Genomic DNA, 72089 nt, shown 5'->3' with positions numbered 1-72089 from the left:
TTCTTATAAGGCTGTTTATGCTATCCTGGCATCAAATGGAATTGTGTTGTATGTTAACATAGGTGTTCAAAGATCATAGTTATACAGTTAGGAGCATATTTATCAGAGGGATAAGCCCCAAATGCAAATGGCAGCATTGGAAAGAGCACTAGGATCATCATCAGTACATAGTCTGGTCTCTGGTGACTTTATTATGCATTGTGTATCCTTTACAACCTGTCTAACAAACCACCTGTCTGCCACAGTTCCTGATTAGGACAATAACTATTCCACTGACAATGCCCTAATTAGGACTAAAATTCATCCAATGGGACTGTATGTCTCTCTGGTGAGCCAGTCTCTAAAAGAAATGTTCAAGTTCTATTGTTATCCCCTCCTGCTCCCCCTCATTCTCACTTTCTTTCACCTAATGCCTTATTTTGGGACTGTAAAACACCTATTATAACCAAGTCCTAACCCAGTATAGACTTAGAGTGTCAGCAAAAAGAAAAATTGTAATTAACATTAACAGTTGCAATTGTCAAGAGCAGATGTAAAACCCACAGCGGAGAAGTCTCCTACAGTGTTCATGCAGATATTTAACTGGCGCAAAACTCCGAAACAGTATTGCATGTTGTCGAATGCCATCTTCTGGCACATCATCTGTTTAACCATTTAGGTTAAAGGTGAAGTCAGTATTGCTTATACTATCTAAAATTTTCCATTGTAAAATCCTAGGATTTGGTTCCTACTTTTTGCACTTGGCGTATTCAGAGATTTCCCATGGAGCGTCAAAAGCAGTATTACTGAAAGTTTTCAACAAAAATCAGACCACTATTTCCAGAACTGAAGTTAGGAAAATACAACGTTCAAAATCCTGTTAGGCTGTGAAAATCATATTCTCATTAAACTAATGCTACCATGTTTCTGACATATGGATTTAGCATTTGGCAAGTGTGAGATTTATTGCTGTTCCAAGTGTCTTTGTTTCCCTGCTCTCAGCAAAGCACTGTAAAACCCAATGGCAAGAACTGCGTCATCACCTCCTAGTGGCTGTCAGCAAAACAACCCTTTCAGTTAGCTGAAGTGACAAAGGTCTGTGCTAGGAAGCTGATGGCCTCTCACAAATTGCAATTCACTCAGGGGATTCCATAGTATCTGGTCTTAGGCTTTTCTGTTTCGACAACATAGAAATTGAACACAAGAAGATGACATTATTAACAATATAAAAATGACACAATCATGCTGGCTGAAGTTAGGAAGTCAAGAAGAACCATGATTTCTTATGCAAATCAATGTGAAAGTCTGCATTAAGTCACAGACTTTAATTACGTAATGATCATAATATGTCTTTTAGGACAACTGTCCCACTCCCTGAAGAGTACAGAGCAACCCCAAGAGACTGGGGGAAACCTGAATTCTGTTCCTTACTCCAGGGACTTAATGCATTAAAGAAGTATTATACAAAATGCAGCAGCATGTTCTTCAGCAGTCCTGAAAGAAGCAGCAGATCCTAGAAGCAGACACTCAGAGGATAATTCATGTTGGAAGGGACATTGGGAGGTCATCTAGTTCAAGTGTCTCCTTAAGGCAAGGTCAGCACCAAATTCAGACCATGCTACCTAGAGCTTAGTTTAGTCGTGTTCTGGAGAACTCTGAGAACAGAGATCCTGGAACTTCTTGGGTTGCCTGGCCCCTTGTGTAATTATCCTCAGAGTGAATGTTTTTCCGTACTTACACTCAGAACCTCCCCTTATTTCAATTTATGATGACTGTCTCTCTTTCTCCTGCTACGCACCTCACTAAATAGTTGCCTCCTTGATAATCTCCCTGTAGGCACTGGGCGGCTGCTGCTAGGTCCCCCTGAAGCCCTCTCTGCTCCAGGCTGCACAAGCCCAGCTCCGTCAGCCTCTCCTCACAGGGTAAGTGTTCCAGCATCCCGACCATCTTGGTGGCCTCTGTTGAACTCCAGTTTTTCAGTGACCTTCTTGAACTGGGGGCCCAAAACAGTTCCTAGATGCAGTCTGACAAGTGGCAAGTAAAGGAGGCGCAAGCTCTACCCCCAGTCTACTGACTGTGCCCATGCTGACTCAGCCCAGGATGCTGTTGGCCTTCACCGCTGCCAGGGTACACCACTAGAATTTAAATTCCAGCTGAAGTGAAACTTCAGAACTAGGACCACAAGTCTGAACTTTGGATTACTAAAACACTGATCCCATACATAGGATGATGAGAGAGAAAACTGTCTGTATTTTATTTTACATTCTGGTTTTTTGATCTTTGTTCCAGCCTTCTGGCTAGTTCCATCAGATTTTGCTACTAGATAGGATGTTTCTGTAATATGTAGCACATGTCTCATTTTCCTGTTTATATTTTAAGAATTTTAGGCCAGAGTTGTATGTCTAAAATAAGAAAATGCCTGGTAATTTACTTTTTTGCTAATATAACAACATAAAATATTTGAGTAAACATCAAAAGTTACATATTTTCCCTGGAACCAAAGTCTTATTTTAGTGTTTCGCTGTATGTCAATCTACTTGTCTTCAGCCTCTAACACTGTGTCCAACACTACTTTGCATATTTACAGGTAGAAGTAATTTTAAAAATCTGAAATGGCTTTAAATGATTAGTAAGACATATAAGCAGATGTTTTAGAGTTCTTCTGGGCAAATCTATAGTCCATTTTAAAATCACAAAATTTCAAAAATAAAACACAGGATACTGTAACTGCTTCTGGTTTTCACCTGTTCAATTTTAATTTTATTTATTTTCTTTTATTTAATTTTAAAAAGCCTATTTATTCCTAAAGATATATTATGTGCAAACACTGTATCCATACTTTGTATAACTCTGAAAAACTCCCCTGACTATAACAAGGCTTGAAGATTTGCCTCACAAGTATAGAAAGTCTATCAGACCCTAAAATATTTTTTAATGACTACATTAGGACATTGATTAACATTTTGCTCTTTAAAAAGTTCAGTGGACTAGCACAAGCTATGGAACTCATAAAGATATTTGAATCTTTTTGTAAATAATTGTTACCTGGCAGACCCAATATCCAGCAGAACAAGTGATCGTGGCAATTTTGTTCCAGTAACTTTTTATTGATTTATTTGATAAAGAAATAGATATGAACTAATGGAGGAATTACTTTATGTGATGTTTTCTTTCTTCCTTTTTCTGCCTTTTTCTTTCAACTCCCACTAGTCCTGAGCTTGTGGATCTGAACTTGCATTTGACTCATTGCCACAGGATAGTGCAAAGGCCAAGGATTTAACAACATTTAAGGAGGCATTAGAGATTTATACTGATAGAAAGAATGACCTGTGTTGTAAAAGTCCAAATTGAAAACATTAATGTTATTAAAAAATCCTAGCAGGAATATAAAGCTTTCTGATTTATTTTGTAATTATTAGTTTTTGAGAAAAAGATCAAATTATGCCATCTCTGGTGTGAAGATTTTTGCCCACTTGACAAATCCTGGACCAGCCACCATCAAATGACATATGGCCATGTATAAGTCTGATTCAAAATGGTAGTCTCTAGGTTAGGATGTCTGATATATGCTCTGTCTAAGCAGGATCAGGGCAGACTGTACATTTAATGAGCACGCTGGGGTTTTTTAAACCAAATTTCATTAGTGGCACGGAGTATCTGGATGCCTGATGGAATGTATATATTGATTTCTGTCTGTCTCTACTCTTTTTCAGACCAATAAATTATCAACCAAAGTCAACCCATAGGGAAAGTACTTTGACAAAGGCATTTCATTCACGGGTGGTTTTGAGAGGGTGAGGGGGAATTAGAATAATTGAGACTCTGGGTCACTTAGTGAAAGGTCAGTTCCTTGAAGACGTGTGAGCACATACACTCATGTCAGAGCTCTGTTTAAGAATTATGGCAATTTGAGAAGAGCATCTAGAATTAGAATTTTCCTCACTATTCCCTTTTCTTTCAGGTCATAATTAAGAATTACAGTGGTGGTCACATTGTGCTTCTTCACAGCCACTGGGGATGCTCCCTTGTGAAGGAATGATGAATGTGATGCCTTTAGAGGAAGATGTGTGCTAGTACTGCAAAACGTAGTGATCTAACCCCTCTATATGGTTAACTTTTTTAGCATCTCACGTACATCTTGAACAAAAATGTATCTCTTATCCAGCCCTTTAATTTATCTCTTTAAAACAATACCAGATATCCTCTTTTTTTTTCCTTAAGTAAGTAGGCAATTTCAAGAAACTGCTTTCCCTTAGAAATGTGAGTCTAAGCAGCTAGTTGGCCCATATGAAAACCATGCTTCTCAGCTTCTTTTCAGTAATATATCCCTCATATGTATGTCATTCTCAAACAAATTCAGGAAAGAATCTCTCTTCATCTGTACCCCGAGGCTTCATGAACTCTGGTTGTGGCAGGCCAGCTGTGGGAAAGAGTTTTGAGACTACGGGCACATCCACTGAAAACTCCCTCACTGCAGTTTTCAATCACTAGATGCCAAATCTGTACATATATTTCTGTGCTGATACTTAATTGTTCATTAACTTTATTGATTTCTTATGTCAGACCAAGTCTAGCTTGTTCTGGTACTGTTTGTGTGAGTCTTTAGGGACTCCCTTTAAGGACCTGTGCCATTATACCTTTGTGGAGCTATATTCCAGGCAAGGCCAAGGGTATCTCCACCAGGAGTATGCCACTCTTTGAGAAACAACTAGTTTTAGCATGTGGCCAAGAAGCCCAATGAGAGGAGCAGCACTGGGAAGGATCAGGGGGTATGATTCCCACATTATCCTTCAGGGAGACAGATTTCTGGAATCAAGCCTAAGCACCCTGGGGAAGAGGTAGAAAAAGACTGAAGACTTCATAGTGATGGCAAGGATTTCTGGGCCTGCCATCTTACTACTGCCAACCCAACAACCATCCTCTCACCCTTGTGCTTGCAAGTCCTTGCCCCAGTGATGAGGTTAGCCAGCAGTCATGAGAAATACAAGTCAAAAGGAGGAATACAAAGTGTAAGTTTGAGGCACTGTGTTTCACAGGCAGAATTAACAAACAGCTGCCATTTGGATCTACAGCACAAATCATCTCCTGCTCTGTGCTCTTCTCACCTGCAACACCTTGGAGAACTTCACCATGAGAATAGATCCAGGACAGCAAAAGAGCCATTGAGATAAAACACACCAAAAAGGCTTAGTAGACTAAAACTAACACTTTTATATGCCCTCAGGTGTAAACAGGAGTTCAAGAAAACTTGAGGAAGATTATAAAAGTGCTTGTTGTGGGTTAACCCCAGTAGGCAGCTAAATCCCACACAACCACTCGCTCACTTCCCCCACAATGGGATGGGGGAGAGAATTGGAAGGGTAAAAGTGTGAAAACTCATGGGTTGAGATAAAAACAGTTTAATAGGTAAAGCAAAAGCTGCATGCACAAGCAAAGCAATATCAGGAATTCATTCACTGCTTCCCATCAGCAGACAGGTGTTCAGCCATCAAGCAGGGTTCCATCATGCGTAACGGTTACTTGGGAAGACAAATGCCATAACTCCGAATGTCCCTCTTTCCTCCGTCTTCCCCCAGCTTTCACTGCTGAGCACAATGTCCTATGGTCTGGGATACCCCTGTGGTCAGTTGGGGTCAGCTGTCCCAGCTTTGTTGCCTCCCAGCCTCTTGTGCACCCCCAGCCTACTTGCTGGCAGGGCAGTGTGAAAAACAGAAAAGGCCTTGACTCTGTGCAAGCACTGCTCAGCAACAGCTAAAAATCCCTGTATTATCAACACTGTTCTGGTCACAAGTCCAAAACATAGAACTATACAAGTTGCTATGAAGAAAACTGATTCTATCCGAGACAAAACCAGTACAGTGCTTTACATGACTCCTATCTACACATATAAAACTTGGAACTAAGTGGTGATCAAGGACACACAGCACTGTTCAATAATCTGTGCTTTCTTTGTGCAAGTCCCTGTACCAGTATGTCATTTTACTTCAGATGAGGAATTAGGGCATTAATGTGTAGGCCCTAGCAGAAAAGAAGGGCAATTTCAGTCATCATGGCTATAGAGCTCCGCATAATCAGCAAGCAAGGAGTAAAGAGTGTAACACCATTCCAGGAACCCTATACTTACAGTAACCTGTCTGGCTGCAAATTAGCTTTCTGCTTACCTGGCATCAATTTCCTCACTGCCATAGACACAAAATGGCTTGTTTGCAAGAAATCATCACCAAAACCAAAAGGTTTTTTATTGCTATCACCATTAACAAATTGTGACCTGAATACTAGCTTGATGTAGAGTGATCCAACAATCCAAATGGAAGCCAAAGTTTTAAGCATAAACTCCATTGTCTTCTAAGCTTGCCTTTTTGTGCCAGCTCCTTTGCAGCTGTGTTGTTGCAAATGAGGCTTCCAGTGCTTAGCTATGTTAGTCACTGATTAGACACAGATTCTGAGCAAGTGGAAGCTGAAACTAGACACAGCTCCTGCTGAGTTATTATTGCTACTGACCTTAAATGTTTACAAATAGTTTATATGTTTTGGTTTGGGTTGGGTTTTTTCCTCTTCCTTTCTGGACTCATTTACTACCAATCAGGTTTTAATCTACTCGGAGCTTGTAAACTTCTTCTATTCTACAGCCTGAACATCCCACTGATATTCCTTAGCATACCATAGCAAAACAGGAAAATCTTTAGAAAGGAAACTTTCCAAACCTTCAAGACATTCTCCTGAATTTGAGAATGGTTTCTTAGAAAGCAAGATTATATTCCTATTAGAGCAATCTATTTTGAAGTTTACTGAGGGTGAGACTATGGCTTTCAGCATGGCTCTGAGCAAAGAACCAAGCATTACTGCTCCACGTGGCGGGAGAGAGGATTGATTATGCCACATTAGCCCTCTACAAACTCTCTAAGAAGGCAATATTTTGAGAAACCAGAGCTATCAAGCTACTGAATCCTTCTCCCTTCCCCAGTACTGACCACATATTAGTTCTCAGGAGGATTATGTGATGTAGTGTTGCTTTATCCTCTGAGTGAATATTTCTGTAGATCTTCTGGAGCCTGCAAGCAAGCAATAGGGGAGCTCTTTCCCCAACCCCCTCTTTTCTCCTTTGACAGACCACTGACCTGCTGTGGATAGATTCAAAGTGTTCCTGCACCACCTGAGCCTGAAAAGAACATCACTGCTCCTAACTCTTGAGGTCTAAGGCGTATTCTGCTGAGCAGAACCTTTAACCATCCAAGTTTTATGCTCGAGAAAGAATTAAAAATGAAATTTCCAACACAGGCTTCTCACATAAAGCAAGGTGTGGTGCCAGAAAGAGTGATGAATTTATGGGAAAAAATAAGAAGGCATGTATATTTGTTTCCTTCTATTTACATACTGGATGAATTGCACTGTCACATAACTAAGTTGCCTTCCTCTTCCCGCTGTTCTCCTCAGTGACACAGAGAGCGCCACTGTTCTGGATGCTCATCCCTTCAACAAAGTCTGTATATTATTCTGTTGGTGGAAGAAGCTTCCCAATACAATTTTCCTTTTTCTGCCTTTTGACTCATACAATCCTTTCTAGTCATGTTTCAGGTAATAAATAGCAGCCTCTTCCTCTAGCCAGGCTTCTGTTGTTATATTGTGACAGCCTGGTGAGTGAGAAGAGAAGTTGCTAACTGTCAAGTACTGAGAACTACTCAGCATATATTAAAAAAATATTCAGAAAGCTTAATCTATGCAAATAGAGGTTATTCCTTCCAAGGAAAGATCACACAGGTCTTGTAGAAAATGGATGAATAGATAAAATACACAAAATTGAGGTGATACAACCTATACCATTTTGTAACAGAAACTATAAAATGAAGCCAATCACTTCCTGATTTATATGAAACAATACATATGCCTGACAATAATACAGAGTTGCAGGGTTATAAAGTCTCAAGGGGCTGCACCTCCAGAAAAACAGAGCTTTTAAGGAGTCAAAATTTCTATTGGCATAATTTTATTGGCACAAGAGAGAGCAAATAAACTATCAATCTCATGGTCTTGACATAAACATTGAAGAAATTCTGAGAATCACACCAGAGTATGTACACAAAATTAGTGTCCTAATTCTGCACCTATGGCACATTGTTTTCAAGTTCAGGTAATTAATTTGCTTCCATTCATTTGGCACACATATACTCCCCAGCGTTCTCTCTGATATGTCCTAGTCAAACTCATCTTTACCACTTGCGTATATGCAACACATAATTTTGACCCATCTCAGTCATACAGGTAGAAAGCAATCTTTAATAATTACCAACTCAGGAACTGTGCTTAAAAAAGGGATTAAAACAAAGTATTGTTTTATTGGCACAGAAAATACATGAGACACCAACAGAATCACTTTTCCAGGAACCATACCAACTCATCAGGATCTTTGTGAAATAGATTTTTAGTCACGGACTCAGAATGAAGAATTTTTGTTGCTAATTGCCACACAACTACAGTATCATGGCCTGTAAATGCCTAGATTTTTCTATTTTTTTCCTCCTGATAATACACAGCTGTCTGTAAATTCACTGATAGCTATCATATAATGACACAAAGAGCAAAATGTGCTATGGATATTGTTCATATATGCACTTTTTCATGCTATACACTAAAATAATAATAAAAACCCATTCTATTATAAGATAGTTAAGAAGAAGTAAACTTATTTCAAGTATTGAAAGGATTGCAGTAGGCATGAAAAATGCAATCACACTTAACACGTTTCTTCTGTGAACAATGAAGCATGCAGTCATAACCAAACTGCTATGTCTGCATCCTAGCAAATACATTGCCTTTTACTATGGACCAGATTGCATCTTTGCCACATATCCTGTGTTAGAATGAGCAAGCTGAGAAGTGCTTTGATGGTTACATATGTTGTATTGTGCAGTTCCAACTAACAGTAGATTCACAAGCATGAACTCTCAGTCTACTTAAATACATGCACTGCAGTGCAACCTCTTTCCTGCTCAGCATATGTCTTATATTAGGCTTTATGTCTCACCGTGATAGTTAAACCTTGTATTTTTCACTGCAGAGCTCCTTCTGTGGAAGCAAATGTACCTATGAGAGCTAGAGCTAGCACTACATCTAGAGGAAGCATCATTTTACTTCTGAGGCAGCACAAAGCTTTAACTTCATTTCTTGACCTACTCCAGTCAACCATAGATTCAAACAAAGTCTTTGTTCAGTGAGAAACCAGGAGCAGCAGCCAGAAGTGTAGACGTGTTTAACAGTTGACATCGCTGTTTCTGATCTACGAGTCATTGAACACTCACGAACAACAGGCTGTGAAATAAGGCTGATGATAGTGCTCTCACGTGGTGAACAATATTGACAGTCGTGCAGTGAAACGCTAAGAACAAGCTACCACCATCTCAAATCCAAGGCACTGCAGCCCAGCTAGCTAATAACTGTTGGAAACAGGAAAGCAAAACAAAAGCAGATAAATGAAGAAAGATTCCTCAATACTTTTATATATACCATCTTGTGTACCAAGTACTATTAATAAAATTTTTGGGTATGATACTTCCAAGATTCACAGGCAATAAAAAAGCAGTGTTGAGTGAAGAATGTCTTCAGACAATATACACAGCATATCTGGTACTCAATTCTTTTTTAGAGAATATCCACAGGTATTCTTTACATATGTATGGTAACTGTTTGAAAATATTCACCTGTATTGTTACTATATTTCAATTTTATGGATTCACCATGCAAAGCTCTTTAAGAATATTTAGTCAACATTCTTTAAGCTCAATAATACTATTTTTTGCAAAAGAGCCAGTAATTTACACAACACTAATGCCATTGCATAAAAGTGCACCACTGCCCCAGAACAGGCCTTTCCTGAAGTAACAAATTCTGAGAAGAGAGTTGAGGTTCAGCATGTCTCTCAGATCTGACTCCACTTGCCCGTATTGACCTTAAGGTCAACCTGGATTACCTGAATTCAGATTTCCTTCAAATCCCATTTGCTCTAGCAGTAGGCACATCCTCTTAGGAAGCTTCTGAGCATTTGTTTTTGCCAGAAATCAGATATGTGGAAGCACCAGGGGGTATATGTAAGACACAGAAAGGTGGGCTGGCAACAAACATATGTAGTGAAGCTCAGGAACAAGGCAAGGTTCTCTTTTCCCTTCTCTGAAACCAGTACTGGTTTCAAGAATAGTCATGGAATTATATCTCAAATACATCTGCAAGGTTGTTTCTCCATCGGAGAGTAGAAAGCTAATGTGTCTCAGGGGTTAATGTAGTATGACAGTGTATTGGGTTTGCATGGCAAGGTTTTGGTAGTGGGGGGACCACAGGGGTGGCTTCTGAGAGAGGCTTCTAGAAGCTTCCCTTATGTCTGATAAAGTCAACGCCAGCTGGCTCCAAGTCAGACCTGTTGCTGGCCAAGGCTGAGCCCATCAGTGATGGTGGTAGTGCCTCTGGGATAACATATTTAAGAAAGGGAAAAGAAGTTACAGGGGAGTAGCAGTTGCAGCCAGAGAGAGAGGAGTGAGAAGATGTGAGAGGAACAACTCTGCAGACACCAAGGTCAGGGAAGAAGGAGGGGGAGGAGGTGCTCCAGGCGCTGGAGCAGAGACTCCCCTGCAGCCCGTGGGGAAGACCATGGTGAGGCAGGCTGTCCCCCTGCAGCCCATGGAGGTCCACGGTGGAGCAGATATCCACCTGCAGCCCGTGGAGGACCCCATGCTGGAGCAGGTGGATGCCCGAAGGAGGCTGTGACCCTGTGGGAAGCCCGCATTGGAGCAAGCTCCTGGCAGGACCTGTGGACCCGTGGAGAGAGGAGCCCACGCTGGAACAGGTTTGCTGGCAGGACTTGTGACCCCGCGGGGGACCCACGCTGGAGCAGTCTGTTCCTGAAGGACTGCACCCCATGGAAAGGACCCACGCTGGAGCACTTAGTGAAGAACTGCCACCCGTGGGAAGGACTCATGTTGGAGAGGTTCATGAAGGACTGTCTCCCATGGGAGGGACCCCATGCTGGAGCAGGGGAAGAGTGTGAGGAGTCCTCCCCCTGAGGAGGAAGGAGCGGCAGAAATAATGTGTGATGAACTGACCGCAACCCCCATTCCCCATCCCCCTGCGCTGCTCGGGGGCAGGAGGAGGTAGAAAGTTCGGGAATAAAGTTAAGTCCGGGAAGAAGGGAAGGGTGGGGGGAAGGTGTTTTTAAGATTTGGTTTTATTTCTCATTATCCTACTCTGATTTGACTAGTAATAAATTAAATTAATTTTTCCCCAAGTCGAGTCTGTTTTGCCCGTGACAGTAACTGCTGAGTGATCTCCCTGTCCTTATCTCGACCCATGAGCCTTTCATTTTATTTTCTCTCCCCTGTCCACTTGAGGAGGGGGAGTGATAGAGCGGCTTTGGTGGGCACCTGGTGTTCAGCCAGGGTCAGCCCACCACAGACAGCATGTTAAATTGTGCTATCTGGCCACACTAAGCATGTATATATGGTAATCTGGGATTCTCTAAGACCTTAAGATATGGTGTCAACAAATGTATGTATATGTGAATTTGAAATTTGCTTTTCTTAAGCATCTACACCGGTAAACCTCAGATCTCATAACACAGAAGCATGTTGACTATATTTTTTCAAAATCTTAAACTAATCTCCAAAAATGTTTTCTCCATCTCTTCATTATTAGTAAAGACTACCATTCCATCGTAATTTTCCAGCAGAGGAGAAATAAGTTCTCATCAGCTATTGGTACTGTGGGATTCAAGAATTTCAGGAACAGCCTTTCAGTCTTTACACAGAAGTGATATCATTCACAGTGCTTAAAAATATACTGGTCTAAATTTTGTTTAAGAGGTACTCTCTTCTTATTATTTAAATGTCTAAGACACATCTCAGACCTGCACACAATTTTGCCTAACTTTGCTTTCACATCACTTTCAGTAGTAACTAGCAATCTTTCCTCTCTTTTCTTTCTTTCTTTTATTTTGGTATTTCATCACCTTAAATACTTATCACTGTATTTTCTTTAATCTTGGTTATTGTTTTCCTTTTTCTAGTCACGCATTATAAATTTTGGTTATTACTTCTGTTTCACTTTTAATAAGAAGGTAAAAGACTGCCAATATTAATTTACTATCTCAATAATTCTGGTACTTTTCTCATTCATACTGTAATCATTTTCTGTAAGACTTATGAAAACTGCTACTATTCTGAGATAATAGTAAGTCAGATTCTGCACATTTTCTATTTGAGAAGAGGATGAGCATGACTAGCATCACCCAAAGCCAGTCTTTCTTAGCACAGTTGCAAATATAAGCATATGAAACCCAATGCTTGCAAATAGAAAGATTCAGAAAAGCTGAGCAACCCTGCTAAGACAGTATCACCAGTAAAACTTGAATTGAGGAACTGTCAGTTCCCAGCCCCATGCATAGTCTATTGAGGCATGTTGCCTACTGCACATGAACATTGTTTCCCTTTAAGTAAGAACGGGCAGGAGCAAGCAGACCTTGAAGCTCCCCATGTTGTAAGGAAACCAAATTGTAATATTGAAGATTAAAAAGTAGGTCAGACTTAATAAATGCATTTTTAAGTAATCCACACTTTAAATCCTGATATGAAATGGGTGAAATTTCTGCTCTGTTCCAGTAACCAGTGATTCACCCTAGTGCTGTTATTATGCTAAAATTCTTGTGCACACAGAAATGGCTTATGCATATTTGCATCAAAAAAGGAAATGAAAGAAGCTGTAAAATTAAACTCCCAATTCTAAATAAGAAAACTGCACAGCAAAGGTTGGAGCAGGGCCAGAGGTCATGAGAACAGCCACTTTTACCTAGCAGATATTGTATGTGGAAAAATCATGACCTTGACTAGGAACAGTGGAATTGTCCAACCTACTCCTTACTAGCCTTGCTTCCTCAACTGCAAATAAAAAAGAATTTCTTCTATTACGTGCAGAACAATGTATTTCATTCACTATTAACAGACTATTTTTATGGGTTATATTTTATGACTGAAATATAATGTATAATCAGCTGCTCCACAGATCTTTCCTTGTGCTGGAAAGGACTATAAATTGTAGCAGTTCTCAGTGCTGAATCTGCCTCTGGGTGTTGACACTGGAGCTGCTCCGCCTTTGCTTCTTATGCCAGATATGATGCCAAAACATCCTGCTGTTAATGCCAGATATAAAAGAAGCAGAAGCAGTAGAAGGCTGGCAGCACACTCTTGGAAAAGCAAAGGCTTTGAAACATAATTGTGCTCCACACTGCAAAAACATGATCTGATGAGTCTCCACTCCTCTTTCACCTGCCCACATTTACAAATGAAGTCAGCACTCAAGGTTTTTTTGTACCTAAATACAAGTCCTCAGCAATTTCAATGGACCTCCCATGTAGTTCATGTGGGTGTTCTACATAATACCTTAGCCCTTGCTTTTACAGCCAAACAGACACTGCTTCTAAAGATGCCTATAACTTGTAAAACCAGTGATGTCATTAGGCAAATTCATAGTAACAGCAACCAGAGGAAAAAATGGTCTAGTTGTCGGCCTATTGTTGACAGCACATCAGAAGCTTGTGATGCTTCCACAGGCACGGGAGGGCTGATACTCCCTAACAAGTAGGAGAGAACCCTCAGACATCACACTCAACCAAAACATGCACTGTGTCCTCACCTTGACTGAGCTCCTTTCTTATTTTCCTTATTGCTTTCACCTTTATATAGATACACATCCATAGACATACACATATACGTGAGCAAATTCCATAGTACCAAGATCCATAAGAGCACTGGAATTCAATCATCTGCACACCTAAATTGTTAGGCTGGCACCTCACAGTTTTTTTGACCACTTACACCCTCTCAGACAGTTCCTTGGCAAATATTGTGAGTTAAGCATGGCCCAAGGACCATTCTTAGCAGGGATATACAGATGACTCATATTGTGGAAGGTAAAATAGGTTGGACTATGGTAGTAAAGCAATTATTATTGGGGCCGGAGAATAAGTCCAAGGACCATTTGGTTTACTAGTATACAAGTCACATTTGTGCCTCAAAGGGAGCCCAACCAATGTAAACTTCAGGTAGAAGACACTTAAACAAATGTTTTTCACTTTTCCAGATACTGTGAGTATGAACCTTTTCCTATCTCATCCTTCCTATGCTGGAGCTCTACTCAAGTCTCTACTCTTGTCGTCAGAATTTTCAACACAGTGTTGAAAAATGTTCAAGCAGACGCCTAGCCCCCATAGCAATGGATATAGCATACAGTATGCAGCTCTAGAAACTCTGGTTTTTTCATATTTACAGTATTATTCCACTGAAATTAATGGAGTTGGGGGGACATTATATATATATAGATATAATCAATCCAAACATCATTAACAGCCCATCACTAACATTTCCATTGACTTTAAGGGTATTGCAGCAGCCCTCCAGTAAGACTCAGTCCCTTGCGGGATAGTTATGTAGAGTTCTTTTCAACCTACATGAGTTTAGATTTCCCAAATCCTGATAAGATGATGCCCAGGCTTTCTCAACAGGGAAATGAGCAATCAGATATTTAGGGTTTCCAAAACCTTCCCTGCCTTTTATGAACATAAGTTTGAGAATTATTAGAATAACTATCCTTTTAAACATAGACAGCTGAATTACTACCATAGGGGGAAGATCTTGAAATAGATCAGACATTACAGCAGCTATACACAAGAGCAAGTGGGTAAAATATTTGCCATGCTAACAAAGTGTATTGGATTTGTGTGGCAAGGTTTGGTAGCAGGGGGCTACAGGGGTGGCTGCTGTGAGAGGCTGCTAGAAGCTTCCCCTATGTCCAATTGGAGCCAGCCAGCTCCAAGATGGACCCGCCGCTGGCCAAGGCTGAGCCCATCAGCAATGGTGGTAGCGCCTCTGGGATAACATACTTAAGAAGGGGAAAAAGTTACTGCACAGCAGCAATTGCAGTCGGAGAGAGGAGTGAGAATATGGGAGAGGAACAACTCTGCAGACACCAAGGTCAGGGAAGAAGGAGGGGGAGGACGTGCTCCAGGTGCCGGAGCAGAGATTCCCCTGCAGCCTGTGGTGAAGACCATGGTGAGGCAGGCTGTCCCCCTGCAGCCCATGGAGGTCCATGGTGGAGCAGATATCCACCTGCAGCCCGTGGAGGACCCCACACCAGAGCAGGTGGATGCCCGAAGGAGGCTGTGACCCCATGAAGAGTCCGCGCTGGAGCAGGCTCCTGGCAGGATCTGTGGACCTGTATTTTCTCTCCCCTGTCCAGTTGAGGAGGGGGAGTGATAGAGTGGCTTTGGTGGGCACCTGGCATCCAGCCAAGGTCAACCCACCACACAAAGCCTGAAGCAAGTCCTTAACAGTTTGCAATATTTGGTCAGTGTTAAGCCTCCATTGTTCCACCAAGACTACGTTGACTAAAATCTTTGATAGAATTTAAGACTACTGAAAAAATTTGTGAGGAAAGCACATCACAGTTATCATTTTCAAAAAGAAGCCTGTGCTGAGGTGAAGATTTTTTCTGTTGTTCCTTTTTGTTCAGTGTGAAATGGTGGAGGCATTGGGAGGGGATCAAATGACCCACTGTGGCTATTATACCACGGCAATATGCACAGAAAACATACCATTCTCTGAGTGCCGTCTTGAGCAGACCCTTCCCTTTGTTGCTGTTGTCCTGACATGGTGGAGTGTCCTTGCTGCAGAAAGCCCAGCAGGGGCCAAGGACAGAGGCAGCTCTGACACTGCAGGTCGCTGCAGGGTGAAGTGTCGTGCCGAGCTCAGAGACCACGGCTGTCACTCAAGGAATCATTAGCAATGAAGGAAAGGCGGTGAAGCTTGTTGTGTTGTCATCACACTGTAAGAAGGTTGGCTGCAGCCCAAATTAGCTTGCTTAGGGAGTGTGAATCAAAATGACATGTAATCTGAATGTTAATGAAAATTTTCTCTTGCTTTAGACTTCAGATTCCATCCAGAAAGCTGTCATCTGGAAGACATTAGCTCTCTCCCTTCCTCTTGCTCTCTTCTTAGGATATGTATTTGCAAATATATATGAAAAGTGGAACTATTTATTTCTTTTAAAACCTGCGCTGCTTAGATCCCAGTTTCCAGAGAACTGTATTGTTTCCAGAAATGGCCCTGTGCTGTTAGGAATTTTTGAACCTGTGCTGTAGCAAATGAAAAAGGAAACCAGTACAGAAAATGCCCTGCTTTTCAAGCAAGATAATTGCACAGGTTTCATAGGCAAATAAATGCCATAGCTCTAAGCGCTGTTGTACAGTGTTGCAGGTGTACTGTCACAGAGAAGGTTCCCATTTATGTCACCAGAGGACTGGACTGTTTAGATGTTATTTGTGATATTCATCCATGTTAGACTGCATCAGTGAAAATCACTTCTTATTCCACTCAAGACAATAGTTACTCCAATGCGAAACCAGCCTACAGTGATGGAAATTAAAGGGAAGCCTTTAATGTATACAGCCATCCATTTCCTGACTAACATGCAGTCATATGCCTCACTACTTGGCAAGGAGCCAAATGATACAAATTAAAATTATCATTTGTATCATTTTTTCTAACAGCTATTAGAGACTTCTGAGTCTGCTGAATTCAGAGGTCCTCTTCTTTCCCTCATGCACTTAAAAGGCAGCTGGAAAATTGAATCTTCTGTCACCTGGTGCCCACTACATACTTGTGTTCTTCATACTACATTTCAAGGAAGCTGCCATACGTGTTACAAAGCAAGTAACAAGTAATCAGTAAGTATAAAAAACTCTTTCTTATCAGAGTCAAAAGAAAATAAATTACTAGTTTGAGAGACTTGAGATCATAAAATGGTGAGCACTACTGGTCTAACTTATAATTGAGTCAGTAAACTCTCCAAATGCCCTTTTCAAATCAACAGACGGACAGATTCTGGCTTAAAAGAGAGTATGAATGCCTGAACCCAGCAAAAGTAGTCTTAGCAAATTCAGACAGACCTTTCAACACAGAAATGTGAACACAGTGCTATCACTGAGAGACAATTCAACATTTGTAAAAGAATTAGGACAATTTGTGTTTTATAAACATAATATTAGTCCAAAAGAATTCAGATTTTAATGACTATTAATACTTAAATAAGTCTTGGTGGACTTTGAAGATTCTGTATTTGGGCTTTTTTTCAAGTTACATATTTACCCTTTCAACAAAGTTGGTTGTAGAAATATTTTTTTCTGCATTTGAGACAGTAGCACACTCAAGAACGAATGTAAAACAGACTGAAGTCAATCGGGACTATTCCAGTCTGGAAACGATGCCTGTATCTGCTTAAAGTTGAGTTTCTGATTCAGTGTTATGCTTAGTCAGTGTGTACACTGTTGTATTTTCAAATATTGAACCAAGAACTTGGACTGAGATACAAAAAGAAGACTTAGGTAGCTAACTAAAATTTCAAGCGTGTTAGATCAAAAATTTAAAACCATAAAGTCTTAAGTTATCTTGAGAGACACCCACATTTTCTTAGGTAAGTAAGGTTCCCTGGGCTGCCAGACATGCACAGCCGCCCATGTCCTCCACTTTTTACATGGGATACATCAGATGTTCTCTGAGGAAACCCAACCCTATAGAAAGAAGGATTGAATAAAGAGAAAGAGCCATCACATGGACATCACCTAATGAACTGAGTTTGCATATCTTTGAGCACATAGTACAATTCCTGAGAATAAAATTTCATTGCTCTGCATTCATTATTTTTACTAGCAATAAAACTAGTTTAACCGCTTTCCTCACTCCATTGTGACATCTGCTCATCCCAGTGCATTTATTTGTAGGAACACACTATAAACCAGAAGAATGAAATGACCCAAATAAAACACAAACACAAACACTTTGGGGAGCTCTTTTTTCGCCCACATCATTCACTGAGGCTGTCTCCAGGACAATGTACAAACAGCTCCATCAGCATAGCAAAAGGCAGCAGTAAACTTTGTTACAATGGTGCAGAAAATATCAGACGCATTTATGGGACAATCAGTTCATAGACAGTATTTAAATATGCTCTTGATGCTACCTGAGCAAGAGAGAGCACTGTTAAGTGAACCAGACTTTCATAAAAAAGTTCTTTCTACTGAGCACAAACTCATATTACTTCAACTGTGTCCTCCTCTCCTTCCTTTGAAATATATTATTAGGAGGAAAACATCTTTAGTGTCCATGCTGACAATGCATTTCTTAATAAGTTAGCATTTATTTGCTTCTGGTCTCTTAGATCAGCAGTTTTGCAAAATCTGATCAGTTACTGGAAATGCAGAACACTTGACATTCTTTTTTAGGACCAACTACCTTCTTGTGGTTTCATACCTGACAATTTATTTCTTTTTACTGTTAAAATATTTGGTATTTAATAAACTTTATATAATACTGTTATATAATTACTGTTAAAATAGTTGGTATTTAATATATTTTATATAATAAAATAAGTATTAGTTGGACCCTATTACCAAGGCCACGTCACCAGCTAATCTGTGAAAACATTTCTGTCCTCTGGTATCTCTTGTGTGTGGGAAGGGGAGGAGTTGTTTCTCTATTGCTAAGGGCAAACACTGTTGAAAGCCCCATGTAGAGTTCATTCTTTTTTGTACCTCTTGTGCAATGTCTAGATGTAATGATATGAAGCTTAGATGTGATGATCAGATAAATTTGAAAGTGTGCCAAATTAAGAAGTAATGTATAAGGAACTGTAACTCAGGCTTGCTTCCACTCACTTAGGTCTAATTACAGCCACTTTACTGATGTGAAAAGTAGTCTTATTATAATTTACGTGCTCAGAAGCAGGAAGAAGGTGTTACATAAAAGAGATTGGTTACTTAATTTCCATCTTCCTATAGCTCCTCAGCATGCCATTTAGACTAACCGAGACTCCTTAACACATGGGTAGAGCTGGAGTGAGTCTTAAATAAGTGAAGAAAATCTAATTTATAACACTTTAAACACCATTTTTAAAGCAGAAACACTGTATTTAATAGATGTATAAAGACTGTGTACAGAAAATGCTATTGTAAAGTTAAATAATTTGTGATGAATGTTGGCAACTTGAATAATTTCTAAGTTAAGGAATGCCAGGGTTGTTTTTCACATAGGCAACCTATATGCTCACTTGTGCAGCTATACTGAGCGGAGAAGAGAGGGATCCTGTGGAAAAGATGGTATACGACCACACAGAGAAAGTTAATGTATCCAAGTAAGTGAAGACTTAAAGTTGTACAAAAGCTAGAAACATATCCTAGCCTTCATATGCTTGACTATGGAATGTGAAGAAACAATGCATTTTTGTGATTATACATGCATTTCCCTTTTTTTAGTGCTAAGAGGAAACCCTGACTGTGTGAAACCTCTTCCCATCCCTGTCATACATCATTAATGTTCTTCTGTCCTGAACTTTCAGCACTGCAAGACAGCTATGACAGAAAGTCTTATTGTAGGGCACTGCCACCCAAAGTAGGTTGTTATTTAAGTGAGAGCCCAGCATGCCCAGCTCTCTGTCCCCTGCTTCTCCTCTTGCTCTGGACAGTCATGGCTATTTCTATCACCACACAGAGCTGAAGAGTCATTACACAGGCTGGACATGGCCATGGCTCTCCAAAGCAGGAGGTAAAACAAAGAATAAAGTTAGCTGTTACCTCTCCTTCCCTTTCCTCAGCTTTGAAAGAGCTTCAGCCCCTTATGTTGCCCTAACCAGAAAAAGCGAATGAGCCTTTATGGCAGAGTTTAATGGAGAGAAGTCATTTGCAGTGCATGGAATAGCCCGAAACAACCCCTATACCATTTGGTATCTTCAGAGGCTCAATCTGTACCAGGAATAAAATGGGTCGCAACTTATTCTAATGCCCTGTCACAGCATAGCTTGCATGTCCTCAGCTAAGCTATCTTCTCTCCAGAAAGAGGTGGCACCCTTTACACGGCCCATTGAGAAGAAACCTTGGTGTGTACTCTCCCCAAAAAACACATCTAAGCTCGGTCTGCGAGGACGATGATTGTCACAAGGCAAAACCTTGTGAGGCGGCATCTCTGTTAAAAGCACAGATAACCACAAGGCAAGGGTCAATCTTACTGCTCACTGGCTTTTTTTATTATTACTTAGGACAGATTTAGTCAAAGTGTGACTGGAGAAGGAAGAAGAGGTGTCTGTTCTTCTCCCTTCTCTAGTCTCTCAGCAAATCCTGGGAACTTTTAGTAGTCTGCTGTTGCTGCTCCTTCCGCTGCTGTGGCAGTAATATGACCCCAGCCTTTGAACGTTCCTATATTTAGCCGTTATTTTGAAACATTGCCAAAGCATGCTGAGGAGTGCAAACTAAAGCAATGCTGATATAAAACTCAGCAGTAGCTCACCAGAGATTCACGGCATTGAAAAACCACCCCCTTACTTCTTCCTTCCTACTTCCTTAGGCCTAAGGGGATTTCTTTTGGTGGCAAAACACTGTACCTATAAGACCTTCAATGAAAAGGTAGCAAGAATCATTTATGAAGGAGCACAGTAGACAACTTAAAAAACAGATTCTATTTATGTAATCTACACCCACTTTTGCCAGGTAATACACAGATCCTTGACCTGTGACAGCTGTCAAAGCACCTTAAAATTACAGAGCAATGCAGGAGAACCATGAATCCATATCAACGCATTAGCCAGCACTATGCTGCTGTAAGAGTCATATCTCAGGAAAGGTATATAATATGAGCATCTGGTCAAATGTTTTGCTTTTGGTTTTCTCCTTGGGCAAATCAGTAGGCAGAAGTATAAAGATTTGACTACCCAGGACTATTGCAGGTTATTTTAACTTATGTACACTTTCTCCAAATTCACCACACCTTCTGGAAATCACGTACTGTGTAGTAATCACTGCTGCTATCTCAAACCCACACTTATCACACACAGTCATTAGAAATACGCCTATGCATCGTTGTTTCATAGTCTATGTGGAGATAACATGTAAGGGACTGGGAGTCACATATCGTCCAGGATAACCTCATTCCATGCTATCTCAGATTTCAGTGTAGTTAGTCAGAGGCACGAACTGAGAGCTGAAGGACAGTTTACATTGGAAGGATATGACTCAGTTGCCCATAATTACCAGTTTTTATGTCATTGCTGAGACTGTGTTGTTTGCAGAAACTGCTGATGCAGATTAATACAACACAGGCAAATTTTGCATTTGCAGAAAAAAAACAGGGTGGAGTTCTTAGGGCCTCTGTTTTGTCTGCTGTTTCTGCATGCAGTTACCAGTGATAACACTTGGAGCTGAGCAGGCATATTCAGAAACAAGATGAGGTCCAAAACATACGATTTGTTTAAAAGCAGTTATAAAAATTTCCTAGAAGTTAATAAAAGCTTGCCGAGGCACCCTGATAGTTTTAAATCTGCTTTTTGCAAAGGATTAAACAAGTGCTAAGGGTTCACTGGAAGAGGTTGAATATCCAAAGCATTTGCACATGTTGTCTTAACTGCTTCTTTTTGAAAACAAAGAGTATCTCTGAGGCACTTGTGAGTGTCAATAATATTTCCAATCTCACTTGAAAGAAACACCTTTTATTTATGAAATATACCATCTTGATATAATATTCTGAAATTAATCAGATCTGCTATCAATCCAGGTAACCTTTGATTGCTAAAATTTAGCCAGTATTTTTTTCCAGTTTTCTTTTCAGCATTCTCATGGATTTGACTAAATATGACCTGTTGTTTGTGCCCAGATCCAGAATAAAACTCTCCGGTATCTGAAAAGCAAAAGGTTGGATCCAGCCTCCCCAAATGATGCATCCAATTAAATCTGAAGTGTGCAGCTCACAAATTATGGAAGATAGCTTCCACTCAAAGCTACAAAAGCACTTAATGTTATAACTGCTCATATGGCATAGTTCATGGTACAGAGTTTCTCTCTAGTGTTAGTTTTCTTGATAAACATCACTTTTCTGATTCAAATTCCATTCTCTTACTTAGTATGAATAGCCCATCCTTTGCTCAAAATAATGAAAAAAAAAAAGTAAAAATGCCTCAGTTTTTATTCTCCAAAGTTAATTTGGAACAGCAAAATTTAATTAATAAGACAATACAAGAACCAACTGCTTCTTTGATATTTAGGATAAAAAAAAAATCACAACTGGATGCTTTGGGGATCAAATTACACACACCTGCCAATTTATTACCAATTGTGTGTCTGTGTGACAGACAAAAAATATACAAGATATCCTGCAACTTTTTAAACTTCTAATTTCCTTTATTGTTAGAGATTGCTTTCTTCGTTCTTTACTTACTACCAAACATGCTTCTGGCCTCCATGCTCATTTCTCAGCCTGGTATATACAGCAGCTTCATCTGATGTCTTCAAATGTCTTTGCTCTGGATGTTTAAGAGAAGAGATCTTCTGAATGCTAGAGTAAAAGAGGTGTTTGGAGACACTGTCAGAACTGGGAGCCATTCAACATACTATTAATTATTTGGATGCTTTAAAAGAAAGATTTAACGTTGCTGAATATACTTCCCAAAGCCCGTTGGTCACATATGTTGGGTTAGGATACATTCTACCTAAAAGGTTGGGAAAAAGGGCTTAAGGTCAATGAGCCTTTACATCCTCCCAGAGTGATGGAAGCTCTCACGAAGCAGGGGCCTCCGCACCGAGAAGCACTCGGAGTTCTGCAGGGCAGCACAGGAAGATGGTCAACAGGCAAGGTGAGTCTGGGAGAAGGAAGTCTTACATGGGTTGAACAGAGGGAAAAGAAAAACTCACAAGAGCCAAATTAGCATCCATACTTACCTTCATTTTCATCACCAGCTGTAGGTTGCATACATATCTTTTTCTTAGTTCGACAGGTAAGTACACGTAAGTAGCCAAATATTTGGACTGTTATGTCTGATAAATGTGTCTAGTTACTGCGTTCCTCTCTTGTACTCTTATTATGCAACCTTTCTCCTTAGTAGAGAAGGTCAAGGCATGTTTTTGTTGCCTTTGCAAATTTTCAAGACATATAGCAAAAAGAGCTTTTAATTTTTTTTTCTTGGTTTTCTTTTCTGATGTTTCCAAAAGCCAAAAGGAAATATCACTGATAATTGTGGTTGTTTGTTTTTTTTTTTTTTTTTTAATTTTGAATTTTCTATTGGAAATTTCCATTTTAAGAAAAAGCTGCTTTTTAAAAAAAAATAAATAAAACTTTTTTTTTTTTTTTGGCCAGTTGTACTTCTTTGACCTCAGTTTTGCAACCACTCACATTAACTTTGAGCATGTTAGTAGCCTCACTTAAATCCAGCGCAAACAAGTCTGTCCAAATGCAAATTTAAGTCACTCTCAAAACAAAAACAAACAAACAAACAATAAAAAATGATCATGTCTTGTAAAACAGTCATAAAGCATAATAACTGGAAATGTTAACAGAGGAGAAACGGAGGCAACCATTCTAAGAATCTATTCTCTTTGACAAGTGGTATTTATTTAAACAGTCTTCTTGCTTCAATCTTCTGATTATTACACAAATATTTTATGCTCTGGTCGTTTTACAAGTGCATTAGCTCTTAGGAGAAGTGTAGTACTTTTATTAGTGCTCTATGAGACTGTTATAAAAAAACCCACCTGGGAGGTTTAAATTTTATATCTTCAGCTCTACTAATTATTCTCTAAGGGATTAATTAGAGTAACTTTTTTAGCCTTCCAACAAGTTTATGCTCACATTTATACTGAGTTAAGAAAGAGCTTGCACTGTGATCACAGAAAAATTGTGTTTGTTTCTTTAATATATAAACCTGCTGATAAGGGCTCACAGTAGTTACAGTTAAAATAAATCTACATGCCAACATAACAGTTTTAAAAGGACACATTCACATTTCCACTTGTTTTTGTCCTCTGAATTCTCTGTGCAAGGATAATTATTTATAAATAATATAAGGAAGAAGCTGAATGCAGTTAGAAGCCATCCATGTTTGTGACATGTTCTGTGTAAGAGGATCTGGTTACTCAATCAGTTTGCAAAGGTATCTTGCAGTTATCTGACATTTTGTTAGCGTCTTTCCCTGGATGTTCAATTAGATGATACTTTTCAGACTACCACAGAATAGGCCTAATTAAAAAATAATCTCTTATCTTTACCGCCATGACTGAAGCTGTTAGCCAAATTTCAGAAATAATTTGTTGTGATCAGAGTGTTAGGTCTGTATTAGACACTGAAACATCTAACCCATGGTCTGATATTCATACTTCTAGGTGCAAATTTGGACTCCGAGATCAGAGTCCATATTTCCAGAGAAGCTTGCTAAAATCCCACTCTCTAAAAAAAATTGTTGGCTGCTATACTCATTTGAAGCATGATAAAGATTTAAAGAAGGGAAGATAATATGAATCAAGAAAAAAGATGCTAAAATTCACATATCAACAGCAAAACTGTCTGTTGGAAATGGTCCCTGCCTGTGCTAGGTCCTAACCTGTGCTCAGCATTAGTTTGGGACTGTGCTGAGCCTGGGCCAGGACCATGCTTGGGACCATTCAAACAATCGAACAGCATTAATTCTCGAGTTCGTTTTACCAATATCTATGTAGACTCTGTGAAACACCCTCCAGTCACTGGCCAATCAACTTTCTTCACAGTAGATATGAACAGTTCTTTTTGAGATGGTGAACTAACTCTACTTTTAAGAGGATTAAAAAGTGAATTTCCAGTCGAGTCCTCTCTTATTTTCTGTTGTTTACTAGAGAGATGGTAGTCAATGTTTGTCATGAGTGAATCCTCTGCCAGACTGAGGACATCAAGGCACTAACTGACAACCTAACTTTTGCAGCTTTGTTGAGGAAAGGTTTCACTATTCCTGGACTTTTTTGTGATCATGGCATCTGGCACTCTGATAGCAATCCAGTGCCCTGGAAAAGTTAATCAGTTCTTTGTTTGCCAAACAGGTACGGCAACAATGCACAATTTAATGCTGAAGTAAAATCAAGTTGATTCTAAAAACATCACCTGAAAAAAGCTAGCTTCTACATTTCAAAACAGGTAAAAGTCAATGATAACAGATGTTTTCTTTATGTCTATCCATATTATAATTTAACTTCAGGATCTTCTTGTGTTCATTAAGAAATGTGGTATTCCCTTAACCTTAACAACTATACATTGGAACAGCCGATGAACCTGGATATAGCCTTCAGGGATGGACCACAGCTTGGGTAAAGGTATCTTTATGAATGTCTCCAGTCTCTGAGGATCTCACTGAGTGTATATGCATCCCAGGGGACTTTCTAAAACCTTTAATCTTGAAAAATGCTTCAATCAAGGCATGACATCTTAGCTAATGAAATGCTGTCTGTCACAGTTAGCTTTTGATGAGCAAATTGCTTCTGAAACATGTCTGGAACTTCTCTAGGCATGTTTATTGCCCAATACACGGAGAAAAAATAAATACATGCAAGTGTGCCTCCTCTTATAAAACTGGTGGTCAGTGTAAATAGCTGATTTGTCATGGTCATTTAATTTTTACACACAGCCTATTATAATATACAGTTTGACAATCACTTACTATGCAAATATTTTCAGTGGGGAAAAAACTCTACTCCGTTGTTAAGCCCATAAAACATATGACTGCATTGGTAGGATGGTGGTGTGTTTAAATTAAGCAGCACCCCTAATGTAACCTACTGGCTTTCTGGAGGACCACCTAATGTTCTGACCAGTCACACTGTTTGAACATTAGAATATTTGCAGTTTTCCACACTGAGTGAAAGTCCTCTGAAAGAAAAGTAACTTTTGCTCACAATGATTTTACCATCATTTTACCATCACTGCAGCCAAGAGACAGGAATAAATGGATAGATTTTAAAGCAGGTTTTCGTGATGCTTGGTCATAACAGGTAGGGATATGGTATATTTTTTTAAGACAAAGATCAAGGGTGAAAGTGAGACATGTAGAAGCAAAGTTTCTAGCCAAGGTAAAGTTTACTCTCTAGAGTGGTGACAAATAAGACTAAAATTAGTACTACCAACTAGGCAGTAAAAATATGCTTTATTTTTTTTAGACTGACAGCTTGATCTCTATGTCTTTGCTGCGTAGGAGCATTTCCAAGGCCAGGCTTCAAATTCACTATCCTTCTACTGCAAGGAGAGATGGGAATTATATGCAGACTGATTCTAGCTTTGTTCAGGATGGCTGCAAGGAAAATATGGCTGGGAGATACTGATTTGCAGGGAGACACCGAGCTGCAGTGCATTCAGTTCATATAGACCTAGACACAACCTACAGAGCAAGGCCAGGTGTTTCTTGCAGACTGCCATGTAGCTTGTTCAGAGCTAGTTTACATATTTCTAGTCTTTCTGGTGAGTTAAGAGGCCAACTCCTCTATGAAGACTTTTCTTCATTGAACAATTTCATTTATCTAACACTTTAACTCTTAAGAATATTTTTTTTCTGGGAGGTCTCAGGGGGCTGGTAGCTATGGCTTCAGCAGCTTTATAGAGGAACTCATGCATTACAGGAAAGCCTCCCTCTGGCGATTCAAATGCAGAGTTTAGCCTTAATGTATTGACAGGTTCTAAAATAGGAGGCAAAACTTGTTTAGATAAGAGACTTATTCTGTGGACAGACATTATATTCTGTGAAGTTTTTCAGTTTTCTTTAATAGAGTGCCAAACTGCTTATTCCCCTATAAAAAACCAGACACTTCAAATTATTTCCTCAGAGTTAGAGGAAACACCAGCTGTCAAACATGAAGAGTGGGTAACAAGCAATTGCCTAGCCTGGAAAGGCAAGCCAAGCACCTCTTTAGATTGTGAGGTTCTATTTTTATGGAAGGGATGAGAATCCTTTAAAGTTTACCATGCGTTTGAGTTACATAGTAAACAGCTACCCACTGGTAAAGCTATGAAACCTTCCACAAAGTTTAATTTCATGATTTACTATAGTGCACCCAGCAAACTATTACAATTAACTCTGCCACTGCATGCAAGAGCAGCAACAAATGCCAATTTTACACTTGGCAAATTTGGAAAAACTAAAGATGATGTACTTTTCTGCTTTGCTGTATAAGAGCTTCCACCCATTGGCAGTAAGAGTCATGGTGTTTAAATTTAATTTTCTTTAATGCAATTGGTTTTTGCCTGCTATGTTTAAGGCAATTTGAATCAATATCCCATGCAAGTCATTAAGACTCCATAGCTGTAACCATTGCAAACACTGAATCCTGTGAAGAAAAAAATAATTTTTACTGAATTTCCTACTTTCTCTCACTGCCTGTTTATAACAGTATTCACTTTGATTTGATTTGATTTTTTAAGAACAAATAATAATATGTTTAATAATATTTGCATAAAGACTAATGTTTCCTCATCTTGTACTGAATCTTGAATAAAAAAAAAAAATTCTGCTCTCTTGTCCTTCTATTATAAGATACAAGGTAGTGGTTTAATCAGGTCTGTCAAGTGTTGCACTTTGCATTTAGCTCAAGGATCCACTCACATGACACTTCCCAGAATATGGCACATTCCTAATGCAACATCTGTGGCTGCACTTCTACTGCTTCTGGACATCTCACAAGGATTTCCCTGATATCAGTTGTGTCCAGCGAATGGCTTCTCTAAGAGGGAAATGCCACGGTACCAGTCAGCCACCTGGGAAGTCACATACTTTCTAAGAGGGCCCTGCAGCCAGTGCAGCCCCAGGCCAAGGCACAGACTTAGAGCTGTTTTGTCCCACAACCTCATGTAAAGCAGTAGAGAAGGTAAAAGGTGCCTTCTCGTAGGACCCAATCCATTATTCAACAGTCCAAAGTGGGGCCATGTTCCTACCCTGCCTCTCCCAAGAGGTCAAAGTGTTACACTCGCCCTTCAAAGACTGTCTCCTGTCAGAATCCAGGTGCTACCAAACTGGCAGAAGACTAACTAAAGACTGGCAGATGAACATCTGCCTCCAGAGAGAAATTTTGCACAAAAAGCAGTTCCCCAGGATGTGCTGCTCCACAAATAGTGGGAATTCTATGGGTACCAAGGGAAATAGGTCAAGATGTGACTTGACATTTTATAAAGTTGGAAGATGACATTTCCCCTTGTATTAGAGACTTGCATGTTTTCCTTAAAGGAAGGGTATGCCCTACATCGTTCAATTGTGGTGAAGGTTTTGGCTTTCAGAGGAGCAAAAGGAGACTTCAGTACAGAAGTGTCGTTCTGGCAGACCAAACGAGCCAAGCCACCATCGGCCAGAGGGGGAAACCTTGCCATCAGGGGAATCTACAGCATGTTTTTCATTACTTTTCTGAATGAGTCATTTCAAATTACCTTTCCCTAGTTTAAAATTTTGTTTGGAAAATAAATCTTCAAAGCACATTTTGCAGTGATACAACCCTCAGGGAGGCAAGAGAAACTTCTGCAGTATCAACTTCTACCATGGCACATGAGAAACATTAACTTAAACCAAGCTGGTTTTCTTCACTCATAACTCAAAATCCTCAGTACCAAGTACACAAGCTACCAAAAATTCAAGCATTGAAAGATATTGTATATATACATGCTTATTCTAACTACTAAATGGGATGACCGGGCACAAAAAAAAATTGGCTTATGAGCTGTCCAAGAGAAAGGGACACTACTTTTTTCATTTCACTCAAAAACTATGAGGTGTAAGAAAGAACAAAAGGACCAATGCCCATTCTTTGCTCTTTAGACTTCATTGGAAATAGGATTAGAGAGGGACAGACATAGCTCCAGCAGACAGGATAGACCGAAAGAACCTTAGCCAGATGCTTGGAGGAAGAGATATCAACAAGCACTTCAAGAAATTGTTTGTCTAAGGTCTTATATATGCTGGCTTTGTATACAACAGTTCAAATTAATTAGTAACTGGGTTAAGGGATAAAAAATCTGTTATGACCCTTTGACAGACATAGTTTAAATTAGTAATATACTTTTTATTAAATAGCACTTAATCACAGGTATGATTTTATCATCCCAATCTTCAAATTTAATATTTTATGAATCCTCCAAAATAGATCGTTTGGTCAGTGAACACAAACACATGCAATTAGGATCACTTAGTATGCAAGGTTTTGTGAAAAGGTGTTGTGAATACTGACATGCACTGGAAGACTCTTTAAATTGACACATCTTTTTTACTGCTGGGAAGCAATAAAATTGTTGCATACTTTCTGGTATCTCATCTCTTAATCAATATGAATTCCCAGTAACAAGCAATGAATTCCAACCTAATTGAAACAATTAGCCTAACACTGTTGTCAAGAAAATACACTATTATAAATCATGACATATTAAGTATTAATTTCTTAATCTAATTTGAAGTATGACTGCACACAGCCTCGCCATGATATTCACTGTTGATAATACAAATGTTGGCTGTAAGCCTGCAAAATGATCAGTGTGAGTTTATACTGGCACATAGGGTCTGCACATTTATATTACATTGTAGAATCTAGTGTACAGGGAAAATGGAAATGAAGAAACACTGCAGAACTTGTTTATGGTTGGCTCTCCCAGTCTGGGAATCTTTTCTGCAGAACTCAAGATCACCTATGTAAAGTTTGGGAAACAAGGCTCAGATGCATGCAGAAATAACCTTGGAATAACTCATTACTAGACAACAATAATAATTCTTAATTTAGTAACTTAGTTGTTGTTTTCTTAATAGTAATTATTAACAATTTAATTCTTAAATTACATTCTGAAGCTGGAGTTCTTAAGCTGGAAGACTCCAATAGTTTATTATATTCATTCTTATTTGGATTGTGTGTTTACATTAAATTATTTGTATTAGGTGAAAGACTTATACATAATAAAAGGCAACTCCCTCTGAAAAAAAGTAGTGTCTAAAAAGCTAATATAAAATAATAAAGATAATAAAAAGGGAAAATATTCTCAATACTATTTTAGAGATAGGAGAGCTGAGAAATCATTTTCAGCAAGATGCCTCTCTAAATAGCTTGTCATCTAAATTCCTTCATAGTAAAAGGAAAGATCTAGACACTTACCTCATATGTACAGTTCATCTCACCCAGAGGTAAACATCAAAAACAGCTCAGTAAAGTTTTGCTATAAAAGTGACTGTTAAAGGAAATCTGGTATTGTTAGCTCACATCTAGCTCTCCAGTGTCCATGACTAAAGCTATATCAACCAAGGAAACTGCAAGGAAGCTTTCTTTCATCTAATTTTCACCATCCGAAAAATAGATATCTAGTCTTAGCTAATTGTCTTTGTTCTTTCTATAGTTAATAGAGAAAGACAAGCATGTCCAGAAGGTAATCTTCTTGTATCTGTCTTTGAATGCAATTACTTTCTGGAGCTTGAACAGTGCATTTATGTTTTATATGTCTTCAGTTAGAGTAGAGAACCTCACACTCTATGGCTTACTCAAGCCTGTGCAGAAAAACTACAGCAAATTAGGAAATCAAGCAATGTGTCAAATCCCAGACAACTGTTTCAGCCAAACCAATATTTTTCTTTTCTGAGGTGTCTCTTTTGATTTGCTGCCTGATAAAACAGTAGGGAAATACATATAAAGGACCTACCTTGTATTAGGAAGATCTTAAAAAAATCTTGATACATAAAGACGTCTGTGCATACACCAAGATCACTTTTGGAACACATAAAATATAGCCTGCTCTAGAGCGATATTTAATATCATATAATAATGAACAGAAATTTAATGTAGAGAATGGCAAATATCATTCCCCAAGAACTTTTTCATAAGCTAGCCTACATCTCAAAAGAAATTATATCAAGACCTATATCCTGTCCTTCTGTGACCACACAGCTTACATTTTATTTTATTTAACAGTCTCACTAGCTATTTTAGGAACCACTTATCTAGAAAAGTAGTAGAAGTAGAGGAGACATTTTTTTAAGAAAATGGAGAAGGGAAGGGAAGGGAAGGGAAGGGAAGGGAAGGGAAGGGAAGGGAAGGGAAGGGAAGGGAAGGGAAGGGAAGGGAAGGGAAGGGAAGGGAAGGGAAGGGAATATTTCAGTTGGAAGGGACCTACAATGATCATCTACTCCAACTGCCTGACCAATTCAGGGCTGACCAAAAGTTAAAGCATGTTGTTAAGGGCTGTCCAAATGCCTCTTAAACACTGACAGGCTTGAGGCATCGACCACCTCTCTAGGAAGCTTGTTCCAGTATTTGACCACCCTCTCAGTAAATAAATGCTTCCTAATGTCAAGTCTGAACCTCCCCTGGTGCAGCTTTGAACCATTCCCATGCATCATATCACTGGATATCAGGGAGAAGAGATCAGCACCTCCCTCTCCACTTCCCCTCCTCAGGAAGATGTAGAGAGAAATGAGAAGAGTTATCATTTTATACAAACAAGAAAAGTCAGTCTTACATGACATGACACATTGTATGTCACCAAAATATATTTCTGGACCACAGTTTCATAATCACTTCATAAACAATTACTGGAAAAAATGATGTAAGAATATATAGAATGGGATAATTCAAAGCAGAGTGTTTCTTTGGTTTCAAGGCACGTTCCAAATTTCTACAAACTGATGGATTCTTGTGTTATATCAGTCAAAAGATCCTTGATCCTTGATCTAATTATACCTAACATCATTAGATGAATGCTTATGTAGCCAATGATTCTGTATTACCATTATTACTATTAGACTCTTTTGCCACTGAATCAATAGCAGCCTAATCTGCCTCTAAAGAACACAGCATTTGCAAGATTTTACTTTTGTTCATGGATCATTTGAGATCTATGTAGAGCTTTCATGTCAGTAATGATGAGGTTTGGGACATAAGAAAACAGCAACCCATGTAATTTTGTGATGGAGTAGTCCCACAAATGAACAGCTTCAAATACAAAGCTGAGGACACATGAAAAAATACTTGGCAAAAGTTTTAAAGTGTAGAGTCCTAAATGCATAATTTGGAAACTAAGCAAAAAAAGACAACTGTCACTATTGATCTAACATGCTAATGGGACCAATTTTCAAAGCATCTCTTGGAGCTGAAGTATAATACCACTGTAAGTCAATGGGAACTGTGATCCTAAGCCATGTAACCATGAAAAAAATTGTAGACTGTGTATGACAATCACAGAATCACATAATGGTTGAGGTTGGAAGGGACCTCTGGAGGTCATCTGGTCCAACCCCCCTGCCCAAGCAGAGTCACCTAGTGCCAGTTGCCCAGGACTGTTTTTTTAATATCTCTAAGGATGGAGACTCCGCAACCTCCCTGGGCAACCTGTTCCCAGTGCTCCATCACTCTCACAGCAAAAAAGTGTTTCCTGATGTTCAGAAGGCACCTCCTGTGTTTCGGTTTGTGCCCATTGGTTTGTGTCCCTCTGGTCCTGTCATTGGCCACCACTGAAAAGAGCCTGGCTCTGTCCTCTTTGCACCCTCCCTTCATGTATTTATATACATTAATAAGATCCCCCCTGAGCCTTCTCTTCTCCAGGCTGAATGGTCCCAGCTCTCTCAGCCTTCCCTTACACATGAGGTGCCCCAGTTCCTTAATGATCCTTGTGTCCCTTCGTTGAACTCTCTCCAGTATGCCAGCATGTCCATGTCTCTCTTGTACTGAGGAGCCCAGAACTGGATGCAATAGTGCAGGTGTGGTCTCACCAGCACTGAACAAAGGGGAAGGATCACCTCCCTTGACCCGCTGGCAATACTTTGTCTAATGCAGCCCAGGATACCATTTGCTGCCTTTGCAGCAAGGGCACATCGCTGGCTCATGTTCAACTTGGTAACCATAAGGACCCCAGGTCCTTTTCAGCCATGCTGCTTTCCAGCTGGGTGGTCCACAGCATATATTGGTGTATAGGATTGTTCTTCCCCAGGTACAGGACTTTGCACTTCTTGTTGAACTTTATCGGGTTCCTGGCGGCCCATTTCTCCAGCCTGTATCCGTTAAAAGGAATTTACTACCATGATAACCATTTTGCTGCTTGTAACTGAAATTGAACTCTTGTGTTTCTGGATCTTTTCTTTGAAAGAAGACACAAATGCATGGTTTTCTTCTGTTCATAGACAAGCATATTTTCATTTCAATAACTTCCAGTGGGAAATAATTCAAACTGTGAGAGGTGAATACACTTTTGCCTTTGCAACTTTCACACTATAACAAAGCCTTCTCTGTTTTCAGGAGATGGCAGGCAGGGGCTCTCCCCGCACACTCTGCGAAAATGATGGAAAGGACAATTATATTTTGTTAACAAACAAATATTAAGACATAAGGTAAAATTATGCCTGAGTGCACGGAATTTATTTTTTCCAATAAAGATCTAGCAATAAAATAGATGAAAGACTTATTAGTTGTTCTCAGTAGGAAAGTGATTTGTATTTTTTTATTATACAGTACAGATTGCTCTTCAGTAACATGTAGAGCGGAGTACTTGAACAGAACATAAGTGTCATGTGAATCAAAATCTAAATAGCCTGTTGGGGGTGTATATAATAATTTTCTGGTTGTTCTTTTATAGAGCAAATATCCAAATCAAAATAAGGCTACATTAATTTGACTCACTTGAACTGGACTGGAGGTTCAAGAGGGAGCCAAGGGAGAAGAATAAGCTATTGAAACTGTTCAAGTCAACAAGCATATCTCTAGATAGTTGAGGTTTTAAATTGCTTTCTTCATCCTCACCTCATTGGTGCTTATGCTATTGAGAGAAATGGCTTCAACATGTACTCTGGTCTGATTAATTTCCATGGTACTTATAAATTTGATTCCATTATAAATTGCATTGCAAAAGTACTGTCTTCAGTTAAGATGAATATCTGTGCATAAGCATGCATAAATCCACCATCACTGACTAGCCCTGCAATGTTTTATTAAAACATGTAGTATTAATCTGCAGGTTCCTAAAGCGGCATGAAAATAGTTTGGATGCTAGCAGATAGGAACAGCCAAAGTCTGCTACAATAATACAGTTTTTCTTTTGTTCCGGCCAAGACACAACAATGTGAAAAGGTACTAATGGCCTGATCCTTGCATTTCAGTGTAGGCAAATTAGTGAATTCAAATTAGTGGTTTATCAGTTTCCCCACCTCCTGTTTTGTTCTAAACATTCTGAATTCAACTCAACTAATTTAGGTATCAATGCTAAAGGATGAAACTAAATATGCTTGATGGATTGAGAACCCTCTAAATATGAGAGGAATTTCCAAAAATTAAACTCTAATAAAGAGAAAACTATCTTTTAGACATCACTTTCACCTCCTCTTCAAATACAAGAAAAAAGCTAAATACAAACTATTGGGTCATAAAAAGGCTTACCTCAAATCAGAGGTAAATTACATCAGGAAGAATTTATCCCCAAAACACTTCAAAATGTAAAGTTACTGAATTTTTAAATACAAATCAATGTGAGAATAATGGAAATAATGTCATGATACATTTCAGGATTAAGGAGCTCCATATCATTTGTCTTCTCTGAGACATACACTATCCTTTTCATTTATTTATTTAATTTACCCACAGCTGGCAAAATTAAGGAGATCTTAGAATTTGATTTCTTGGAATCATGTTTTGGCCCTCAAAGCTTTGCAGCTGCTAATTTCAATATTTTATTGCAAGCCTCTCTGCATTCCAAAGCTGTTTCTTTTTCTTGTCCCATCACATAAACATTCCCCTAAGATGCCACAGAGTGTGTTTCATTGCTGAACTTTCCACAGAAAGAAAAATGTACCATGAAGAACATCTGGAAAGTTTCTCATCACAAGAAAGCTCTTTTAGAAGTGAATATTCTATATTATTTTTGAGAATCCCTTAAAAAAGAAAAGCAAATAACACACAGAGAAATAAGGTTTTTTTCTAAGTATCCCATCACACTACATTTATGTTCAATGTCAAAATGTTGACTCTTGTGGCCAACAACCAGAAATGTTAACCTCCATAATATTTTTTTCGTTGTTTGAACAAGTACTTTCCTGTCTTTTCTGTTTCTGGTCTTTGTGATTGAGAAATCTCCATAAATATCTACAATATCACATTACCATGTTTTGAAAAATCCGTCTCTCAGTCTCTCCTTTTCCATGATTTGCAGAGAACCTGTTAACCTGTTATACTGATTGATCTTATATCCTCACTTTTCTGTCCATACCTATCTGTTATCTCATTTCTTATACAGACTGTTCAGGATATGAGCCATGTTTTTGTTTTAATATTTGTACTAAAGAGATTTCTGTGATATTGTCATTGTAATTCAAGCAACAGAAACAAAACACACCAGTAAACAGTTCTGGACAAGATCTTTTAAAGAAAGATCTTTTAAAACAAGATTTATTTTTTTTTTAATTCCATATTTAGAAGAATCTTTTATTCTCTGTTGCCAATGGACCACTGTCTTTATTTCACAAAGGGAGAACTACTCTGGTTTTCTAGTATATCTCTGACATCTGAAATGCTGGAAAAGTGCTAACTGTCTAACTGTTAGACAGCGTTAATAAAGAATTATTTGTAATAAAAAAGAATTATTTGGGGATGAAAATAAGGGGTTTGGAGCTAAAGGCTGCATTTTGGGGAGCTATCGTTGAGGGGAATCTCTCAAGATTCTAGACTGAGACTGGTAGATGACTGTTCTCCTAATGATCTAAAGGAACCTCAAAGTACAAAATAATAAAATGTATGGCAGGTTGTACTTTAAAGAAAAATCTGAATAGATTTGGAGCTGGAGGTGGAAAGTAGATTGAGTTCCTTGTATTTTTAAATCTTTACAACTATCAATAAATAATACCAAAATTAGTCACACTTAAAACATGCTACTCAATTTGTTCCTAGAATAAGAAAAAGCATCTCTAAGTGTTACAAGAGCCATCACTTGTATTGTGACATCACAATAGACATCACAGTCTATTAGCAAGCAACAGAATGCTTGAAGTATACTCAAGACTGGGAAGAAGCTAGAACACTGTACCACGGGATTTTATGTATGTTCATGCTCAGTTAGGGGATAATACAACTTCTTATTCAGCCAGCCAATGTTTGTTGTATTCATTTTCACAAGGAATAACTCTCAAGATTTAGAAAAGATAACAGGAATACAAAAGAAATAAGAGGAAAGAGACAGTGTATATTCCTGGTCAGATCAGCTCAGTTTAAGTGAGCCATAAATTAATTCCATCAAGTGAGGAAGTGTCTCAAGCCAGCAAATAAATCACGTCACGTTGGCCTGTTACACTGAATGCACCTGAATTCCAACAAAAGTTTCTGGTTTAAAATGTAATCTCTCATATAACAGGATAATTCAGAAATGCCAATGTTTACCATAAATGACCATCTGAAATGAATTTTAACAAGCAAGAGGGTGACTAGAATTTTAAAGCTGCTGACTACACCATATTTAAAACTTTCAATTCCAGCAATTTTTTCAAAGATGTCAGATAAAATACAAGAATTCATGTTCTGTCATCTAATTGATCTGAATATTCACATTATGTTCATTCTCATAAGATTCATAACTACAACAATTCACACTTATGAAACCTTCTTCCCTCATGTTTCTCTATCTTGGCCTCTTTTGTAAGGTAGTGTGACACATGACTGCTTCATACCCTAAACTATAAGAATAGTGAGACTACTGGAAGCTGTATGAATGTGAAACTTCATAGGCTACAGCGTAACACTTTTTCTAGGCAACAAATTAAGAAATGAAGATTAAGAGAAGGACTTCCAATATGCTTTTAAAAGTCGAACTTAAATTTTCAGGAGGACTGAAACCTTTCTAGTTAGTTAGACCTTGACTAACTGTTACTGCACAGACAATGGTCTCTCTAGCAAAAACTGTGCAAGATCCAGTACTTCCTTGAACAGTCATATGAGGGGAAAAAAAAAACCCAACAAACTTGAAAACCTGTCCAACACCACTTGGTACTGTCTAGCACTATTGTTGCCTGACATTAAGGTAATTGATTAAAAGAGTAGCTTAAATTATCTTCAAAAGGTTCAACCCTAACCTAACTGTCTATTGAATGAGTAATTGCCTCTGGTCCTTTTCTTGCTCTTGTAAAATCTAAATATGAAATTATTTTTCCCTCATCTCTGAATAAAGTTTTCCTAATGCAAGTGAGATCTTTCAGTTTGCTGCTGCTTAAGTTCTTACAAAGTTGATGTGAACCTGGTTTCCAGCATAGTAATGACCAAGCTAACGTGATATGGACTTGTTGCCAAACCAGCCCATTTGCATGATGCATCTTTTGACCTCTGTTAAGACATCCACCATTATCTTTCTGATTTTTAACATCTTAATGTATGGGAGAGAATTCTTACAGGGTTTATTTAAACTGTAAGAAAAATAAAACTTTTCAATTAAAAATTTAGATTCAGAAAGCCTTAAAAAGGCACAAATTTTTTTTTTTAAAGAAATGTTTTTGTCAAACGGCCAAACTGGAGAGAAAAAAATGAGGTATTTGTTAGAAGTGTTTGTCCTGTGATTTGTTTTTCTTCAGGTCTAATTTATATCTAAATACTTTTGGCTTGCTTCCAAGAAAAAGTATTTTGCCCACTGTGAGGTTTAATTAGTTATGGCTTGCATAACATTTTGAAGATGTGAAGTATTCTGTCCAGCCTAAGTTACCTCTATTCTCTCTCATTTACTCCCTGGCTAAACTAAACTAACTAAAATATTATGCTATTTCTTTCTTTTCTTTTTTTTTTTTTTTTTTTTAATTATTGTTTTAGAGATACACATCCTAAATACAAGGCAAAATAGTTCTGCGTTTTTGCATGGTGGAAAAGTATTATTTCACAGGTGTATGTCCCTTTACTTACCTTTCTCAGTCATCAACAGCAGAAACACCAGGCTTTTCACTGAATGCCAAAAAAACCAATATGACATGATTTATTTTTATTGGTAATACTGAACCTGACTTAAATCACAGCCCTGTACTAGAAATTGCATATACACACTCAGTCCCAATCTGAAAAGCTTGCAATCTAAATGGACACAATAAATTGAGAGACATAGGAGGGGAACTGAGGCAGAAAGGTCAGTCAAACAAGAACACTTGTCCAGTTCAGACAGCAAGATTTGTGGTAGAACTGAGATTCAACATAGATTTCTCAAGGTTCAGATCATGTTTTAACAGCAATACCTTAGGCTGGTACATATCAACTGATTGAGAAAAGAAGAACCTGAAGGTTTATTGTTAATCTACAACTGAATACTTCAAACAACAAACAAAAAGTAAGGATGTGCTGAACACAGTAAATCTAATCCTGGGATGCATCAGTAAGAGTGTGAATGTGCAAACCCCAGAAGTTCATCAGCTATGGGGAGACCTCAGTTGGAGTCAAAAGCCATGTTAAGATATTTCAGGAAACCTGTGAATCAGTTAGTGTGGAGTAAGAAAAGAGGAAAAGGTCAGAAAATATTGAAAGCATAACCCACAAGAAAATAATGATGGATGTAGCTTATTTAATCCAGGAAAAGAAGAGTGGGGTTGTGGTGGCTTAACCTTGGCTGGCTGCCAGGTGCCTACCCAGCTACTCTCTCACTCCCCTTCCTCAGCAGGACAGGGGGAGAAAATAAGATGAAAAAGTTCATGCGTCAAGATAAGGACAGGGAAATCACTTACCAATTGCCATCATGGACAAAGCAGACTTGACTTGGGGAAGATTAATTGAATTTATTGCCAATTAAAAATAGAGCAGGATAGCGAGAAACAAATCAAAACTAAAGACACCTTCCATGATCCCCACCCCTCCTTCTTCCCCAGCCCAACTTCACTTCTTCACTCTTGTCTCCTCTGTCTCCTCCCTTCCCTGAGCAGCACAGAGGGCATGAGGAATGGGAGTTGCAGTCAGTTCATAACATGTTGTCTCTGCCACTCCTTCCTCACACTTTTTCCCTGCTCCGGAGTGGGGCTGCTCCAAGGTGGACTCTTTTCATGGGCTGCACTTCTTTGGGGCATGTCCACCTGCTGCGGTGTGGGGTCCTCCGCGAGCTGCAGAGTGGATATCTGTTCTGACATGATTCTCCATGGGCTGCAGGGGAACAACCTGGTTTTACTCACGAGCTGCGAGGAATCTCCACTCTGGTGCCTGGAGCACCTCTTCCCCCTCCTTCTTGACAGACCTTGGTGTCTGCAGGGCTGTTTCGCTCATACTTTTCTCACTCCTTTTCTCACTGTCGTGGTTTAACCCCAGCTGGCAACTAAGCACCACACAGTCACTCACTCACTCCCCCCGCAGCAAGATGGGGGAGAGAACTGGAAGAGTAAAAGTGAGAAAACTTGTGGGTTGAGATAAAGACAGTTTAATAGGTAGAGCAAAAGCCGCACACGCAAGCAAAGCAAAACAAGGAATTCATTCGCTACTTCCCATCGGCAGGCAGGTGTTCAGCCACCTCCAGGAAAGCAGGGCTCCATCACACATAACCGTGACTTGGGAAGGCAAACGCCATCACTCTGAACGTCCTCCCCTTCCTTCTTCTTCCCCCAGCTTTATATGCTGAGCATGATGTCATATGGTATGGCATACCCCTTTGGTCAGTTGGGGTCAGCAGTCCCAGCTGTGTCCCCTCCCAACTCCTTGTGCACCCCCAGCCTACTCGCTGGTGGGGTGGTGTGAGAAGCAGAAAAGGCCTTGACTCTGTGTAAGCACTGCTCAGCAATAACGAAAACATCCCTGAATTATCATCAACACTGTTTTCAGCACAAATCCAAAACATAGCTCTATACCAACTACTATGAAGAAAATTAACTCTATCCCAGCCAAAACCAGCACACTCCTCTCTCTCACAGCTGCTACACAGTGGTTTTTACCCTTTCTAAAATGTTATATAATAATAACAGTAGAGACATTATATATGTTATATACTAATAATAGAGGCATCACCAGCATCACTGATGGGCTCAGCTTTGAGCAGCAGTGGGTCTGTTTTGGAGCCAGCTGGAACTGGCTCTGTCTGACATGGGGGCAACTCCTGATCTCTTCTCACAGAAGCCACCCATGAAGTCCCTTTGCTACCAAAACCTTGCCACTTAAACCCAACACAGAGGTGAAATTGTTAATTCTTCAACTGTATTAAAATATATGTAATGCAAGTTACTAAAAAGAGAAGGAAATCTCCTGAGCTGAAAATGCATGGAGGCTGGGGAATCATTAAGGATGAGTTATGGATGCTTGCCCCATTGTCATTCTCCCACATCCCATACCTGCCACTATCTTACTGAAGGACATACACGCTCTTTAAGACAGAATACTGGCTAAATGGTCTGCTCTGAACTAGAGCATCTCTTCTTATATCCCTATAGTCAGAATTTTATAAAACCAAAACAACATGTTATTACTTTTATCTTAAATGTCACAAATAGAATTCAGGAAGATACTCTCGCTACACCATTAAAATCTGGGGATTTGAAGACATTTTCTGTATCAGACTAAGACTTTTCAAAGTACACAAATGGTTGTAAAAGGAAGTGCTGTTTACTCAGAACATCCAATAATACCCATTAAAGTAGTGATGCCTCAAGATAAATGCACTAACCTAAGGATTGCTCTGTGTTCATGGATAAATGAAAGTCTTCCCTGTTTCCGAAATACCATCCTTACTGAAACTGGTAAAATGCCCTGAAAGTTTAGACTGGTTAGAAATATCACCATTGTTCCAGTACATGCCCTTACACTCCTTCAAGCTGAATTTTTTAAGGAATAGAGCATTTCAAATCTCAGTGGAAGAAAATAAGAAGATAATGAAAATGTCTTGGATTGAGGAGGACATCTGGGCCTTCTTTATTCACATTCTTAAAATGAAACACATGCTTAAAATGTTCCTGAAGTGTGTCCAATGTAAATAGTGGCTAAAACTTCAACCACTTCCTTGGGTAAGACAAACCATTGTAATGAACAATCTAAGAACAGAGATAACTGAACACAAGACATGCTTATACTATGATTATGTACATTGTGCCACAGGCTAAATACTGAAATCTAACTTAAGCTGAAGCTTTACTGAAACCAGTAGGGACACATAAGAAAAATTTTCAAAAAATGTAAGTGGTTCAACAGTCAGGTTTTCCACATATTTTATAAAGGGATTTGTCTAAAAGGTACCTGCTGGATAACAAGGTAAAACAGTTTTCCTTCCTACCCTTCCCAAGTAACAGAATTATCAAAGAAGAGCAGGTCAAGCCTCTTTTACTGCAGTATTTAGTAATAAATGGCACTGGTATCCAACCTTTTAGTGCTACTTACCATTTGCTTACCACTTCTATAAAGTAACTGGTCCATGAAGTTCTGTTCGGAGATACACAGGGGTTGGTAGCTCAATTGCAGGCAGAGCAAGCTATCCAGAATGGATAATTGGCATTAGATGAACACAAAAGGATTTAGAAAATGCTTATCTTGCGCTTGGTTGTTTTACTGAAAAAGTAACCGAAATAAGACACATATTTATTTTAACAGCAAAACCCAGGATGATTATTTAGTGATTATTTAATGGTTATTAAAGAGGCAAACTCAATCCCACAGTAGCACACTTTCAAAGCTTCTTCTCCCCTCTCTCTTAGTATGTCCTTTTAAAGTGTGGTCATGCTGTTGGCACACAGGCAGCAAATGCCAAACACCAGACCCTTAAATTCAGTCAAATCTCAGTTCTACTTTTACATTCCACACTCCCCAAAAGAAATTGGAAGCTGAGATACACCCACTCTCACAACTTCAAGCTTTACTTATTATGCTTCCAGGAACACTGCTGGAAGTCTTAAATCATGTTAAAGTTAGTCTCTAAATAGGATTTTCAAACTTCAGAAGAAATTCATAAGCAGTGTAATGCTCTTTCTTCTTATCTTGCATCACCAGTGCTTACACTAATTTCAACAAAATAATCTCTAAAAGGCACAGATTTCATAAATTAGCAACAGAGTACCAATTGGAATCCATCCTTCAGATCATCTATAGGCTTTGCATTAAGAAGAGGGGGAAAAGGAGAATAAAGCAACAATGTAGAAGTTAAATCTCTGCCTGAAGCACACAGGGTGATGTTAGTATTGATACCAGACTCTATTTTTAATGAAAAGCAATATAAGGAAGTTCTTTATAAAGTGGATCAACGAGGCTGCAACTGAGTAACGTAATGGGCTTTTACTGCTCATTTTTACTATTTACTATTTTTACTATTTGCTCCTGTTGCCATACTCTTGACTAGCGTTTCTTAGGATTTATAGGACTTTCTCGGAGGTCTTTTTCTTCAGAGTTCTGGATTTGGGGGTTTCTTTGCTTTTCTTCCTCCTCCCTTGTAAATTACTTTTGTCATGTCATGTGACCACAATTGTTTATTGTGAAAAGTCACTAATGAACAAATGACCCTGCCACCTGGAGCACTTACAGCCTCATGTTAAACTCCAGCTATATAAAAAAAATCTTCCCAGGCTATTGATTCACTGGCAGTGTTTGATTGTAGCCTCGAGGCAGGTGACAGCTAGGCAACTGGGTTCTTACTGTTTTACACTCCCTATTACACAAACCAAATAAATCTTCTCCAAATGAATTCACTTTTTTCCTTACTTCTTTACTCTGTGACAATTCAGTACTGAACAATCTGTATGTTGCTTCTTTCCAGGATATTGAAACAAAAATTTTTGTAATCTGCATAACAACAAATTTCTAGAGCCTCAATTTAGCTTTAAGATAGTGGCAGCATTTGTTGTGCTCTACAGATTTTTGAAGCTGTCAGGTCCAAAACATGACTTCTATAATACTTATCACAGTCTTCTTGTGTTACCCTGATTATCTCATTTTGAAAAACATTTCCACTAACTAGAAATATGGGCAACACCTACAATATCGGCTCTCTTGTACTGTCACCACAAATGTAGCAAGCTGGCCTCAGGGGGAATGAAATGAGATTTTAGGGATCAGGCTAGTCTAGAATATGAATGTCTTGAAGAAAAGCTGCAAGACTTCTTCAAAAAAAATCTTTGTATCTTGACTAAAATTACATTAACCAGCCAGCTTCCTCAGGATGAAAAATAACCCCAGACACATACCTAATAACAACAGCAGGAAGAAAAGCAGAGGATTCCAGAGTCTGACTGGATTAGTGTACTGAGGGGTGCTAACACAGAACAGGAGATTTTGTTTTTTCATTTGAAAATCTCATTCAATTTAGAGTGCACAGTGTCCTTTACTCCCTAATATATACCATAGTGTGCATCACTGTTGTTTTAAGAGCATAGTCATCTTAAGACAAAAGCTGCAGGAAGGAATAAGCAGTGATCCCAAAGGACAGGAGTAGCCAAAGGAGTTGTCAAATCAGGAACATTTGGACATTCAAGACAGGTTGTCTTGAAAGACTTCTCTTCTGATTGTCTGTTTTCTTCAGCTCTTTCTCCACTGTCTTTTAACCTCTGTTTCACTTTGAACCTAGCCCTGTGACCTTCTGGTCATCTGCCCTCTCTCACACCTTTCATGTTCCCTTGTCATTGTTTATGTCTTCCTAATTCCCTGGCTCCAAATAATTGCATACTTAACATGGCTTTCTTGGCATCAAGAAGTATCACATTTTTTTTATCTTGAAGCCTTTTTTCACCTTGCATCTGTCATCTTTGTTTCTATGGCTTGCTATCGTCTCTGTCTGTTTTGCTGTCTCTCTGTGTGACCAGCCGAGTTAGTTTGATGATCAAATGCAGGGAATGGCTTCTCTACAAGGAACAGTTAGGTAAGTTAAGACTCTTCAATCTGGATAACAGACAGTTTTAAGTAGGCTATAAAAGAGGATTTCAAAACTGTGACTGATGTGGGTGGGTAGGGATTGATCGGTCACAGACTATTCCAAAACAAGGTGCCACCAAATGAGGCCTCTAGGAGCAAGGCTGATCAAAAGGCAGCAGTCCTTCCTACAACTGGCAGTAGATCTGGAGAACCCTACCAAGTATACTGGGGAAAATGTGTACAGTATCTCTTCTGTTCATAGTCACCATTGGAGACAGAATATGGACCTGGTTACAGCCAAAACAGTTCTTCTCATATGTGGATAATGCTAACCACAACGGGATCATTCTCAGAGACTAGCAATGTAAGAACTTCCCAATAATAATCCTGCCATGTTCCACTGCTCACAACACAAATGAAACTCAGCTAGTAAAATTAAAAATAAAAAAAAAATTAAAAGGATTAATTGTTATTTAATTTTCTGTCAAAAAAAAAGTTTAGTTGGAAAATTTTATGGAGTCCTACTCAATGGACTATAGCTAAATAAATTAATTAGACAACCAGAAGATATTTAGCTGCATGGAAGAAAACACTCTTTCATTGTGTCTTTTACAATTATTTCCATGCCTAAGTCCTTTTTCCGTATTACTTTCACAGTTGGAGTATTAGAACTTGTCACCACATTTGAATTTGAGGTTATTTGGACTGACTAGGACATTTAGTATACAATGACAATTTATGACCTTCTGTCATCAGTTCTGTCTTAATATTATGTATATATTTTAATTCAGCTCTTTGAAGTGCTATTATGTAAAAAGATAATAGAAATGTTTGTAATTTCCCTTTTTTCTGCACACTGCCTTTCAATTATGCTACTGTGTCATAACAGTTCTCATTTAATATAAAGTAATTTAAACTTGTAAAAGGAAAATATGCAGCTAGCAGGATATTGTGTTACTAGAAACAGACAGGTTGCTCATGTTTTTCCCCTTACATTTTGAAAAGACATCTGCCACAGGAAGCTGTGTTAAGTCTGAGATTATGGTAACCAGAGAATAGGGAGGATTTCAGTCCCATGTGCTCCATTTACCTTCTGTGACTATTCACCATATCTGCCTAAGACACAGGGTTAGAGGTAGTTGAAAAAATGAGAAAGTCCTGACTGAACCCGCACTGCACTTAATTCTAAATAACAATTACTACCTAAATCCTAATGCTGTTTCAGTAGTCTATACTTTTGAAATTAGGCTGAGTCCTACCTTTAGTCTATACATACCATTAACCAATACTTCAAACTCAAATACTGAAGCTTTCTGCCTTGATTTATAACATACAGGAGGCTAACATAAACTCACTGATGAATTGGTACCAAGGTTTCCAGCATTGAAGTGGAAACCCACATACTCTTTGATTAAGTTTTGGTTTGGTTACCATAGCAAGAAACACTTGTATGTTCAAATGAGGAATTAGAAAGCCTACTGGAGCCTTTGAAGCAACTCAAAAACCTGTGACTTCCCCTGAAGGGGAGGGAAGGATAAAAGGCAATAAGTAAAAGTTCTGAAATGAGGACATCCTGTGAAGGGAAGAAAGCATAATAAGGGATTATTTAAGGAAAGACTATACATTGCATTGAAGTGTCAGTGAAGTAGAATTAATGTTGCTGAGGCCACTTTACTCTGGATATTCTCTTATTTCTCATCGTCACAAAGAAATCCCAATACAATACAGAAAGATTTGTAGCTAGCTATGTTTACTATGATACACACATATATGTGCATGTGCTCAGAAGCATGTACTTATGTTTATACAAAAACCCAGATTCCACAACCCTTACTCCTGCAAAGAAGTGCCTATTCATTTTACTTGAACAGATGGGATTATTTTGCATCACTACTTTTCAAATAATGGATGTACTATCTCCTTTTGAACTTCCTATAAACTTCTCCATCCTTGCATGCAACCGCTAGTCAAGAAACAGGAACATCCAACAGATCCTTAGTCCTTTCAGAAAAACAAAACAAAAAACTGACTGTAACTACTAGTGGCAGACTGAAAAGCTCACTCTCCCTCCTCAAGGAACTAAGTTGTGTAGGTGTTTAAAAGCAGCTAGCTCTGCTAACTAAACATCTGCAGTCACTTCTCATTACCCTTCCCTGAGGAACTCAGTTGCTCACAGTTATAAATCATCATAATTTGTTTGCAATATTTTTTTATTTTAACTGCATTTCCCAGTCAATTTTATAATTAAGCATTTAAAACATAAAGACTTATGCTTTCCTCTTTTCACCCTTCCAATCTCTTTTTGACCCTTCCTGTGACCCTTGGGTGTTGCAGCCCACAGGGTAAGAAAGCTGCCTTGCATCAATAGAAGCCACTCCACAAGGAGCAATGGCTGCAGAAGCTGTCCTTCACTTTGTAGGATCTCAGGCTTAAGCTACCTCAGTTCAAGCTTAAGAACATTTTTAAATGTTTACCATGTAACTTTATAAATCTCAGTGCATTACACCTTTTCCATTTGTTAAGTTGACACATTACAGAAGAGACTTAAACCTCTCAAACCTGAAAGCAGCAAATCTGTTAGCCCAAAGAAAGGGTGCCTAATGGCGTTAGTAAACAACCTAAACTAATTGGTGTTCTGCAGACTCCAAGAAAAGGTAGCATAGTACAATAGACTTCTTGTGCAGTAATACAATGAATATTATTTGGCATAATAGATTTTATAGTTCAGATATATAGACAAGAGTACAACTGACAGACAAACATTACAGAGGATGAATTGCATGACTATATAGTATTCTAAAATTGTCTTTCTTGGAAGAATAACAATTTAAACTCTTCTCATGTTAAAATTAAAACCACTGAAATGTGAAATGGCTTGTATCATGTCAAAAATTATGCACTCTTTCTTCATTCCAAAAAGCACTATCCCATTGGGGTTTTTTAGGGCTGGTGACAGTCTTTTATGTGACATTTATGCCATTTAAGTCTATGTTAAGACACCCTATGTGTGTGCATGTCCCTTGTTCTGACCACATAAATGCTTTTTAATTAGAAAGACAGAAGGGAAAGCCACACTAGTGATTTATGAACAGTTTATTATTATTAGGTGGCTTGAAACTTATATAAAACTGTCTTGACTTACACCAGCCAGAAATCTAACCTTAAAACAGAAAACTACCCCAGACTTTTCCATAATGAAATTCTTCCATTGTGCCATGTGAGCAGTTATCTTGATTTTTAAAAAAATACTTCTAGGGAGAAAAGATGGAGATTTGCTGTATGAACTGAAACTCTATCTCTATTTCACTGGCAGAGGAAAAAATATTCCAACAGGGCATTTTCTTATTAAGTGATTAGTAGAGTAAAACCTAGCCCCTTATAACTGTGACTAGACATGAAATGACAGGCAACATGGACAGCTTCCCACAAGATGCAACACTTAAACAGATGGCATGCAAAAAGTGAAATTTCCAAGTAGTTTTAAAAGACCATGTAGACAAAACAGTAATCTAATATGAAATTCAAAAAATCTGTTATTTGTTTATTTATTTAATGGAGCAAATCTCACTTTTAGAAAGTATTCCTTCACAACCACTTTAGTAGGTCAAGGTTAGAATAATGAAAAATTGTAAAAAGGATGTACAAGTCTTCTTATTAAAAAAAAAAAAACAAAACACCCCCCCCCCCAAAAAAAAACCCACCCCAAAACAACCAGACCACCCAAACAAAGAATCCCATTTCTACTATTTTATTGTTTTTCTTCTCTCAGTCATCCCAGCCATAACCATAGTCAGACTGACTTTTGATCATATGTCCATGCTGGCTCAGTTTTTCTCCAACAAATTTTTCTGATTTCCTCTTCTACTCAAAGAACAAGGTTATTCAGCTGTTGATTATTCCTGAATTTCCTCTTCCATTAGGTGGCACACCCAGGCCCTGGTGCTCTATATCCCCTCAGAAGGAGAATCACTTAATTACAGTGCCTACCAATCCATGTGGTCGTGGTGGCTTTTAATATGGAGTTTGAACTTCGAGTATTTTCACAAATGCAGCCTGGAACCTCTGAATCTCTCACATTAGTCAGATGAGTCCATTATTAAAAAAAAATAAAAAAAAGAAAAAAGTATTTAACAGTATATAGTGTATATAACTGAGTTTACAACTTGTTCACACAGTGATGAGCAACCAAGTCACTGAACATTCTGACAGTGTTAAAGTGATATAATATTGTTATAATACTGTGGTGTTGACCTTGTCTGGCTGTCAGGTGACCACCAAGCTTCTCTATCACTTTCCCCTCCATCAACAAGACAAGGGGAGAAAATACCATGAAAAATTCATAGGTCGAGATAAGGACAGGGAGATTACTTACCGTTTAACATCATGGGTGAAACAGACTCCACTTGGGGAAATTAATTTAATTTATTGCCAATGAATAACAGCGTAGGATAGTAAGAAATAAGAACAAATCTAAAAAACACCTTCCCCCCACCCCTCCCTTCTTCCCGGGCTCAAATTCACTGACAACTCTTCTACCTCCTCCCCCCAAGCAGCACAGGGGGATGGGGAATGGGGGCTGCAGTCAGTTCATCACATGTTGTTTCTGCCGCTCCTTCCTCCTCACACTCTTCCCCTGCTCCAGCATGGGGTCCCTCCCACGGGAGACAGTCCTCCACAAATTTCTCCAAAGTGGGCTTTCCCACAGGCTGCAGGTCTTCACAAACTGCTCCAGCATGGGTCCTTTCCATGGGGTGCAGTCCTTCAGGAAGAGACTGCTCCAGCATGGGTCCCCCATGGGGTCACAAGTCCTGCCAGCAAACCTGCTCCAGCGTGGGCTCCTCTCTCCATGGGTCCACAGGTCCTGCCAGGAGCCTGCTCCAGCGCAGGCTTCCCATGGGGTCACAGCCTCCTTTGGGCGCATCCACCTGCTCCGGCATGGGGTCCTCCACGGGCTGCAGGTGGATATCTGTTCCATCATTAACCTCCATGGGCTGCAGGGGGACAGCCTGCCTCCCCATGGTCTTCACCACGGGCTGCAGGGGAATCTCTGCTCCGGCACCTGGAGCACCTCCTCCCCCTCCTTCTTCCCTGACCTTGGTGTCTGCAGAGTTGTTCCTCTCACATCTTCTCACTCCTCTCTCCCAGCTGCTGCTATGCAGTGGTTTTTAACCTTTCTTAAATATGTTATCCCAGAGGCACTCCCACCGTTGCTGACTGGCTCAGCTTTGGCCAGACGCACCCAGTGGCAGGTCCGTCTTGGAGCTGACTGGCACTGACTCTGTCCCACATGGGAGAAGCTTCTGGCGTCTTCTCGCAGAAGCCACCCTTGCAACCCCCGCACCCCCCAAAACCTTGCCACATAAAGCCAATACAAATGCAAAATAGTAAATGTATCATATTGCTGATGTAATCGACTTCATTAATATGAGATTTCAAATTCTACTCTGAAATAACACTAAGATTTGTCAAAACCTGGCAAAAGATAAGAAATCCTTAGATATACTTGTCTTTTTTTTCTGTAAGAATTATCAAGGTTTTCTGAAGAGTAGTATTTGCATATCATCTCAATTATACCACACTGCAGTACACACACATGAAGTATACAAAGAGAATAAAGTCAACATTTTATATCTCATGGCTTCATTTGGCTTTCATATAAATGATTTGGCTGCATCGCAGGGGTACAGAACTGCACTGAATCAAAGTGCATCTAAGTAAGTCAGCGGAAAGATACCTATTGATTGCAATGACCTTTGCACGAGAAATTGAGTGAACTCACCAGTTGAAACTTCGCAAAGAGATCAGACTGAAAAAACCAAAAATAATAAAGTTAAAATTTCTTCAAATTTTTCACCCAACTCATTCCTTTATTAGTAATACTGATTAAAAAAAACAGTTTAATGTAACACATTTTAACATTCAGTAATTATTTGAAAAGCAGATGCTTCAAATAGATAACATGCACTGCGACCAACAAAAACATTTTCTTTCATATATACAGTATAAATTGTCATAATATTAATGTAAAAAGAAAATGTTTTAGTGAACCTTCATTAATGGAAACATTTTGATAACAACAACAAATCTAGACAAGCAAGGTTAGAAATCTGAGCCCTGGAAAAGTTGCTAGTCATATCATATATGTTGCTATATTAATTAGATGGGAAGTGGGCTTGATGATTCAGGCCTTTGGGGTCAATATGGTGACAATCAAATATCCCAAAATTAAAGATCTGGTCTATTGCAGCTGCCAGGTTGTGTTGTTTCTTTTTTTATTATTTTCTCAGAGAACGTGCCCTGCAATATCTCGTGGAATAATTACTAATGACCAGAAAGTAATATATAGCACTAACCTCTAGGGCTTCCATAGTATCCACTGCTATTTATATAACAAGTTATTCCACTACAGGAAAAGGATAACGTGGCTTTCCAGTGTATAAGGCAGCATTAACAAGACTCACATACTTTGAAATAGACACAGCCAGTAAAGCCATTCAGATATGCCACCTTATAAATGTTTCCCACTTCACATCTAAGCAACAATATACTATCAAACAAAAAAATGTTTTTCTATTTTAAAATGTCCAGAGAGAAGTTAGTGTGTCGGAGAGTGTTTCCTGTCTTACAGTTTGCCTGAAGATGAAGCTCTAGCTTACATGAAAATTGATAGATTTAGGCTACAAGTAGAACCATTTTATAGGACATTCATTTATTTCAAACTTTGCTTTCATCCTGATCCAAAATGAATCATCAAGTATAGTTTCCTACACAGAAGACATGTCCCAAAGTGGATTTGGATACACATTTTTAAAATAAAAAAAAAACTTTAATATTTTCATACCATTCCATTTCTCTTTTTAATTTTTTTTTCCAAAAGAAAATGTCATTGAAATGGACATATGTCCACAGAAAGTTTTATTTCAGTCTCATCAGAAAAACTTTTCTGTACAGCTCTGAAAATAACAATCTGGCTTTGAAAGAATATTAGCTTAAATAAACCAATGTTATTCTGTTTTGCTTTTCATAATCTTTTGTTCTATTGCTACTCAGCAGCCCGTTTATTTCCATAAAAGTTAATAATATGTAGATTTATTTGATCTGTTTATTTACTTAGTGCTACATTCATGGCCTCCCAAATATGTGCATAGAATTCTTAAACAAAACTTAAATCCTAATTTTACTTTTCCATGGCTTCCCTGGAAGCCAGATCAAATATAGCTTTTTCAGTAGAATAGAAAATTTACAGGAGGACTCAGGAGATGTTAATATATATGAATCTAAGTTGAAAAAAAAAAAGGAGTCCACAGATCCAGTGTAAATTAGGAGTTTGATGAACAACTCATCAAAGTTAATTAAATGACAATTAACTGTCCTTGACTTCCATAGGCTTTAGATCAGTTCTGTTACTCAAACAGTTTGGTACTTCTAAAGCAGATGGAACTTGTTTCCTTTTGTTATTTCTTTGAAGTTGTACTTTACTAGACTGTATTGTATTTCTAGCACAGCTTTGGATTTTATGAGGTCTTTGGATGCCCAAAGATCAAGGACAAAATTACAGTCTCGGAGCAGCATTTGTGACAGAAGTATTTTGAATTGTGTGCTTTCCAGTAATGAATGTTTTCTACCCAGTAATTAGATTTTTCATTCTAATAATGCCAGAAGTGGCATGTTATTACTTTCCAGAAGTTATTTCATATGTATATATATGCATATATATGCACATATATGATATATTTGTGTGCAAGGTACATATTTCAAATGCACATACGTAATACATCTATCATGGTATAAGCAAATTTCCTTATGATAAAAAGAGATTATTTCATTTGTATTTGAACTCAATTCATACAACAATTTTACTTAATGCACTTCATTATTTTATAGAAGACTTGAGCAGTTTCAAATGTCTGTTTTTTCCTTTTCATTTATGGTAGATACAATAATAATTTTATTTTATTGTACAAATTATTATTATATATTATTATGTTAAGTTATGTTATGTTATGTTGTTATGTTATGTTATGTTATGTTGTTGTACAGTCACAGCCCAATCATCTGCATATCCCTTAAACTCAACTAACTCATTAGGTTTTTGTTTGTTCTTTAGTAGTTTAAGTATAAAATATTCCGTTTCAAAAATAGTATCTGTTAGGTTAATGTATAGAAAATGCAATTTTTATTTTAGTTCCCAGTTTTAAAACCTAAAGACTGCATTGTACAGATTCATGATAGCCTAAAGAAAGACTTCAGGTGTACTAATAAAATTTGATTATCAGTTTAAGTCTTCCTTAAAAAGCAATCTTTAGTGCGTCCACCTTGTGTTAATGAGCTATCTCAAAAATTCCCTAATGACTGAGTAAAATCAATCACTGTGCTCCTTTTGTTCTCCATCTGTGCTAAGTGTATGAAAACTCCAGATTTTAAAAATCAACAGGGCCTACATAATGAGACATTCTTGACAAAGAACAAGCTTATGTTGTGTCAAAGCCACTTCAGTGTAGCTGCTTCTCAGGCAGCAGAAACTGGGAGATGCTGATTCAGAAAGCAGATTTGCTTTTAGCTTTCCCTCTTGCAAAAATAGGTCTTGACCTTATCAATACATGCAAACATTTTTGTCCTAAAACTCCTGTTGTCTCCCTTTAGATTTCCCACCTAGGCTAATAGCAGTGGGGGATATCCATTACTATTCCCCTATTAAAACTGTATAGAAAGACAGTTTAAGATGTTTACTTTTTTCTACTGCCTGGAAGGAAAGAATGCTACCTCAGCATCTCTGCTGACTAAGAGTCTTGTTGATCACTGCATTGATCGCTACTACCAATCTAGTAAAATCTACAGCTCGAGCAAAAGGAATAACCCATGTTTGTGTAAGAGGTTGAGTCTGTGGTAGCCAGGAAGCTTGGGCACTTGAGGATCATTCATATACTAATTACACAAGAACAATACTTAGAAGAAAACTATGTGTTGGCTGCCATTTTATTGTTGCTTGGTTTTTTTACATAACCCTTGATTTCACTCTTGCTTTGAGCAGTGTGTTGGAACCTTTGGTGAAGAAGATGAAGAGAGGGAATATAACACATAATAACATTTGAAACCAAAGGCTGTATATTTCTCTTTGGTTTTGCAGAGCCAAGTACAAGGGATACCAGCTGAGACAGTCATATATAAGAGCTGTAAGAACTACATTATAGAAGAACACTACATCTCCAAAGTCAAACAATGTGATATTGTGAAATATTAGAAATAAATGTATCTGCTCCCTCTTGCTTACAACACTGGCATCTTGTGGGAATTCAATAGGGAAAAAAAGCTCTCCTGAGGCCTAGACAAATATCTTACATAGAAGAGGACTTTCATTTCATCCCCTCTTACATAATTTGCTGCTTGTACAACCACCAGTGTCTGCAAAACTGTTAGTCTGTGGCCGTGCAGTTAAAAGGCAATGCCATAATGCATCCACAAGCAGAAGAGAGCTGTCTGCACCAGTTTTAGAAAGCAATCATGGGCACAACATACACAGTGTGCCTGCATCTCATATAGTTTCCTCTCAGACTCCCTAGAGTCTGCATGTGAAAAACTGATGCAAGCTGTTGTGGTTGCCTATGCAGATACTAGACATGCTCAGCTACAAGGAGTCCTATGTTTTCTAATGGGTCTTCTCCAACTGCCTGTGGTTATCAACTGCAAACACACAACTTGTCTGGTCTTGAGCTCAGCCTAGGTGTAAATCTCAAGACGAAAAGTACACTTAGCTAGAGAAACTCTGGTCTGTAGAGACAAGGAGTACAATTCTTCCTTTTGCAATAGCCCCTTGGTGCCCCTTTGGCAATGGAGAGGCCCTAAAAGAAGCAGTTTGATCTCAGAAGACAGACACAGAGGAGGAGAGAATATCAGAGGATGGAGGAAACTGCTGTAAGCAGAAGAGGATGTCATCAGTTAGAAAAGCCACAGTGACCTCTGGAGCAGTCCAGAAACTGGAAAGTATAAAAGTGTTTAGTCATCTTCCCATTCTGACCGCACGAAACATTGCACAAAATTTGACCCTTGTTCTGCCAGAAATGTCAACAAATTAATTGCAATATAAGCAAAATAATGCTTGCTTGCTTTCTAAAATAGCAAGATGTGGTTGTGCTCTGCAAGCCTTGTGAAACATGTGCAGGTGAGGAATGAGGACTACTTAGATTCCTGCCAATGCCTTGAATCACATCATCTCAGCAGCCAAAGCTTGAATTCTGGGTCTCCAGTAATTCTTGGTTTGTCATGAGAGAATCAACATGCAGCAATAGTGAACTCATTGGGGGAAACACTTGGATGTTTTAGCAGAGAAGCCCTCACAAATTCAAGTGACACATGTACTAAAATGTTCATATATAGCAGTAATGGGTTTTTACAGCTTCATCCAATGGTATCTTTAAACCCTGGACCTCTGACCTATACTAAGGCTCACATTCCTGAGATTAAATCCAAGGAGGAATTGTAACAACTTTTCTTCCAAACTTTAATTTTCTGAAACGATTACATTACTGTTCTTCACACACCTGGAATTTTGGCCTGATGTACCAGAAGTGCTAAGCAATATCAGCTGCAAATGAGACTCCCATGCACAATAAATTCCCATCTCAGTAAATGGAACAAGCCTTTTCCAAGTTCCATTCCTGAAATTCATGCTTCCTGCCTCCCAAAATGATTGTCCAAAACACCTCCCTAGAAAATGAAATTTCTAAATCTTACAAAATTACAATAATTTCTTTCCCTCATCCTTCCCACCCCAATTTGGGCCAAAATAAATCAATTACAGGTGTGGAATGAAAGTTCAAAAGTGTTAGATTGAGTAATTTCACTTTTTTAACTTCAGAATTAGACATTTAGAAATCATAATTTGTCACAATCTGGCATTTAGGAAAAATAAACTCTATTAAAATACAGAAATCAACTGTTTTTCCCTAGCTTTTTTTTATTTCATCAGAATTTTATATTTCATTGAAAAATGCTGGAAACATTTTCGTTGTGTCCATTATTCAGAAATACCCATGCATATGTCCATCTGTGTGTTGCCAACCGGGGGACTTTCAGAGAATGTTTCTCACTTAACGTGGGCATATGAATGTCCCTATGACTTCCCTCATTACACTCATGCTTCAATTTTCCTTTCTAACCAGTTTCAAGTAAGTTTCTGCAGCATATGGTAACCATGCTCTGCGATAAGAGTTTTCATGTATTGCCTATTCTTCACGTAAGTTTGTAAAAAAATAGTAACTAAGGAATAGCAATTTTACAGGAGTCATATACTTTAGCATCTTAAGTGCTAAATTATTCACTTACAGTACCATGGTCTTACAACAGTATACACACAGGGCAATGCATGATTACCTGAAATTCTGGGGTTTTTTTAGACCTTTGAGGGCACTGTTTTCAACACCAGAGATTTAAGCAATAGTTTTCATTTATTTTAATAAAAATACTTTCTCAGCCAGTAAGTTTTTGAGCAGTTGACAGAAGCATGTGGAAGTGTGTGTGATTGTGTGTGTGTGAGTATGCAACACTGATTAATACATCGGCTATCTGCAGAGCATGCTTTGGTTACAATGTCTCACAGTATATTGCAGCAAAATCACCACAGTCCACTGCCCTCAACCACTGGAAAAGCTCTTGAAAGTAAGGAAGATGCATGCAATAAGAAAAGGCATTCACAATGCATTCACCAGAATAAGAATGATATATATATGCCAAGGTTTACTAATGACTTTGGCTTTTATCGAGAGGTTGGTATCAGCTAGATAAATCATCTGCATTCCATTTTATCAGGCTTTCAAATATAATTGATATCATCAATCTAGACCACACAGGTCTATACTTCAGGTAAAAATCAAAACAAAGCTGTGTGGTCTAGTTTGTTAGCAGTGTAAAGAGAACTTATTGTTAACCTTAAGATAAGTCACTGCATTTAAATCTATTTATAGCCACCTTCAGTAAGTATGTCTGGATTCTTTTCTACTTTCCAGGTCAAAGTCACAAAGCCTGTCACAGGAAGGTGTAAATTACACTTCTTTGCATCAGCAAATCCCTTTGCATAAGGAATGGAGTACATTTCAGCTGAAAACGGTGAGCTATTTCACTACTACCTTCTCCCAGGATTTCCACTACAGAAGAGTGGGCAATTTAATTTTGATAAAGCTGTCAGTGGAAGTCATTGAAGAATCACAGACCTTGACCACCCCACTTTTATGCCAGAATTGCCTACTTTTAAAAGCTTGTACTAGCCCTTCATGCCAGGTAACAAAGAGAACTATAAAAGGAGATTGCGGCTTGTTTGTGATCTCATTCCCTCTAAGAAAGGCAATTAAAATAGCTTCCATTTGCTTCCCATGGAAGAGAATCAGTAAAGGGAGAAGAGTACTGTATGAATCCAGCTATTTAAGTGCTCTCATGGAACCAAACCAACCAGCTTGCAAATATAGAAATAATAATAATAATTAAAAAAATTTCTCTCTGAAGGCCTATCTAGGTTTAATTCTCCTGGCATCCACAACAATGTAAATTTATTCTCTGCTCTGCCACCTTAGTTCTTGGCATACTATTCCCTACCCCCCCACACTCACTGTCTGTGGAGCTATCCCCAGTATCACCAATGTAACAACAGAGAGAGTCAGGCTTCCCAATGCTTCAAAAAGTCAAAATAGCTTAAATTTAACCTATCTTGTTACAACAGAAAGAGCTTCCTCAAACCGCCCAGAGGTACTCAAGACATCTAAAATGATTGGTGGGAAAGGACTCAGCTCTATATCTATCCCTCAGAGCTTTCTAATGAAACAGAACGTCCCTAGCTGAGTTTCCATGTGCACACTGGCATGTTTTGGAAAGCCAGGACGGAGGTCCAAACGCAGTTTACAGTCCTTCTTTCACAATTACAACTGGTCAAGGAGGTTGACTTATGTCTGCTATTTATAAGTTATACCCCATGGTTTCTTGTTAGAGAGCGGGCTGTGCTGCGAGCCAGGTGATTGATAGTGAGTTAATGGTTCCATTGTCTGCAGTAATGAAGAAAGTACAATTCTCATGCATCAAATTGAACGGGAGCTTTATCACCGAGGCTCTGTGCTTTTAAGTGGTGCTGTCACCAATATTCCTGAAAGGAACAGTGACCAGGACTGGAGGTGCTAGGGTGAGTCTTGATATCCATGTTATTAATACTTCTGTTAACTCCCCGGGGTACAAAAGTTATAGAAGAGGGCTTGTCAGAGTTGTTGTTACGATGAACACATTAGGATAGACAGAAGAAGGGCAATTTTTCACCTTGCCTACAGTAGCGTCTTGGGTTTTTTTGTTCACCACTGCAATTAAGTGCTTACACTCAGTTGCTCAAAATAATTGTTACAACTGTTTTAACTACTTTTATTCAATGCAAGCATTGCCTTGTTTCCTCCTGCTTTACCAGGCCTACAACACTAGACTTCCTCCATGATACACCCCCTTACTGAAGAGACTGGCAGTGTGCACACCAGTGAGAGTGGCTTAAAATTCAGACATGTCTGCTGAGGAGAAGGAGCACCCATCACTCTTCCTAAATCAATAGGCGAGGAACTTTAATTTCATTGTCATCATTCTGTATCCCCCTTCGCAACTATTCACAAACACCAGGCCTTCTGGATTCTACAGTGTGTGTTAGTACAAACGAGGAGCTGGAAACTGGTTGTTGCATTGGCTTCCACCTACCTGCAGAGAATTCTTCACATGATACGGCACTACTCCTCTTGGAACAATATTACAGCCCCTCACATTGGACCCCATGTGATGCCTCCAGGGGCCTGGAAATGTCACTAGCTGTAACCTCAGAGGTGTAGAACTACCCATCTGTCCTACCAAGCATGCAGTTTGGTGAAAAAGACAAAAAGCCTCAGCACCCTACATTTTATTGCTCTATGCCGAGACCTGGGATTCACAGAATGTTCCCTGTGACTTTAGAAAATTCATAGATTTGTGTGGATATATGCCCCATCATTGCATTTTTTGAATATTTAACTCAGTGAGTAAGATGTAAAACTTACTGCAGCCCTATATATGTATAGGATTTAAGTTCCAATGCTAGTTTCACATTTTTGACCAAAATAAAGTCAGTAAACTACTGTACACCAGAGTCTTGCTCAAACTGATCTTCAGTGTTATCACCTTCTCCCTCAGGCTTCTTCTCTACAAGACTGCAAGTGCTTTGAAGACCAAGCCCCAGAGAATTAATTCACTGGCCAAACTGGAAAAAAAAAAAAAAAAAAAAAAAAGAAAGGAAAAAAAAAGGAAAGGAAAAAAAAAGAGTCAATTGAGCTACTATTGACTTCCAGGAGGACACAGCACTTCCAGTTCAGAACCTTCACTGGGAAATGTAACAGCAGAGAACTCCTAGGAAAGACCGCAAATATATAGAATTTGGATGCTGAAGCAGAGTTGCCCTACTTCTGCCAAGAAGTCCTGGAAATATTCTGTCCCGGACTTTTAGCACAGAAATATATGGTCCAGTGCTGTGTAGAGTGTTGGATTTGCCCATGAAATTTCCTGTGTGTGCACTGGCCACCTGTGAGCTCAGGCACAACAGAGGTGTTAGATCCAGCCTGCATTCCCCACAGAAATATCCAAAGTTTTCAATTTCTGCCCAGAAACAAGTTTTAGACAGGCAGAGGGGACATGTTGAGGGAAACCTACATGGATGATGTTCCTAATAAATATCAGTATCACAGTTTGTATTTCATTTCTATTTGCCCATCAGAATTTTATAAATAATTTTATCTCCCACTGTGAAGAAAGGCAGTCCTGAAATGATTCTATAGACAACATAATATGCAATCGTGTGGGGCATGATAAAAGCTGATCCAAAGCCCCCAGTGTCAGCAATACTGGCACAGCCACGTAAGACAAAATAGAACTTTTTGGAGCTAACACTGAAGTTTTCATACAAAGCTGGATAGAAGTTACGTCTGAATAAAAAACACAGGATGGGATCCTTCATATGTAAATCTAGTGTGTTCAGGGTGCTAATCTTCTTAAAACCATATACTTCTGGAGAAGGTGCTGACAGATTCCCTCAAACAGTGCATTTCACAGAATAATTTGCAACAGAGTAAAGTACATGGTAAATGTTAATTAAACATAATGACACTGGTTGTGCTTTTCATAAAGGTGTAAATGGCAGCACATCGTACAGGAAGAAAAAGAAACTGTCCCAGTTACAATTTTTCAGTCATCACCAGCGGAAGAAAACCCTTATTATATATCCTTGTTTAGCTAATTATTACCATTGTTTGTGATGGCAAAGAAAGGAAACCTCAGCTTCCTACCAGAAGGGAGGTAGTGCATATATCAGTCAAAAGAAGAACTTGCAATGGCCTAAAATAGATGAGAAGGTAGTAAAATAAACACTGCTAATGATTTGTTCTACAAACTTCCTAACTCCTCCCCAAGTATTATTCATCTTTATAACTTTACCTGTCATGTCTGAAATGTTGTCTATATTTTTCTGCTTTCTAAAGATTCTTACTTTAAATCTGTTCACTTTACAGAAAAAAAGTGTATCTATCTGGAAGCAGTCTGAGATTTATTTGAACTATGTGTAATTCTATAGGAATTCAAAATCTGGAATGGTTTCTTGAAATAAATACTGATTTTCTTGGTTGAACCTCTATCATTAATATGGTTTTGCTTAATAACTCATGCAGACAGAAGCAAGGCTGTAGGAAAAATTACAAAAGGTCTCTTTTCAGAACAGTCTATCCTGATAAAAAAGTTAATTAAGAGGTTTCTTTCACCATGGTCCACTATTAAAACACCAGTTAGGAATTTAAGAATGTGGAAGCTTTTAGTTTATGTTCAGTGATAACATTAAAAATGTTAAATTCCCAGAGCAACAGTATTTCCTTTTACTAATTTGATCATCTGCTGCTGCTTTAGGAAGATATGCAGATATATGCGTATTGAATTTTGCTCCACCATCCAGTTAACACGAACTGTGAGGAAGGTAAGACAACCTCAGTTCTGGTCTAGCATTTCTGTAGGTCCCAAATAAGGCAAATAAAGCAGTGAAAGACTTTCTCTACATTCACAGTAACTTGCTTTTAAAAGTTAGACTAGAGACTTGCCTCTTGGCAGTGCTAGTAATGTTAGGACATCACCTTAACATAACAACTTTAATTGTACAACCATAACCTTTCACCTCAATTATGTTCAGTCTTGGTTTATTTATTACTGATGCCTGGTGCACTTTCAGTAATGGGCTTTTTACTTTTGCCTTGCATTTTTTCTAACAAAATATTTTATACTCCACATATATTATCATTAAAGGTCCCTTGATTAAGGTTCTTTCTCTTTGACAAGTCTAAATGCAATTAAAGTGCAAGAAAGTCCTGAGAGAGCTATTTCTTATTTCACTTTTAATTGTCCATCATGTTTTTTCCTTCTCCCTTGGCTTTATAATGTCACCTCCCATCTGTGAGGAAAAGCAGCCCTAAAATGATTCTGTGAAGACCTACAGCTTGCTGAGTAACAGTCATTTACTGTGGTATCAAATGACAAACTTCACCCAAGACAGAATAAGCTGAATATATTGTGTGACCTAAACTAGTGCATATTAATACAGATTTAAAACAAAACAAAACAAAACACCTTTTCTCAAAACACTTGCTATCTTCATCTAGTCACTAAGCCTAAACTTGATTTCCCCATCTCCAGTATTACACTGACTTACTGCACTGACTTTAATTATGATGACTTTAGTATAATTGCTGACTGTATTTATTCCTGAGTTATGTGAAAGCAATGCATAAGCTCAGAACTAGAAAGCATTTACTTACTTCTTGCCCTTCTTTCAAGGATATTTTTGCTATAGCATTTCTAATCTTGTTTGGAGACTTCATTCAATCTCAGAATACAAGGGAGAGAGAACTTACCTATTCTCCCATACTATAGGCACAATACATAAGATCAATCACTGTTTAATGAGGCCCTGTTCCTGTCATCCTACAATGTGCAGGTAAAAGCTGCACCCACATAGAGCTTGATTTACCTCAGAGGGCTTTTGCACAGGCACAGCAATCCACTGTTGAGCTGGAAGTAAGGATATTCGGTCCCTAGATCCCAGTTAATCTAATGTCTGTGCCTACATGCATCAGACCAAAGGCACAGACAATCCAGCATCTCTAACCGGTGACAGAGAGACCTTTTACTGGATCATCTAAGACGACTCTATTTTGTGCAAACATCACTGATTTCAAAGGCAGAAAAAGAATATTGCCTTAAAGTTATGAAACTGCAGACGCAGTTAACATAGTTTTTTTGGCACCAAGTTTAATTCAAAAGGATTAAATAAGTGTATTCATAGATTTTTAAACCAATCAAATCTAGAAGCCATTTCCTGCATTAATTTTCTAGCTAACTTAATTATACAGCCCCAGGCTCTGGCTCGTGATCAATTAACAGAGCTGTAAAAATCTGGAGCCCAAGTCTACCACATATTAATCACCCCATCTGATGTAAGGAAAACAGCCTTTATTGCGGTTTCTGGATTTGAAATCAAACCAGTAACCACAGCTGATGTAGCTGTACTCTACTTTAAAAAAATAAAGATTTTTTTTAATTAGTATTTCTCATGACTTAGTAATGTGTGGGAATGATAGATTGTCATATGCGAAACAGGCCTGAGGAATATTTAAAGCAGAATAATGTGTTCGTTGTAAACTACTGAGAAAAACTATGCATATCTGCATATCTGGAGGAAAAGAGTTCACTAGTACTGTCCACTACATAGTATTTTCTGTCCCATACTGCAACTCCTTAATTGTTTTCCTCTTCATGATGCAAAAACTGTCTAGTTCATGCTCTCCCAGCAAATTAATCATAACTGCATGATGAGCAACTTAGCCACGGCTTACCAATTTGAACACGCATTCCCTTTCTGCCCCACATACATCTCGAGTTCAACAGTGGTTTGCTAGGACAGCAGGGCATGCAGTTCTCTCTCAGATTTTATTCATCTGTCTTACCAAGGGAAGAAGCATGCCAATATCGAAATAGAGTCTGCGGTGAATCACCCAACAGCTGAGGCAATCCTATGAGTTCACTGTAAATTCAGGTGGATTAAGGCTTGTTCAGAAGAAAGATGCTACCACTAACGTACAAATGGAATCTTCTATAAATAGGTAACAAGAGTATTAATAGCTTCAATAACATTTAGGGGGAAAAAAACCCCAACCTTTGTGCTGGCAGAACTTTTCTGTGGTCAAGCTGACACATACTGTGAATATGTAATAGCTTGACAGCGAATAACCAAAGAAGAAAATCCACAGAAATGAGGGGAAATTAAATAGCTCCAGATAAAGGTTCCAATTATTCTGAAGATTATTGAAATTTCCTTCAGGAGAATATTTTCAAAGTCATATATTCAAGGCTTGATTGACAGAACAGCAGTGCCTGTTAGACTGCCCTCATCCAAAAGTCTTTTGGAAAGGCTTCCAGGGATGCCGCTGAGCAGTGGATCAGGCTCATCATTTGCATACATTTAAATGCTATGTTGAACTGGTGCCACAGACACCCTGTAGAGACCAAAGGTCAACCATTGTATTAGAATACACTATTATGGTACAGCTTTTCCCGATTTACTTTGTTAAGGTTGCTTTGAAATGTCTTGTGCCTTTCTGGAAGGTGAAGCAGAGTAATGCTTACATTTGGGAGCCAGGAAACAAATTATTAAGCTATATGCTAAGTCAATTTTAATTCTAATCTCTCTAGCATTAACCATACATGTTCACAGAAGTCTCACCCCTCTTCCACCTCCACAGATAATATCATTCAGGTAACAGTATCTGTGTCAACTATAGCACAATCAATACCTTCTTTCCAACAAAGCAGAGTCGTGTTTACACTTCAAGGTCTAACAGCAGTTTCCTCCCTATGCTCTACTCTCAAAGAGCAAGTCTGTTAAACCAGATGCAAAGACATCTACGCCAGGTATTAGAATCCCTTCTCTTTTTACAACCAAATCATTATACCGCCACTGTTATTATACTGTCCTTTCTACTAATCCACCCCCTGCATTAAAACCCATAACCTGCTCTCATATCCCATCTCAATTATAGGTATTTCCAGGGTACACATGTACAAGGAATGCCTCCTTAAGACTTTAGTGCTAAAATAGGGACCACCAGACCCTCTTAAGCTCCTCAGAGCTAGATGCCTTTATAGTTGACTTTCCTTACTCTTTCTTCAGAAGGGGTGAAAAAGGAAGCTAAATCCTGTATGTTAAGCAAGTACAATATATTAAGGGAATAACTGGAGCCATGACCTGAAGATAAAAACCTTAAAAAAAACATAGTTTAGTTGTTTCCTAAATGACTGGTAGAATGTATGAACTCCACAAGTTCCTGGGATGGCTGGAGGTTTACATCTGTGAGACCCCTTGCTCAGTTAATCCTAAAGTTGCATAGTTAATATATCTTATTATGCTCCAGTAGGGCACAGAGGATTTTAAGAAAACCTCAGTGAACACATATGTTTTACAGCACTCCTATGTTTAAATAGGCATGATGATTGCTTAGGAATAACAGTGCTAGTTTTCAGATGCTATATGACATTTTAAAGCAATGCCTTTTTGATAAAGACCTCAAGCACATCAACTCAAATAGGATTTTTTTTGGAGAGGGAGGAAGTAATATACTATGGATCTCAGATGACTGAGAATTATGACATGGCCTCTTCACCTGAAAGAGATATTAATACAGCTTTAAAGCAAAAGCATTTTGACAAAACTCCCTTTAAACTCTCTAGAAAATCTTAGAGTTACATAGATAATTAAAAATGATGAGGACGGACATAAGAAGGGGTCCCAAAACTTTTTTTCAAGTGCTCAGGAACATGACCTAGCCATCAGACTTGAAACAATGAGGTGTGAGGACATGCTCCACCACTCCTACTGATGCCAGACACTATGCAAAAAGAACAGAAAACTTATGACAGTTTTGCCCAACTCATACAAGAAGCGTGCTCTTAGGAGCCTGCAGAAGAGGCATTGGATCTGGGAGTCATAGATTCTGGGCTCTGGCCCAAGGACTGCTACAAGTCCTGCTTCTGTCTCATAGCTAGGGCATTTTTCTTGGAAGTGAGCGTTTGATCTCCCTCTGGAAGACACATTTCACAGGCAAGCATTCAAACCAAAAGACTATTATAAACTGATAAGTTTACAACCATTGGACACTACTACTACCATTATATTTTAGAGTGTATTAGTTACCCAATAGGACGACTCAGCACCTTAAATTATGTGAAGGTTTTAGGCTGTGAATTTCAGCTTCACGGGCACAGTGAAGAGTATAAAACTCAGGAGAAAAGTGGATTGCAGAAACACTTCAGTATTCACCACTTGCTGGCTTAGATGTTCAATCCCATTCAATGCTGGCTGTTACGCATTCAATTCCTTGGCACCTTACTATCCTATATGTTGCTCAGGGACTATAAACACCTAGCTGGGGTTATGAATTTAACTCCACAAGGCAGACATGCCAAAATTCAGCTGAATTCTGTTGGCAAGGATAGCTTTGGGTGAATGTTTTCTTCATTCCAGTTTACAGCTCCTCATCTAGAAGGGTAGGTTTCCCAGAAGGAAACGTCAAGGTTGACCTGAAATCAGAGATCTCTCTGCCGTTTCAGCTTCAGACATCTCTCTGCCATTTCAGCTTATAACATGTAATAGAGCAAGTAAAATAGAAGAACACCTTGTTCACTTGCGTTTTGGCAGAGATATAAGAGGAAAAAAATTGATAAGAACAGGCATCCTGACTCTATTATCCCAAAAATCCAGGCATTCAACCCATTCTCATGCTTAATTTCTCTCCCTGTGACCCTTTCTCCATTACTTTGTCTTCCACCTATTTTTCATTATCAACCTTCTCCATGTTGTCTTTTCTCCATAATGTAGTTAAAAACACAACTTCCTTTTCTAGTCTACATGTCTGTTCCCAAACCATTAAACCCTCCCCATCAAACCCTTACATGTGTAATTCATTTCTTTTTGAAACAATATCTGAGCAATTTCTGAATTATCTTCTTTACTCAGATTGCAAACAATGTAATAATTCCACAGACCAATCACATACGGAGAAAGCTTAGTATTTTATCACTTCGTGTCTCTCAATTTTGTATTTCTTTCCACATCTTTTTTTATTTTTCTTTGTCATGGTTTAACCCCAGCCAGCAACTAAGCACCATGCAGCCCCTCGCTGTTATTTGGTAATACACAGCGTTCACTAAGCAAAAAAAAAAAAAAAATTCCTTTACTACATATTTTTTTTCTTAGTTATTCAGATGTGGATGGCACCATCCCTGTCAGTCCAGAAACACCGGAGAAAGAGTCTTCAAAGACTTTACAGTGTTAAATCCTACCAGTGCTGCTGTTAGTGCAGGCCGATGCTCCTCTATAGATTCTTCACTTCCAAGCAGGGATCCCAATATTTAGGTAAAGTCCTATTCTTTGTTAAGTCTTTGTGTTCTTTAATGTGATTGAATGTCATCATTTGCAGCAGACTTTTGATGGAAGTGCTTTCTCTTTATCCCATGAAATTCCACTTAGCATTTTGTCAACATCTATGTTTACAATTTGCTATTATTTCCACTTTCTTGGTTTTGTTCTTCAAGAAAACATCAGATCCTTGCCACAATAATGTGCTGGGTTGACCTTGGCTGGATGCCAGGTGCCCACCAAGCTGCTGTATCACTCCCCTCCTCAGCTGGGCAAGAGAGACAAAATATAACAAAAGGCTCGTGGGTCGAGATAAGGACAGGGAGATCACTCAGCAGTTACCATCACGGGCAAAACAGACTCGACTTGGGGAAATCAGTTTAATTTATTACCAGTCAAATCAGAGTAGGATAATGAGAAATAAAACCAAATCTTAAAAACACCTTCTCCCCACCCCTCCCTTCTTCCCGGGCCTATCTTTACTCCCAATTTTCTCTACTTCCTCCCCGCAAGCGGCGCAGGGGGATGGGGAATGGGGGTTGCAGTCAGTTCATCACACGTTATCTCTGCTTCTCCTTCCTCCTCAGGGGGAGGACTCCTCACACTCTTCCCCTGCACCAGTGTGGGGTCCCTCCCACGGGAGACAGTCCTCCACAAACTTCTGCAACGTGAGTCCTTCCCACGGGTGGCAGTTCTTCACTAAGTGCTCCAGCGTGGGTCCCTTCCATGGGGTGCAGTCCTTCAGCAACAGACCACTCCAGCGTGGGTCCCCTGCAGGGTCACAAGTCCTGCCAGCAAACCTGCTCCAGCACGGGCTCCTCTCTCCACGGGGCCACAGGTCCTGCCAGGAGCCTGCTCCAGTGCAGGCTTCCCACGGGGTCACAGCCTCCTTTGGGCATCCACCTGCTCCAGCATGGGGTCCTCCATGGTCTGCAGGTGGATATCTGCTCCACCGTGGACCTCCATGGGCTGCAGGGGGACAGCCTGCCTCACCATGGTCTTCCCCACGGGCTGCAGGGGAATCTCTGCTCCGGCGCCTGGAGCACCTCCTCCCCCTCCTTCTTCCCTGACCTTGGTGTCTGCAGAGTTGTTCCTCTCACATCTTCTCACTCTTCTCTTCCGGCTGCTGTTGCACAGCAGTTTTTTCCCCCTTCTTAAATATGTTATCCCAGAGGCACTACCACCATCACTGATGGGCTCAGCCTTGGCCAGTGGCAGGTCCATCCTGGAGCTGGCTGGCATTGGCTCTATCGGACATAGGGGAAGCTTCTGGCAGCTTCTCACAGAAGCCACCCCTATAGCCCCCCCGCTACCAAAACCTTGCCACGCAAACCCAATATAGTCATTCAAGGCTAAGAATGTTGCCACCATGTCAATATAGCAGCAACAATACCACCAACACTGCTGACTTTGTCCTGTGGACTTCCAGGAGCTTCCAAAGCTGTGGAGTGAACATCCATAATGTGAAGAAATATTTTTCTATCTCAGTGTATTCCCAAATGGGTAGAAATTTGGGTGGTTTGTGTGGCTATAAATCTGTTATCTCTTAAATTTCAAGCATCTGACTTGCTCACCCCAGTAATATTCTTTTAAACTAGTAGATTGTATAATACATGTGAATTTCACATACTTTAAGTGTACCTTAATTTCTTCTCCTGTTATCTTTCCTACGCTGCTTTTCATCTGAGATCAAAAAGTTGTAAACGAGATTTTAGCAGATGCCTGGTGATGATAATGAAGACTGGGGGCCAAAAAATAATTTTGAGTGTATGAAAACCGAAATAGAAGAAGTGTTCAGAAAGTGCTGAAAACCTAATGCACTCTGTTTTTTTTAAGAAAACTGGCATGAGTTTGTTGCATTCAGTTATCAGGCTTCCATTCATTGCACTCAATTGGCAAGGCAATACGCTCTCAGGTCTAAATGTTGCAAAATGAATTTTTCTGACCCAAATACATGCTTTGAGATCAAGTAGAATTAATATGAGTTCAGAGTTGTACATATCTGTTTTCAAAATCTATTAGCTCCTCTTTTTTTTAAAAAAAAAGAAAATGACCAGAGCAACAGGCCTAGAACAAGACTTCAAATAAAAAGGTAGTAAGCGATCTTACAAATCAATCCAGGCAACAGTTTTTCCTTTCTTTGAAAGCATAGAACAGCTTATTAATATAAGAGAACCCTATTTCCAGAGGTTTCATGCTAGTAAAGTTAGATTGTTCTGTTTTGTTTTTAGCAGTACCTATGCACAGCAGAATCAAGTGGTACAGAGCACAATGCTGCAAGCTGCACCAACTGCTCCGAACACTGAAAAGTAAAATTGTATTAATAGTATGGTAAGCCTGACTAGTTTTTGTGCAAAGATGCTATAAAAAATAGGTTAAAATTAGCATTCTACAAGTAATATATTTTGTTTTCACATGAATTATGTTTCCTTGTGCTTGTTCTACTTCATGACAACATACAAAAAGGACTTTCCTTTGAGCTCAGCAGGAATAGCTTTCTGTAAAGGACCATTTGAAGGATTTTTAAACAAGGAGTTATTTTTACTTTTTCTTCAAAGGTTTTCTTTCTTTTTATTATATATATGTATATGTATGTACATATTTATATATAAATTTAAATTCTGCAGATTTTCACTGAAGATTTCAACATGAAACAAACTGCTCATAGTTTGTGTAGTACAAACTGACTATTGCACTGTTAACCATAGCTATAAATAAAAAAACACCTTCAGTGTGAAACAAATGAGAGAGTCTGAATGACCAATTAGTCAAACTGTAACACATCACAAGGAAACCTGCCTTAAGATTTGCACAATTTCATTTTTTTCACTTTAATATCCATTAAAATCCTTTTAGGTTTAAGAGCATTGTTGTCCTCCAGACTTCTGTTTTTTCATTGCTGAATAGTAGCTTTGGCTTTGTTTTGCCTTTTGTATTTACAGCCTTAAAACTGATAAAACATACTGTTCTGGTAATAATGTTTTACATTCCTCTCAAGGGAATGAAAGAAATCTTTAAGGAGTCTCCAAGATCCTGCAAGTGGATCAAAGGAAATCCAAGCAATTGAAACAGTCATTCTCGAGCACTCTGCTGCTTGTTCCTGCTGAAAAGGCTATATATTTTTTCTACAGTAAACCCTTTACATTCTGTCTATCACTCTGCAGGTTATTGTGTTAACAAATAACGTAGCGTGCTTTTGGTGGTGCTCTGACACTATATCACTACACCACATGAAAAGAATTTTGTAGTACTGCAGCTGTGCCATGTTTGCCCCCAAATTCACCTTTTTGAAATGGATTGCCTTTAACTACAAAGAATTCAGCTGTTGGAGATGGATCTCTAAGGGATTTCCCTAGACAGCAAACCCACAACTGTTTGTGCCATCACAGTTACCAGGCTGCTGAGTGGTACCTTGTTCAGCCCCACAATTTAAGAAAGGCACTGAAGAATAGCAGTGGTGGCAAAAGGAGGCTGGAGGGCCGTTGGAGCAGGAGGGGAGAGGAGACAGCAAAGTAGAGTAAAAGAACATCTGTGTCCGTCAGAAGCAGAGAATTGTGCAATGCTGGTGCCTAGGAGTGACGTTAGGGCTGCCCGGCACTGGTGGACATCAGAAATGAGATGGGTACTGCAATAGTGAAAATTCCCTTTCCAAGAGTGGAGAACAGAACCTGATGAAAAATTGAACATCTGCTGAGGTGTCCAGTACAGCTCTTGAAGCCCAACAGTAAAGTTTGACCTCTTTCTTCTACAATAGGACAACAGGGCAGGGAAAGGTTTCTCTGGCTGCTATTAGTCTTCAAGTCGTGCATAAACACAGAAGACTGTCTAATCTTAAATCATTCCTGTTTCCTAAAATCTGCTGTTTCCAAACCATATGCATATATCCTTCACTCTCTTCTCACTGCTTGTCTGCCCAGAACTCTTTTTCTTTAGAGAACCTCTGAAGAAAATTCAGGAGCCACATGGACTTCCGTCTTTCAGAAACGCACCATTCTTCTTTTTAGCAAAAATCCTGTAAACAATACCTTAATCTGACCTCTTCCACTTATCTCATACCCTTTTTCTCTCTTTCAAACTCCTCAAAAATGTCCTTTATCCACACTATTTTTGGCCTTCACTTCTTTAAATCTAGCCTTTATTGCCCGTGCTCACTTAAATGTCTCAACATAGCTGGGGAGTCTCCACTGACCCGTTTTTGGCCAAGTCCAAAGCATGCTGAGGGAGAGATCGGACACCATCGTTATGCATCTTCTGAAACTGGAAATGGGAAGAAGGAGTGTGAACTGTCCATTCTGTAAATCATGCAACAATCTTTGGAAGATGCATCCTGATCTTGAGGAACAGAGCCTACCTTCAGTCTACTGCTGTTGCCTAAAGAAATATGTCAGAATATATATCCTAGCTCTAATAACAGACACTCTGCTGTTAATGTCTTCAACACCTGAAGTTTACTAATTCAAGGATGAATTTGACCCACTGGTTTTAGAATACAAAACTTTCCCATGCACACAGTTGTATGGACATTAAACCATCATCAAATTTTGTTGCTGAAATATTCTTTTAGTTCATGATGTAATCTTTGCTACTCTTGCTAGCCTTTGCCTCTGTGAAAGAGACAGTGAAACAGATCACATAAATCAGCTAGCTTAGTTTTGCTGGTCCTCACTGGATTTGTGACAGCAAGTTGGAAAAAGCTTTCTACAGTCTATTTCAACTACCACAAGTTCATGAAAAGAAAGAAAAATTAATAACTTACTGAGAGCGTTAGGCTCTGTACAGCATCTCTGTAGCTCCGTTAAAAATTCTATTTAAGAATTAAGAATTCTATTTAAGATTATACCTGCATAAAAAACTCTACTTAAAATATATTTTTCATACTATGCCTCTGGTAAAGCAAAATCAAACAAATATTAAAGAACATATTTATACATATTTAATGTGACGAATTTTTTAATGCTGTCATTACTCACTTGGTAGAAATCTGTATTGATTTATAAATGTAATAGATTTCTCAAGAACTCTGCAATTTCCAACAGTGAAAAATAGTCTTTGTTTACCATATCTTTCTCTGTGAGGATTTAATGTTATTTATTAGATCTTACCTTGTGTCTGAGCAAAGCAGAATGTTAATTAGAGATTCTTACTCTGAGGCAGAATTCCAGTAAGATTTTCACCACAAAGGTTGACTTTTACCCTGTTCATTGCATTTTATGCACTTTATGCATTAAGAACTTCAGAAAGGGCATAGAGTGAAATCAAAGTTCTGTTTGGAACACAACCTTCTATTTAAGTTTCTGGCTACACCTTCAAAAATAATTCATATACGTCAGAAAAATGCTGTTTAAATGCAGGTTACATTGAGGCTAGAGGCTCTTGATTAAAGATCAAATCAGAGCAAAAGTTCCAGTTTGATGGTATCAAAATCTCACCACTTGCTCATGAGAGAGTTGGGCCAAAAATATTTTAAATGCCATAGCATTAACTCCAAATGATTTCTATCATCCTGACATTTGAGATCAGTTCTCCAGATGAACCTTTCACCGTCATGAGCTGCAACATTATTAGATTCAGAAAACACGTTCTTCTGGTTTTATATCTGATCTGGAACAAATCCTCAAGGGACTAGCAGGATGAAAATATGAGCATATGATTCATACAGAAGTCTATAAAAATACCATTTGATGAAAGCAGTACAAAGCATGATGAAGGGAAGCAACAATTACTGGTATTTTGTGTACATGCGTGATCAAAATCACACATTAGATAGAAATAAAAGAGTAAGTTACCCATTCAGATGCACACATGCCACAATTTCAAAGGAAGCCATGAACACACAGCAGTATTTGAGACCCAAAATGACTTTTTCCCTCTTACTCATTTTCTTTATAACCACACCACTCTTGGGACTATAATTGTTTCAAGGTGTGAAAACATATGTATAAATGAATATTTTTCTAGAACATATATAAAATAAATCACATTATGCATACTCTGTCTTTAAACTTAGGCAGATCAAAACCCCAATTCAGCGGGCTGATGGAGAATGAGCGAGCTGTAAACCTGGATTTCAATTGAGACCAGAAATAGTTTGCTTACAGAGCTAGTGATTCATATTTTTTCCTGGAGTGTTGCCCATTCTAGGATTTGCACACTTCTCTGGCCCCCACAGAGGATTAGCCAGATGTTCAACAGCACATGTGTAACACACCTGCTTCATGCTGAAGCATTTGGCTTTGTTAAAGCCAATGGATGGGAGGAGGTGGGGAGGAACAGTGGGAAGGAAACAAGTATTTCAGACGTTCATCATTCAGGGCCAGGCACCCTGCTGGGAAATCCAGATGCATCCAGAAGCACGAGATAGTGGTTACTGGATAGAAAACTTACTAGCTCCTGACACTGCACAGGGGAGCTTTGCTGTGGGACAGTCTAGCTAGCAGTTATCCCTAGAGAGGGGAGAGGCAAGGCTGAAGGTTGGTCAACACAGAGGAACAGCAGTTGTCAGGATTGAGCGTATGACTGGGGTAGCTCTTGCAAACAGGAACTCTGGGTTCCAATACCTCTGGTGTTTGGGATGTGTTTTTGTGCTTTAACAGCAGATCAGTCAACTGTTGAGTGAAGGGCTGAAATACTACTGGCTGCGACAATCCCTAGACTGTTTCCTGAGAGGAAGAAAAGCGCGATTCTTCGTCAATGATGGAGGGCCAGGGTGGAGCGTGCTATGTGTAATGGTCATGCTACAGAAACTGGGACTTCAGCTTTCAATAAAGGCTAGGAAAGCATATGCATATTTGTTTGCTGAAGTTTGGAAGTATAAGTGTAATGTTAGTATGTTTTAATTAAATATACATAACACCAGAGGGAAAGTCTGCATACAAAACAGCAGTTAATCTGTTGTAGCATTGTTTAGAAAAAGGTATTCTTAATATTTAAAAATACTAATTATCTACAGTATTTCCAACCCGCACTAAACATTTATTTTATCAAAAAGCATGACTGAATACCCAAGACTGTGAT

Source organism: Gymnogyps californianus, chromosome 3, assembly GCF_018139145.2.
Source record: "Gymnogyps californianus isolate 813 chromosome 3, ASM1813914v2, whole genome shotgun sequence".
NCBI classification, from domain to species: Eukaryota; Metazoa; Chordata; class Aves; order Accipitriformes; family Cathartidae; genus Gymnogyps; species Gymnogyps californianus.
Note: the sequence above shows the minus strand (reverse complement) of the source record.